The 56,974-nt window shown below is 37.6% G+C and overlaps 1 protein-coding gene and 1 pseudogene across 1 annotated transcript; both read right to left on the bottom strand.

The window, feature by feature from the left end:
• Positions 1-21,019: 21,019 nt before the first annotated feature.
• Positions 21,020-22,639, bottom strand: LOC122305595 (ruvB-like protein 1). The gene is made up of 4 exons (XM_043118187.1): positions 22,506-22,639; positions 22,320-22,371; positions 21,568-21,633; positions 21,020-21,483 (listed from the first exon to the last, which is right to left on the bottom strand). Exons 2-4 carry the CDS (start codon positions 22,359-22,361, stop codon positions 21,310-21,312), a joined length of 282 nt encoding a protein of 93 aa, XP_042974121.1. The 5' UTR covers positions 22,362-22,371; positions 22,506-22,639; the 3' UTR covers positions 21,020-21,309.
• A 16,276-nt stretch (positions 22,640-38,915) lies between these two features.
• LOC122305527 lies at positions 38,916-40,917 on the bottom strand (annotated as a pseudogene).
• Between the last annotated feature and the right edge of the window lie 16,057 nt (positions 40,918-56,974).

Below are 56,974 nucleotides of genomic sequence, written 5' to 3'. Positions count from 1 at the left end.
TCTGAGTCATGCATCGACATGGAGGTTCACTTTAAGGAATAAGACCCCGAAGGTTTTAGCATAGTAAATGGCATGTAAGAGCTCATGGATGGATGGAGAGTGTTCCAAGTGAGGCATAGTTCTATTTTTAGTATAGTTGCTTATGCATTAGATAGATGATGACGTAAGGTTATGTGTATGCATGTAGATTGCCATCTAACACGCACACGAATGGACCACATGGATTGAATATGGCATGAAGTCCAGGTAAGTATTGTGTTTATACTCTTCTAGAGTTTTCTTAAATAAAAGAAGACAAAAACGAAATGCTTTTTCTTTAAAATGAAAATGAAACTTTTTTCTCTACAAGACACAGTTCATGAAAAAGAAACCTAAGCATAAGTTTTCAAGTATAAGTATGTAACGACCCTCCTTGGCAGCCCCTTTTCAAGCACCCAAAGTACGTATGTATATGCATGTAGATGGATGCTACACACGGTACGTATTGTATGTATGCTCATGAAAGGAAACAAACTGAAGCTTTAAAAGATATAGGAACTAACATTTCTAAAAGATGCAAATGAAAGAAACTACTTTTTAAAACAACTTTTATGAAAAGAAAGAAAACTATTTTTTTTTAAATGACTTTATGAATGAAACGAACTGAAGGACTATAAGGAACTGTAAGAACTGGATTGTAAAGGACTGAATGAACTGAAAAGGAATAAAAGGACTGTAAAGGAATGAATGGACTGAATGCATGATGTATGAAGATGCGTAATGGCCACATGAATGGAAAGGAAAAGGAGCCGAATGGACTGGACTGGCCAGATTGCAATGCCAGGTAAGTAGTACTGGTAGTGCACCCAGTGCTACACCCTAAAGGAATGGATTTCCAATTAGTGGCCACGGGCAGAATCAGGTTCAAAAGACCGCTAACCCCAGCATAAAGGGCACAACAATGTGCAACAGTCAATGAAAGTGATAAGAAAAGAACGTACACATGTTAAGAAAGAATGCATGTATGTATAAAAAGAAGTGTGCATGAATGTATGTAAGAAAAGATGTATGCATGAAAAGACTCTTTAAGAAATGAAGGTAGCGAGGCATGGGGAACTGTTTTAAGAAAGAACACATTTTTAAAACGAACTGCATATCTATGCATAATAAGTATGATATGTATGTATGGAGTGATGAATGCATGACTGAAAACCTATGTTCATGTATTTTAACTGTATGAAGTAATGCGTATGAGTTATCGACTCATTTTAATTTTTATGTGTGCCCTCCCAGGGACAAGATGAGCATGACGTGTCAGGATGGGCTATGCCCAAGGGGAAGAACACAAAAGCCTAGGCAAGATATTTTGTACGAGAAACTTTAATTATAAAATTAATGTTTTCCGCTGTAATATTTTAATGAAGAAAATGAGTTTTATTTATAAACATAGAGTCTTTTGTTTCCTGGCATGAAAGAAAAGAAAATTTTAAAAGGAACCATAATTCCCATCTATTGTTATTAAAATCATTTTCTAAGGGACCCATCACAAGAATGGGCGTTAGAATCATGACGCCGGCATGCTTTTGATGTGCTACTCTTACATTATCCCACCACTTTGCACATACCCTAAGCCATAAGTCAACTACAAGGTGACACTTGTCACCTCGTACTATAGGCCACATCACCGCTATCTCAGGACACTGTCACATAGTTCCTGACGCTACACAATGTGCTCTATGCTCCTCTTCGTGACACGCCACGACCATCATTTTCTTCATGACACGCTATACTGTGCATCGCTACACAACATGGAGTACACATCTTGTATACTCCTTTCGCTACATCATGTATTACCACAACACACACCACACAGTGCGTCACTACACACATGGAGCACATGCCACATGTACTCTCCTCACACTATGCCACACATCACTAAGGCACACACCACATGGTGCATCACTGCACTACATGGAGTACACTCCACATGTACTCCCTTTATAACACTACACCGCATTACAACTACGGTATACACCTCATACCCATACTTCGTAGCACAGTGCACAACACTACACAATTACACCCAACACTTCATTACACAACCACACTTCACTTTACAATTACGCAATGAACTCCATTATACTAATAGCACAATCCACAACCTATCAACTAAAATTTAATTTAAATAAAGAGGGATATAGGGTTATACTATCGACGAGATAATCTATGCATTGCTCACTGACCTTTACGGTTAAAGGCTTCGGAAGAGTCATACGTGGCGGTTAAACCGTGTACAGTGGCTATTTGGGCTACTAGAGGTGACTATAGGTATGGATCTGAGCAGTGAAAGGTTTGGTTGTGGTCCTAGAGTTGTGGCCTTATGGCGATGCCAAGGTGGCACACGGAGGAAGCACAGTGGTCCATGGAGGAGTTTAGGTCATGTATGGCTAAATTGGGAATTTCATGGGTTTCAAGGCTAGTGGTTAAGGATGGCCATGGAGGGCTTGAGGGAGGTGTGGTGGAGCTATGATGGCGAGGTGGTAGTTGTACGGTGGTTCACGGTGGCAAATCTAGCCGTGAGGTGGAGTAGAGACCGTGAGAGAGTGGGGGAGAGTGAGGGAGATGGGGACTTCGGCTGGGCATGGGAATGGCTAGGGAAGGTCGTGGTGTTGGTGTTGTGGCATGGGCAGGCATGTATGATGACGTGGAGGAGAACCCATATAAGTTATGTGCATGTGTGTGTGGTGCAACAGAGAGGGGGAGAGTTAGGGGGAAAGGAGACCATGGAGATGGAGCCCATGAAGTGGTGAAGTTGTTGGTGGTGGTAGGAGGTCACGGTGGCAACGTAGCACAGTGCAAGGAGGAGAAATAGGCTTGAAACTCATTCCGTAAAAGGTGAAGGAGGAGAGAGAGGGGGTTTCCATGTGACTCGCCACTGGTAGGGGTGGACTTGTCGGCATGAGGGGGAGCTCCTAGTGGTGGAGGTGAGGCTGGGTGGCATGTGGTGGCACCAGGCTGAAGAGAGGTGAAGCACGGCCATGGGGAAGCCAAACCGTTGGGCTGGAGAAAGGGAGAGGAGAGAGAGAACGAAAAGGAAAGTAGAGGGAAAAAGGTAGGGGTTTGGGTATTTAATCCAAACACTTCATCTTGGAATCTTCAAAACGATCTAACGGTGAGTTTAAATACTGATTTGAAAATACGTAAGTATTTATTTAATTTAAAAAAATGAGAAGAAATAAAATAGAATATTATTTTATAAACTAAAGTTCATAAAATAAAATTCCTTCATCATTAATTAAAATGATGAAGTCTTGTTAATTATTAGAAGAGAATAAAACCATTTAAATTAATTTAGAGTTTTCAAAATATTTTAAATCTCGTAATATTTTAAATAACTAAAATCATTTAAATTAAATAATTTTCTATAAATATAATATTTTTGGAGCTCTTAACAAATACTAAAATTGTATTATTTAAAAACAAGTTTAGTTCGATAATACTAGAAATATTTTTAGGACATTTAAAATATTCATAAGCTTTAAAATACTGAGCTTGTTTTAAAACTCCGCTTGGTATTTTTAAAAATATGCAAAATACTGAGCTTGTTTTAAAAATCTACTTGGTATTTTTAAAAATATGCCATCAAGGCTCAGCATGTAGAACAAGGCTTATAATTACAAAAGAAAGAATGAGCGGGTTGTTTCAAATCATAACCTCAATGTTAGCAGCTAGACCAGTATTTTCAAAATCACATTATGGAATGTCTAAATTATGTTAGAGAAGTTTTATTTGGACATTTTGCAAGATCATAACCATACTTGGTGAATAGTATTGGACACTTGGCACCAAGAGAAACCATGAGATGGAAAATGTGAAGGAAATCAAGTTTTGTGATCATGTCACCTAAGCAAAACCCTATTCTATCCAACCATCCAATTTGTGCTAAACCAAAGAGGGTTTCAATTCTAGAGAAATCCTAAACATATAGAATTCAATTTAAACCAAAAAGCTTGGAGAAAACTAAAACCCTAAATGGTTTCCTCTAACCCTGAAGTTTGCCTCCAAACCCTAAATGAACTTGGTTTTAGCTTAATGTTTAATTAATTGATTAAATCACTTCCATATGTTATTAATTACTCAAATTCCTAGTATTATATCATTATTTATTCTTTTAAACCTTGAAATTCTTTTTGGACCAAGAAAAATTAGATTTGAGCTTGATAGTAACTTAAACCCCATTAAAACCCTAAATGGAAGCCCATTCAGTTAAGGCTCATTAAGGCCGATAAAATTGAGCCACCAAGGAAAGGCTTGTGGAGGAAGTTTTTCCCTTCCCATGGTAGTCCTATCACTACCCAAAGTAGCCCCAAACAGGGGCTGGTTTTGCCCCTAGTTTTAGTTAACACCCCATCACTCAAAGTGTCCTTCACAAGCCTCCTATCAGCCCTACAAAAGTTGTTGTAAGTATTTTCACACAACATACTCTTCACAAAATTTTTTCCTCTTTGAGTCTAGTTTCTATTGGTGTGTTCTGTGTTATATTGATTTAAGCATGAAGATGTCATTCTGGGGGATAATTTGGGTAGTCTATGATATTTTGATGATTTTTCCCAAGTTATTGGCAAAATGAAATTCTGCCTAGAACTTTTGATGAGAGTTCTACTTGGATAAAAAAGGTTGAAAACAAATTCTGTTTTGTCTAAGCTTTTATCTTTTGTTATGAAAACATGCTCCAATAGCTTTAATATTTATATATGATGTTCCTAAGACTTTGATTTACATTTTAGTATGTTAGTTTAAGGATTTCTAGTGTTGGTTTTAAATATATGATTTTCTATACATGAAAAAGTTCAGATAGGTCATGTATTTGAGGCTTTCTAGTAGATTGATGTTTTGATGCAAATTTGGCCATGTGATCTTGAGTTTGATGCTTGGATCTATTCTAGGCCTTGATTTTTTATCCATGATAGTTCTTAGGAGTGTGTTATAAATGTATTGGAAGTGTCCAATTGAACTTTTAGAGTTCTTGGAGTTGTTTTGAAATGAGATAAAATCTTGAGAATCAATGGTTGTTCTTAAGGTTAAAAACTTAAACTTTAGTTTTGTATTGAAAAGATTTGTGATTTTTGTGAAGTGAGTTTTGTTATATTTTATAGTATGTTATTTGAACATAGGATATGATTTTGTATGCTACAGTATTTTGGTTTAAGCATGAAAAATGAGATTTGATAGGATTGCAACGAAACTCAAGATATTTGGCCTATATATGTTTTGGCCTAGGCATGTTTGACATAGTTGTGATGTATTTTAAAGTTTTCTAATTAGATATATGGATTTAGGACAAAATTTACATGAGGAATATAAATTTTGGAGAATTTTGGACTTAGGATGTAAAATCGTTAAGTTAGGGGTAAAATGATCTTTTTGCCCATGTAGATGGGTCAAATGGGAATTTATACTAAGTCTATTTTTTAAATGTTTCTAAACTATTAATAAGGAGTTTCTAACATTTAGAAATCTCTACTTCAAGTTTATTGTATTTCGCACTTTTAATTCGTCATGCACAATCACAGTAAGTTACCTTCTAATTTACTATTAGATTATTGTGTATATATCTTGGTAAGAGAACAATTATCTATGTTCTTATGTTATTACAAATGTCATGCTATGCCATGTCATTTCATATATGTCTGTTACACATTTTCTCATATCCCAAAATTTTTATCTGTTACACATTCTGTTCTATCATAAAATGTTTATCTATTACATATTTTATTCTATCATGAAATTTTTATCTGTTATACATTTTATCATGTCTCGACATGTTTATCTGTTACAAACTTTATTATGTCATGAAATTTTTGTTTATTTTATGATTATGCCATACCATTCAATTCATGAACACGTCACATTATGTTACGTCAAATCGTATCTCCTCTCATTTCATGTTACGTCAATTCTCGAGTATAGAGTGTATCTCAAAAATAGTTTTTTGACGTCATGTCTAGTCTATTTATGCTTATCACGACTATAAGTGCTAGAATGGGATAATCTCGTAGTAGAACTCCTTTGTTCATGCTAGTGTCCATATTAGTATGAGATACCCAGGGTTGACAAAGTACTGCCAATAGGTTTCAAATGGGGCCTAATTATCTTGTCACTAGAGCTAACTAATGTCGATGGTGCCTTTCACATGTTCAATTTCATGTTATATGTACTCGTGCTAGTGCAGATACCTGTCATGGGATATGTACATTATGTTTTCCATAGCAGGTGCAGATACCTGTGAACTGTATGAATGTTAACGTACTCTTAGCTAGTACAGATACCTGTATTGCGATGCAGTATTGGCAGGGACACACGTTGGCCTTTTCAGGGTGGTACTTAATTTCGCTTCATGTTGTTTCAAGTTCATGTATTCAAGTTCAAGCGCATGTTTTTCAAGTTCAATCTCATATTATTTCACATCATTTTACGTGCAAGTTCTTATCATGTTAAGTTCAATTTCAAGTCAATTTCAAGTTCACTCCATGTTCAAGTTGCTTTCATGTCAGTTCAAGTCATGTCAGCACATGCTATGTTAATTTTCAACTCACGTCAAGCTTATTTATGATCATGTTTTGCATTCAAGCTTTTAGTGTCATAAATGCATCTTTAAACTGTCTGTTAAGTTCTTTTTTAACTTGTTGAGATTTGTATTTAAATCTCATCATGGTAGTCCCAACTACCATTCTACCCAAATTGGTAGACAATGTGTCAAGACGAAGAGATGCAATGGACGCTAGCAACTGGAGATGGTTGATTAGGTAGCATAGGCAAGACGTGTAGCTCATAGCTTCCATGCTCTAATTCATAGATAGTATTATGGTGTTCCAGACCGAGTTACGCAAGCTACTCGATAGATTGACCTAGTAAATCATATAGTTTATGCATGTACTTATGAAGCTCTGTCTCCCACACTTTTGTGTGAACGCCCGTCACTTTAATGTTTATCTACCATGTTTCAAAGTTTTTGGGATATATCTTAATTGAGCTGAATTATTACATTTTTAATGCTTTTAGAACCAATATATCTTAATTCTTTCATTACTTTATCATTGGTTTTATATGGAAAAATGAATAAATCAAAGTTGTGATTTTAATGATTAAAAGCATGAATTTCTGCTTGAATTCTACCAACTATTGATTACTATGCATTCTAGTCCATAATTTTTCTTGCTTTCCATTATCATTTGCGTTTGTACCATTGTTCTTCTTGTTCTTCATGTTCAAAAAGTTTCTTGAGCTATCTTTCCATCTTTTGGGTTCAATCCATGAACCTCAAAAGATAGAAGCACTTCTTGCCATGAATGAAAGTTGCCCAAGCTAATCTTTCATTGTGTTATTTTGTTGTTGAGTGTTTTCTTTTTTTTTTAATCTCCATCTCCATTTTTCGTGCATACCATGGTTCATTATGTTCATGCCTTGTTCATATTTTGTCTTGAGCTTTCCCACCATTCAAACACTCCCAACTCCATCTAACCTCATACACGGCCACACCAATCACCCCACATCATGCTCACTTAAACCGTGACCCACCATTACCCTCCAACAAGCCACCAAACTTCCAAAGCCTAGCCTCCACTTGCCGTCCAACCCATCCCTCATTTCCCTCAAACGTAGCCACCACCTAAAAAGTGGTCATTTGCCTTTCCATTAGCTAATTTTCCCTTAGTCATTTCGGCTAGCTACCATCTCACCAATGAATCCCTTCATCCATAAATCCTAACCATTCATCCCATTGCCCATCAACCTAGGATGACCCTAAACCGCCAACTCAAAAGGATGCCTAGACAAATTGCTTTTCCAAAAGGCCAAAAAAAGCAAGCTTTCCACCCCTAATTTCGGGAAACATAACACCACTACACAATTGTTTTTCCAAAAGGCCAAAAAGCAAGCTTTTTCCATTTCTTTATTCCCATCCACTTGGCAACCCCTCACCAAGAACCAGCCCTACTCATCTTGCCTTTTTCTTTAACAATTCGGCACCTACCCATCACTCACATGGTCCCTTTTAGCTTACCTCCACTCACCTACACATCATTAAACCCAAGCCCCACTTGCCGGCCAACAAAGCTCCCTTTTCCACAAAACTCTAGTCCACTTACCTAAAAGAGACCCCTAGACACCTTCCTTTAACTTTAGCAAAAGCTGCCCCTCTCAAATAAGGAAATCCTAATCACCCTACTCTCTCACACACGGATCCCTTCACCATCCAACTCTAGCCGATACCTATGAGTGGTAACCAACCAATTTGCCTTTCCACTAATCAAATCACCCCTCATCATTCGGAAAACCCTACCTTCCAACTACCCACGTGAAGCCTTAAGCTCTTAACCCTAGACACCCAACACCCCACCGATTACTCATGCCACCTCACACTTAGTCTCATAACCCTAGATTCCCCTCAAACCTCACGGATCCCTTTTTCACACTCAAATAAATCCACCAACTCCTTTCTAACCCACGGAAAAATACCTCTTTTGTCTTCCAAGTGGTTGCATATCACATGAATTTAATCCATTCACATGGCAACAACCTCACATGGCAACAACTTGGCAAGCTGGAAGAAGGAGCTGAAACGTGATCCCATGGAAGAAATGAAAAGGAGTCAGTGCATGATTGAATAAAAAATGTGAAAAGAAGTGAAAGCAAGGAGAGAAGAGGGAGATTGTGATGTGCAGGTGATTGAATAAAAAAAAAGGGAATGAATGAGCTGAAAGTCATTGAAGGCTGTTGTCCACCGAAATTATACATTGAAGAAGTAGGCTGCTGCCTCTCCACCGAATTTGACATTGAAGAATTAGCCTCTCCACCGAATTTGACATGGAAGCCATTAAAGGCTGCTGCCTTTCCACCGAATTGGACAATATTGGAGAAGGAAGACAGCTGGATGGTTGAGACACATGGCTATAAAAAGACCTTAGAGAACAAAGAGAGAGGAGGGGAGAAGAGCGCTGAAATGCTTTGGTGCATGTTCGGCAGTTTTGGGGGGCTGAAATGCTTTGGTGTTTTGGAGTTTTTTTTATTAAGTGTGCTAAGAATTGTTTTAGAATTTTATTTCATTAAGTGTAAAACCTTAATTTCTTGCAAGTGTGCTAGTTGGTTTCATGCAACAAAAGAATTGTTTTAGAAGTTTTAATTAAGTATGCTAGTTGGTTCCATGCAACAAAAGAATTGTTCTAGAAGTTGTCATTAAGTGTGTTGCCTTAATTTATTGCAAGAAAGGTTTGGTTGTAAGCTTTTGTTTTTTATTTTTTCTGAAACATCATACGTGGGGAGTAGAGGAGTTGTTCTAGAGTTTTCATTAAAGGTTTGGAGATTAATTTTCAAAAGTGATACGTGAAAAGTTGGTTCTTTTTGTTTTGAATTTCAATTGAATGGTGAAGGGGAGTTTTCGTCCAAACTTTTCGTTCTCGATTTTTATTTAACTTCAGTTTAAAGTTTATGGAATACCTTTGAGATTTTTTTTGGCTTAGAAGTTTGGGTAAATATGATACATGGGGAGTAAAGGGAGTTGAGCTTTTCATTCGTGAAGTGAAGTGAGTCGGTTTAGATTTATTTTTCTGAAGGAGTTTTAGTTGGTTTGAATTATATTTTTCAAAGAGTGAAGGAGAGAGCTTTTGTTTTTGTTTTAGTTGGGCAATCTATTTGTTGTTTACTTATTTTGTGTTATTTATTTTTCTCACTTCTTTAAGTTTTCATTTAATAGTGATTACAATTGTTATGGATTAATTTTAAGAATTTGTGATTTGAATACAAAGATGAATTCTAGAATCTTGGTTTTGGGCATTTTCAATTTTCAGTTTGTGTTTTATCAATTACTTTCTAATCTAGTTTAATCTTAGCTTAGTTTTATTAATTTCTTAGTTCAATTGCATATTAGATTGATTAAAGTTTAAATAGGATTTAAATAATTTCAGTTTCATTGTTTAATTGTTAGATTAATTAAGATTGTTCAATTTAGTTGACTCTTTGATTAATAATTTCAATTTGTTAGTCTTTTACATTTCATTTCGACACTCAAAAATCTAAAAATATGAATTTAGTCCATGACTAGTACCCTTTTTCATTCTTATTGCACTCTTCCATCCATTGCACATACCATCATTTTTATTTTTATCTTTGTGAATATTTCCACCATTTTAAACAAGTTTGATTATTAAGTAACTTTCCCTGAGGAGACGATCTAGGAATTTATTCCTAATTATTACACGACATCCTCCTGCACTTGGAATAGCCTTTGTGCTACTCATTTTTGAGTGAGTCATATCTCCTTTGGTTCATAGTATTGCTAAAAAAAATAAAAAATTATTCACAGGGAATATTACATAATGCTGGATCATGCTAGGTACATTACATCGTTAATTGTCATAAATGGGGGTAGGTAACGTTGTATTGCATGTGCCAACACTTCAAAATTCATCCGATCCTAAGCGAAATCTAGGGGTGTCACAGTTTTTTCCAACATCGTTACTCCTTTTAGTGTGAAGATGGCATAATCAGACAATAGGGACTAAAATGGTTGGATGGGGTTAATTAGGATTCTAGTTGTGTTGGTTGACTTGGTGTCTATTAGATCAACCGAGCGTGAGAATGGTGGGAGTGTTTGATACGTGAAGTGCCTAAAATGGGTGGCAATGGTGTTTGTTTGAAACAGGTGATTTTGAGGGTTGTTGGCTATTCGTATGTATTGGATTATGGTGATGTTTCGACCCTTAGAGATGTTAATTTCGTAGAGTTGGATTTGAGTGTTGATTGTTAGCTTAGAAATTGATAAATCTATGTTTATTGTGAAGTTATGGTGTTAGTTTGTAGTAGTTCTATTGGTGTTCATGTTGGATATGTGATCATAGGTTGTTTGTATTAGCCTTGTGAATTTGGGCACTTGTGTTATACTTGCCGTGATGGTGGGCCCTTGGTGATGGACATGTGGATATTGTTGTTGTTTGGTGTTACTATTTGGGTTGAATTGTTGGTTGTTGGGTTGATATGTGATGGTTTGGCTTTTTATGTCACTGTTTGGGTTGTTTGGTTGTTCGATATATCAATCTGGGGCTGTGATGCCTTGATATGTCAGGTTTGTGAGTTATTGGTAGTGGTAAATGTGATTGAACTTATAATTCTTGTGGCTTGAGTTGATTAAATGTGTGGTTGTTCGGGGTTGAGGAGGGGTTGTTTTGGGCTATGTGGTTTGATTAATAAGTTGGTTTGCGAGTGTTTGGTTGTGGGACATGTCGAGAGTGAGTTTGTTGGCTTGAAAGTGTAGTTGTTTTGCTTGATGTGTGCGGGATGATTAGTGGAGTAAATTGGAGGAGGTTGGGTTTAATATTTCTATAGTGAGCCTGTGGTAAATGGTTAAGCACATACAAGAAAGATGAGCTAAGTTTTGGGAGAAAATGAAATCCTTTGTATGTCGGGATGGATTTGTGTATGCTAAATCTGTAGTTCGAGTTATGAATTTATTTCAATGAATACCTGCTTGTATAAACAAGCTCTATAATCCGATACCAACTTGCTCAGATCCAGTCGATAGGACTATTCCTACTTCCCGGTCCCATACAAGTTTATCCCAACACTTGACAGGTGAGGATTGCATCCACAAATGCACCTCTGTCATGTCACGTAGCTCGAGACAAATTCCTGAGTTACAGCACAACGCCCATCATGCTTCCACTGCACTCTCTGATACTTTTTCACCACTTCACACATATTTTCAGCCATAAGTCAACCACAAGGTGAAACCCGTCACCCTGGACTATAGCCACATCACCACTGCTTTAGGACACTATTACACAGTTTTCGACACTTAACAAGAGGATTTCATCCAAAATGTACCTCTATCATGTCACGGAGCTTGAGATAAATCTCGAGTCATGTCACGACACCCATCATGCTTCCACTATACTCTCTAATACTTTTCCACCACTTCCATATACTTTTAGCCATAAGTCAACCACAAGGTGACACTTGTCACCCTGGACTACAGGCCACATCACCACTGCTTATGGACACTGTTACATAGTTCCTGATAATTAACAAGAGGACTGCATCCAAAATGCCCCTCTGTCATGTCACATAGCTCAAGACAAATCCTGAATCACGTCATGACGCCCATCATGCTTTCGTTGGACTCTCTGATACTTTTCCACCACTTCCATATACTTTCAGCCATAAGTCAACCACAAGGTGACACCCATCACCTTGGACTATAGACCACATCACCATTGCTTCTTGACACTGTTACACAGTTCCTGACACTTAACAAGAGGACTGCATCCAAAATGCACCTCTGTCATGTCACGTAACTCGAGACAAATCCTGAGTCACGTCACGATGCCCATCATGCTTCCACTGCACTCTCTGATACTTTTCCACCATTTCCATATACTTTCAACCATAAGTCAACCACAAGGTGACACCCGTCACCCTGGACTAAAGGCCACATCACCACTGCTTCGAGACACTGTTACATAGTTCCCAACACTACACTATACACTCCATGCTTCTCAGCTACGCCATCTAACCCTTCATGACATGTTGTCCTGTGTATCATGATATAGTATAGAGTACACTCACATGAATTCTCTTCCATCCACACTACGATACATGCCTCACGGTGCATCATTACATGACATGGAGTACGCACCATGTGTACTTCCTTCGCTACATCACTTATTTTCATGATGCACATCACACGGTGTGTCGCCACACAACACGGTGTATGCTCCACGCGTACTCCCTTCATTCTATGCCACACGTCACTACGGCGTAGGTTACATGGTGTGTCGCTGCACTAAACGGAGTACGCTCCATGCGTACTCCCTTCACAATATGCAGCATCACAACTACTGCACACCTCATGCCCATACTTCACAGCACAGTCCACAACACTACATGATTATGCCCAATACTTCACAACGACACTTCACTTCACAACTACGCAGTGAACTCCATAATACTAACAGCATAATCCACAACCTATCAACTAACTAATATAAACATATATAACGAGAGATAGAGGGTTATACCATTGACGTGATAAACCACACATTGCTCATTGCTCGTCACGATCAAGGCGTCAGAGGAGTTGTACACGGCGGTTAACATTGCATACAGTGGCTGTTTGGGCTACTGAAAGTGGCTACGGGTGTGGATCTGAGCGGGGAAGGGTTTGATCATGGTCCTAGAGTGGTGACCTCATGGCGGTGCCAAGGTGGCACACGGTGGTCCTTGGAGGAGATTTGGGCCATGTATGTCTAAACTAGGAAATGGAGAGGGAGAGCTAAAGCAACTTAGCTAGGCGTGGAGGAGCTTGAGGGAGGTGTGGTGGAGATGTGATGGTGAGGTGGTAGCTCGGCAGTGGCTCACGGCGGCAGATCAGCTAATAATGGTGCAACTCGTGCCTTCGAGAGTGAGGGAGAGTGAGAGTTGTGCAAAGCTCCGTTGCACATGAAAATGATTGGAGAAGGTCGTGGTGGTGAGAGAAACAAGATGGTGGTGGTGAAACACCGTGGGTAGCCATGCACGTTGGTGCAACCGAACATGTGTGAGTGTAGAGACCCATTGGAGAAAGTGAGAGTCACAGTGAAAGGAGAACATGGGAAGGAAGCCCATGATATGGTGAAGCTATTGATGGTGCTCGGTGGCCATTTTGGCAGTGTATGGCGGCACTAGTAAGAGGAATAGGCTCTAAGACCCATTCGGTTGGAGGAAGAAAGGGAGAGAGAGAGAGTTGCCGATGTAACTCACCACCGGTAGGGTTGAGCTCACCGGTGAGGGAGGAACACGCCGGTGATGAAGGTGAGATGCCGTGGTGGGTGGTGGCACTTGCTGGAGGAGGAGCACGATGGAGAAGTGAAAGAAAGAGGGAGGAGTCAGGCTTGTTGTGTACATTGGGGAGAAGAGAGGAGAGAGAGAAGGAAAAGAGAAAAGTGAGGAAGAAATAGATGGGCTTGGGTACTTAATCCAAGTCCTTCATTCTGAAATCTTCAAAATGATCTAATGGTGAATTTAAACACTAATTCAAAAACACGTAAGTGTTTTATTTAAACTAAAGTTTAAAATAAAATACTAAGAGGAATTAAAATAGAATATTATTTTATGAACTAAAGTTTATAAAATAATATTCCTTCATCATTATTTAAAATGATGAAGTATCATTAATTACTCAAAGAGAATAAAATCATTTAAATTAATTTAGAATTTTCAATGTAAAGTTAAATCTCTTAATATTTTAAAATGACTTAAGATATTTAATTTAAATAATTGTCTACAATTATAATATTTTTAAAGCTCATCAAAATAATATAATTGTGTTACTTTAAAAACAAGCTTATCTAATAATACTTGAAATATCTTATATAATATTTCTAGAATATTTAAAATAGCCGTAAGCTTTAAAATATCTATCTTACTTTAAAATCAGCTGGATAACTTTTGGAACACGCTATCAGGGTTCGACATGTAGAACAAGGCTCAGCACGTAGATCAAAGCTCATAATTAAAGAAGAAAGAAGGAGCGGATTATTACACGGTCGATTCCCAATTCTCGTTCAAATCTTATAACAAGATCTACCATTCAGGGAGAATGGTAGTTGGGACTACCACAGTGAGATTTCTCAGCAAGTTAATAGAAAACCTCCACACAGGTTGATGATGCATGCATGACAGTAAAAACATGAATGCGTAATCAAAGTCATAAGTAAGCATAACATAACTTGATATAAAATATAACATAATTTGACATAAACCATAGTATAACTTCACATATCAAATAGCATAAGTGATGTAACTTGAACTGAAACGTGAACTGAAACTTGACTTGACATGACATGAACTTGATCTAAGATTTAACTTAACATGAATGTGAACTTGAACATAACATAAACGTAAATTTAAACATAACATGAACTTGGAATCTTGTTCATTAACTTCATAAATGTCACCATATGGGTACTACATGGGTCCCCTAGAGCCATGTGGCCCTGTTAATTATAATATCACAACACAGGTATATGGATCAACTGTGAGTGCATTAATACATGCGACACAATAGCTGTAACCCCACGTATTTTAATTGTCACAATTGTTGTGTCTCACATAGCGTATGCGACACAATTGTTGTAACCTCATACTTCATACACCACAATTGTTGTGACTCCATGAATTATTGTGCCACAATTGTTGTGGACACACGTGAACTAAAATATGGCTCCATCAGCATTAGTGCTTGGTGCGCTTTGATGACCAGCTAGTTAGGCCCCATTTGCAACCTGTTGATTGTATTTCGTCAACCAAGGGAATTTCACACCTATTTAAACACTTAAGCATGAACAAAGGAGTTTCACTAGGTTATTACCTCATCCAAGCACTCAAGGTTGTGATTGACATAAATAACTTGACATGACTATTCTCGAAATACACAAATTGTATTTGAGACAAAACATGACTTGAATACAAAAGGACAGAAGCCCTGACATAGCATAACGTGACATGAATGTAATTTAAAAGATATGATGCACTTGAGATTGAACATTTCGTAACATGACATAACATATAATAGACAATAATTTGTAACATGGCATAACATATAACAGACAATATCTCACAACATGGCATACTTGCAACAATGAACATTACATAACATTGGCATACGTAATTTGACATACTTGGAATGTATAGCAATATGTGACAAAATAAATTATGTAACAAATAAATATTTCATGACAGAAAAACTTATGTGTAACAGATGAATATGTAATGACGTGGCATGACATGGCATATATGATAACATACATACATACATTGTAGTTCTTTTACTCATCACACATACATAGTAAACTGAAAGTAAGTTAAAGTTAACTTACCTCAATCTCTACGTTCGATGAAAAACTTAAGTGCAATCACGAGGAACTATAAGTAGTGATTCTTAAAATTAAAAAATTAATTACTAACAATTAGAAACATAGAAAAATACTAACTTATAGTAAAATTATCATTTTACCCTCTACATGGGAGAAAATGACCCCCAACTTAAGGATTTTGCATCCTAACACCAAAAACCACCAAACTTTACATACCTCATGTAAATTTTGTCCTAGACTCAAATATCAACTTAAAAAAATTTTAAACTAAACACAACCATGAAAACTCCATAGGGGCCGAAACTTACATAGACTATTCCCCTTGATTTTTGTTGCCATTCTTCCAATTTTCCAAACCTATGATTAATCCAAACTTTTTCTTCTAATATACGCATAACCTATTCCTCAAAATAATCATGTTTTGAATAAAAGTCATCAAAATCACTAAAATAGAATTTTGTTTCTGATCTAGATCTGGTCAACCTCTTGATCCATAACTTAAAAAATGTGATCTTCAAACCAAAATATCACATGGTTTAAAATGTGTTCCAAAACAAATGCAAGCTTCAAACTCAAGATCACATTGTTAAAAACCAACCAAAACATGAATTTAGCTAAGAACATCAATTCTTTGACTTATCCAAATATCTTCTAGCATAAAAATTCATATCTTTGAAACTAACATCAAATATCTTCAAACTAAAATCCTAAAATCCATATAAGAGGCTTAGAATCCTCAAATAAAAATATCAAAACCATTGGAATAAGTTTAAATCACAAAGGATCTATACTTTTTTAAAACAAAACCTGTTTTTCCTCTTTCAATTTCTAAGTTTCTAGATATAAGAAAATCTTTCCACAAAAGCTTTAGTCATGCAACAAATCCTCAACCAATAAGAAATATAACACACTCTCTATCAACCAATAAGAAATATAACACACTCTCTAGTTTATCGCCTAAAACGACCTTTCTGGAGTTTAAACAACTTTTGACCAATAAAATGATCTTCAAATGGAACAAAAAATATTTTCACGTAAACTAGACTAAAAAGGAACAACTTTCATGAAGGAAACATTGTGAGAAAATACTTCCAAAATCTTCGAAACAGGTGTACAAAGAACTTAGAAAAGCTATCCGAGAGAGTCTTTTATGTGCTTTCAAAGAAAAGATGAGTTGCATGTAATAGGGGTTGGAGGGCTTCTTTCACGAGTGAGAGAAGATGATAAGGCTAAAAGGGAGCTTGAGTGTTGGTCTTGCCATCCCAAATCAGTGGGCAAAATATCCCAAGGTGCCTGGTAGAAGTAGAAGAGTGAGATGGCTTCAAGCCCTTCACTTGAAGTGCACTCTAGGCCTTCTTGGGAATATCTAGCCAGCTAAGCGGGGGTGCAATACTTAGCCAAGAGGTAATGCTAAGGTGGCCAAATTCAATGGCCTTAAAGGGCTTTAATTGAATGGTCGTTGATTTCATATTTTAAAAGGGTTTGGGTTGCTATCAAGCCCAAATCTAATTTCTCTTGACCCAATCAAATATCCAAAGTTAAAAAGGTTGGATAATGATTTCATAACATAAATTTAAAGGATTAATAGTATGTGTAAGTAATTGAATCAAGTGATTAAACACAGTGCTAAAAACATATTCAGTTAGGGTTTGTAGGTCAACTTTAGGATATGAATAAAACCGTTCAGGGTTTTGATTTCAACCAAGTTTTTGAGTTTTACTTTGATTCCAACCATATAGAGTTTTACTAGAGTGGAAATCCTCTTTGGTTTGACACAATTTAATTAGTCAAATGGAATAGGGTTTTACTTAGGTGGCATGATCTCATACCTTAATTCCTTTAAATCCATCAAATGTTCCTCATGGTGCTAAGTGTCTAATACTATTCACTATTTATGGTTAAGATCTTTCTAAGTGTCCAAATAAAACTTCTCTAATCTAATTTGAACATTCCATATTGTGATTTTGAAAACACTGCATTTAGTGTACTTATCGAGGTTACTATTCACTCCAAAAAAGAAAATAATAAACTTTGCATTGAAAAATCTTAAATATTCATATCAACATACAGTGAAATTCATTTATCGAAATTCAACCCCGAAGTGCCCCTAAAATGAAAAATGCGGTTTCGAAAAGCATTTCGTCCGAAAATATGAAAATTGACTTATTGCACCATAAAATCTTAAATAATCAATTGATTCTAATGGTACAAACCATAATGTATTCTAACACTTCTAACTTCCTCAAATAAATAAAATCACACTTCTAGCACTACAGTGAGTGATAACACTAACTGTGTTGATAGACTAAAATCTATGCGATTGGTCGATTCATGAAAACTTATAGAGTTTTCATGAGATTCCTTAAGCCAATAGAAATTCTGTCATTGAATTTGTAATAGACTGTTATAGAATATATTCTTAAATTGCTACTAGGAGACATGAAAATCTAAGAGAGGGTTGCTTTTTTAGAGAGTTTAAAGGACACAATCCCCTACCTTTTATGGGGAGTCGGATCCTGTGGTAGCAGGAAAATGATAATTGAGAATAGAAAAACTCTTTAAGAGTATTGAACTGCACTAAAACAAAAAGGTTCAATATGCTAATTGTACCTTAGAGGATGCTGCTGAGAGGTGGTGGGATAGCACAAAATTGCTATTAAAAGAATAACTTGGCGAAGGCACCGCCACTACCTAGGATAAATTGAAAGAAACTTTCAATGACAACTACTATCAAAGTGTAAAGGATTGAAATGAAAGTTTGCAAACTTAGTTCAATGACCTCTTTCAAACCCCTGGAGCAATATGTTGCCAAGTTTATCAAACTCTCTCGTTTTGCCCCTCACTTGATTTCGAATGAAGGGAAAAGAGGTCAAAATTTTTGAAAGGGTTTGAGTGATAGAATACCTTACCTTATACTGACTTTAGGTGTTAGCACATATACTGAAACAGTTTAGCATGGCCATGGCATTAGAGGGAGATTTTAGATTGGGAGATGCTCCCAATGTATACAACAAGAGATACTTACAACCTAGTGCCCAACTAGGAAAGGACCAAGGGCAAGGCTTTAAAAGGAGAATTTTTAATAGGTGGGAAGACCCTGTTTACATTGTGGAAGATATTATAGAGGGCAACCATGCACTATTGGGGTCAATTTATTATACACTTGTAAATAACCAGGTCATTTTGCTCGTGAATGCCCAAATAATAAACAAATACAATAAATTCAAAAAATAATAGTAATATGGGAAACAAGTTCAAGAGAGAGTATATGCTATGACAACACAAGATGCCCAGGCTACGGATGAGGTGGTCACTAGTATACTCGATTATTTTCAGTAAATACCAAGTTACTTTTTTTATTCTGGATCAACTTATTCCTTTCTTTCTAGGGTATTTGCTAAAAATTGTGATAGGGAACCAAAACTACTTGATTATGAGTTAATAGTTTCAACTTCTGGAGGTAGTACATTAATGACAAATCTTATACTCAGGTCATGCATCATTATTATTGAGGATAGGTAATTGTTAGCAGACTTGATAGTCTAAGATATGCATAATTTTGATGTTATTCTAGGGATGAATTGGTTGGCTGCATATCATGCTAATATTCATTATTTTGAAAAGAAAGTAATGTTTGAACCTCTTGGAGAGTTTGAGTTTAGATTTAAAGGATTGTCCACCTACTCCCCAATAAGAATAATATATGTTTTAAAGGCCTACCAGTTACTAGGCCTGTTCATCCGGGTTCCAACCCGGAAATCCGGGTAGACCCAAACCGAAACCCGGATTTTAAATCCGGGCCGAAATTCGGACCGGATTAGCCCAGGTCATAAACGGGCCGGAACCCAGATGAATCCGGGTTTTTCAAAACCCGGATTCCGGGTTAAACCCGGTTTTTTTTTTTTTAACCCATGTAAAAGCCTAAATGTATATAACAATATTTTCACATGTAGCTCTATTTTTTTTATAAAAATCAAAAGAATAAATTTGATTGTGCATTTTAGAGGTTGAAAAACAAAAGAATAAACATGTGTAGCTATGCATGTTTTATTTGTTTGATGCAAAACATAGTCAAAGATGACCAAATACAGAAAGAAAAAAAATACTCGTAAAAACATAGTCAAAGCATAATATTTGTGTTCTAAAAATACTAGATGCATCTAAAAAAAAAACCCAATATTCATCTATGCATGCATCATAATGCAATCTACTACATATTCCATTATTTGCTATATATACATTACAAAATACAAAATTACAATATATAAATTACAAAATTACAATATATAAATTACAAAATCAGATGCATTTCCATCAATTATTTAATCTCCACACCAAATAGCAACTTCAAGTGATTGGACCGAAAGAGATCCTGCAAAAAATAAAAACTTGAGTAAATTCATGGGTAGACTAAGATATGGTTGGCTGAACAAGCATAATTTATGAGTGAAATAAAAAAAAGTTGGCTTCTTTCTTTTGCAGTCCATCTAATCCTCTAACATGCTCTTGTATTGAAGAGAGTTATCACATATGTCATCATCACTGCACAATTTTACCAGCAGTACATATAGGAAGGAGCAGTATGCAATAATATTTGTTAATGTCAATAATGGTCATCATGTTCTGAATTTACAACTAATATATATATATATATGTATATGAAAGCAGGTTGTGCAGTTCACAAGGCTTCGGAGATCCTCAAGTCTTTCCCTGCCTCAGACTCGAACTCAAACTGCGGGCAACAACAACAAATGACAGATAATCTCCTATATTATAAGTGCATAAAAACAAATCTAAATATTCTTGTATTAGTTGAAATGTAAGGCAGGTCACATGAAAAAGAGCAAAATAATGAAACATTTAAACATTAGAACCTGTTCCAATGAAAGGCCCATATAAATCTATGATCATGAAAATGTGCTACTGATATAAGGAAGACAAATATATCAGAAGATTCCTATTTTCTGCTTACCATGCTACAACTCTATGTAGAAACAAATAGTAATCACAAAGTAATGTTGTGCTCTCTTATAAACTGACTAACGGGGTGTGACATTTGAAAAATCAAGCGCCAGCGGCACAACAGAAGTGGATATATGCTTTAGCAAACAGAAGTGGCTTCGAAAACACTTTCACTTCCAAAAGAAAGAAAAGCCTTTACATAAAGTTTTACAGGCCATTGTAACTAACGAATCAAAATTATTCATCAAGTTTTGACCCAAATTTAAGGGTTTCAAGTGAAGAGTCATCCTTTCACACGAAATACTTTTATGACATAGATGGAAAAATTACTTGTTAAGGCCAGAATGAAGGTGAAGTGATGACATATCCAAGAAATATATCAAGCATTTTTATTATACAGTTGAGTGCATTCAATTTCTGCAAAAACTTTTCCGACTTGTGAACGGTGACTCCCATATTCTTACTAAGGTCCACAATATGATATAGGCAGTGATCTCAAAAAAATTTGAAGGTCAACAAGAGTTTCATACCTTACGTTGCATATTCCTCTATTTGTAGCAAAGATTACTATAGGGGATAGTGAGCTCTCTAATGCACGATTCAAGTATGAAAAGCATTCCATATCCAGCATGTGTACCTGAAAATCATGGCTTATAAATAAACAAAAATAAATTTAAAACATTTATATAAAAGATGGAAAGGACATAATGGACAAAAGAACCTCATCAATAAATAGAACTCCAGGGACAAGTTCTGCTACACCCTCATCAATATACCGGTTAACAACCTGTTGTTACAAAAGAAAAACCATTAAACTCTATCCTCAATCATGCATAGGTGCTGCTCTTGTATATGTCCTGTGTACTTGAGCTATGCTTACTTTTCTCATCAATAAAATTCTTCTGTACCGATCAACTAAAAAAATATATCTTCAAAACTAGATATGGATAGGAACTACCATAAAACATGTCATCCTTGAAATATCAGACTGGGATGAAAACAAGCATAGTTAGAAGAGGTTTAATCAATTCTTTTGGAGATAAAATATAGATCATGTTAACACCCTGGAACTTTCATATCAATCTGTAAAGTATCGAGAAACCAATTTTGACTTGAGAAAGGCCTTTCCCAAAGCAATCACAGAAATCCTGTTACAAAATAGATAAGCAAAAAACAAAACATCAACATAGAAAGCTGGCTAGAAATTTTCAATTATTTTTTTCCGAGGTGATGGCATCTTATTTAAATAGACCTAAGGCCAAATGAGAAACTGTAATCTTCTGTAGAAAGGGCGCGTTATCTAGGTCATTTTACTAGCAAAATAACTAAAAAAAATCCAGATCTATCAAACTAACAGCATATACTTTATACCCATGTTTAACAAAATAACTAAAAAACCCAGATCTAGCACAAAATGTCGTAGCCGTAGCAGAAGAAGGAAGCTAACACATAATGTCGTAGCACAGATCTTACCTGAACAAAACTACACAAGCCGTAGCATTTCATCATCAGCATTCCAAGGTATCTGACGATGCAAGATAAAGAGGGTGAGAAGAGAGAGAGATCGAGGGTAAGAAAAAAATCAGCAGATAGCATTTTCTTATCGTAATAAAACAAACCCAAATCGGATTAAAGGGACCCAAATTGCAGAGAACAAACCTTGGGACGACATTTCGACTGGAGAAGGCTTCACTTCCTGGAGAAGACCCCCACGACTGATGAGAGCGAGAGAGACTGAGGAAAGGATAAGCGGCGGCTAGGGTTTCACTCTTAGATGAACGAGAGAGAGAGAGAGAGAGGGGCGATTGACGAGAGCGAGAGAGACTGAGGAAAGGATAAGCGGCGGCTAGGGTTTCACTCTTAGATGAACGAGAGAGAGAGAGAGAGAGAGAGAGAGAGAGAGAGAGAGAGAGAGAGAGAGAGAGAAAAGGGGGGGATATTTAGCCGGGGTAAAAAAAATAAATGAAACTGGGTACCGGGTTTTTAATCCGGTACCCGGATTCTAAATTCGTATCCGGACCGCATAGGTCCGGATTTTGCCATCCGGGTTTCGGTCCGGATTTAATCTGGGCCGAAACCCGGAACCGGAATCCGGTAAAACCGGATTCCGAATCGGGCCGGATAAAATCCGGCCCGTATGAACAGTCCTACCAGTTACTTAGGATGGGAGGCTATGGGTTCTTGGCTAGCATAGCAAACATCCAAGAGGAAGAGTTGAAACTTGTGAATATATATGTAGTTAGAGACTTCCCTGAAATGTTTCTTGAGGATTTACCTGGATTACCCTCGAATTGAGAGAGACTTTTCTATTAATCTTACCCCTAGTACTAACCCTATTTCTAGGACACCTTCTAGAATGACACCAATGGAGTTAAGGGAGCTTAAGGAACAATTGCAAGAGTTATTAGATCATGGGTTCATTCATCTGAGTTTATCACCTTGGGGAGCTCCAGTATTATTCGTGTATATATATATACTCCAAAGGCTCCAAAAAATATAAATTCGTTTATTAAAACCAAATATATATGTTCCTCTACAAGGACATTAAAGGAAAACCTCAACATAACAAATTAAAGTCTCCATAAAGACTCAACAAAGTATCCACGTCTCAAAGAGTCAAAATACCCAAATCAAGGAAAAGAAATAAATCTACTAAATAGGACTCTCCGATGACTGCTTGTACTCTTTAGCACTTATTCTCCTACGATCATCTAATCTTGGTCATGCTTCCTACTCTTGGTCTTTAGCTAAAACATCCAAATCATCTAAAAATATTGTGAAGATAAGGTGTGAGTTATCAAAAACTCAATATGCAAACATGAGCCATTTACAAAGTATAGAATGCAGAACAAAAAAATTTTTTTTGTTTCAGAATATAGAACTAAACATGTAATCAAAATATCAGAGTGATAGTTTGATAAGTATTCATATAAAAAAGTCCATGGCATATCATAACTGAACATCATCATATCAAATCATAACAGAGGCCATGTTTAACCCTCACAGTAGGGTTGTGCAAGTTTGTAGTTACGCAAGCAGAACAGATCAATATTTTTGTCACTAATGTGATGAACTCAAAATAGAGACAACTATTATATTCCGTGGTCAGGCCAGAGGCCATTATTGTCACTCATGGCAAGGTCAAGGCCACTATTATGTCTCATGGCGAGGTCATAGGCCACTATTATATATTATATCCCATGGCGAGGCTAGAGGCCACTATTATGTCCAGTGGCAAGGTCAGAGGTTTCTCAGCTATGACCATTGACATCAGAATTAGAGTACTAAATAGATATAGATCATAATAGATAAAGATCACATAATTATATACAAAAATTTCAGATTTCATATTTGCTCTTTTTCTACGATTAAGAAAAAGAATGTCAAAATTTTGCTCATGTTTACACTAGTTGTGACAAAAAAGTTACCTTTCTCTTTCTTATTCAGACACAATGAGTAATGCAAAATAAAATGATCGAGGTTGTTTCCAAAGTTCCATAACAAAAGTATGCACGTTTTTCAAAAAATCAACTGCAGTCCCTTCTTTTTATGTAAAGTCCAGCATTGGAATCCCGCTTACCTTGACTTTTTCACTTCTCAAAACTTTCTCACAACAATGCCAAGGGAATACAGACCTTGTGTGACGTCCCTAAATTTTGCTTGGGATCAGACGGATATCCGAAGCATCGAGACATGCAACACACCTTCCCCTGTTCATGACACCGTTCATGATATATAAGATGCAATGTTCCTAATATGCATCTAGCATTATGTAATATTTGCAGTGGATAATTTTTCTCTTGAGCAATACTACGCACCAAACTTACAATATCTCAAATAATTAAAGCATAATCCATGCATACTTAATAAAATAAACATTCATGATTACAGTACGGGTCTTAAAAGACTGTAATCTTAAAACATGGAAGACCAAACTCCATATTTATATTACCAATATTTTGGGCTAGTTCATTGAATAACTTGATGAATGAGGCCAGAATGTGATATCCCACATTTTCTTGTCTTTTAATTAAATAATTGTTTCGTTTATTATTAATATTGGTTCTTTTGTTTTAAATTTAACATGATTTTCAATGTATTATTTTATAATTACTAAGTTGTGAAATTTTATTTTAAGGTGCCTTTCTTGATATTAATTATTATTAATTATTTAAATTACTCTTTATTTTAAGTTATTTTATTGTTGGATTTTACTATTTTATTTTACTTAATTACTGTGTTTTATTTTAATTTAAATTATCGTTTTAAATCATTTTCGTTGGATCAGTTTTAAGACCCCGAGATGTAGGGACTAGATCTAATATCTTTCCATTTTCTTTTTCTCCTTTTCCTTTTTCCCTTTTTTCTTTTATTTTTCTTCCCTTTTCCTCTTTTTCTTTTTCCTCTTCCCTTTTTCTACCCCCAGCCTGCGCGACTTCTTTTCCCTCTCGTGCGTCTCTTCGTCTCAAATCCCACCGTTGTGAGCCACCGGAACTCACCACCCACCTCACCATCACCTCCACCCACCGCTGACGTCCCCACCCCAATCTCCACCCCCCACGCTCCCTCTCTCTCTCTGCAGCTTGTGAAAACCCATTCAGGTTCTTCCTCCTTGCACCGCCATCCACCGTCACCTGGCCACCGTGCCACCACCAACAGCTTCCCCTTCCACCGGTGACCTCCCCTAGCCAATCTCATGCCCCACCGTGACCCCTAGCCACCACTCTCTCTCTCTCACTGTCCCACGGCCACGCTCCATTTTTTCTTTGCCGATCTCCTCTATGTGCCGCCACCCACGACCTCCAACCACCACCACTAACTCCACCACCCCCATAAGCCCCTCCATGGCCAACCCAATTCTCCCTTAACTCCCCTTCAAATTTCCCAATTTTGAAACCCACAACCATCACTCAAAAATACTGCTTCGTGGCTGCTCCGCCAGTTTTGGCATCACCTTTGATCTTCCAAACTTGCCTTTCAACGTTGTAAGTAATTTTCCAAAGGATTTTCTTGAGATTTAAATATATTTTTACACTAACATGCTTTCTACAGTCTGATTGGTTGTGATGGGTCTTAGGTCTAAGAAGTGTTGGGAAATTTATTGTAGTTGTTGTCGAATATGGGTTTTGGGCCAGATTGGAGGATGGATTTATTTGTGGAATTGGTCTGTGGATTTTGGCATTTGGATTTGTGATTGGTGTCTTTTACCTGATGTGCGATGTGCCATGACATCACATATACTGTTTGCATGCATTTTCATGTGTCATGTTTGAAAACTAAGTTTTTGTGTTAAGAAAGGATTTTGGGTGCATGTGTAATGAATGGATTGAAAGGAATAAAAGAAAGGAAAAAGGAACTGTAGGGATTGTGGCAAACATGGATGGTAGAAAGTCTCACCTATGATTCTCACCTACAGTGTGACTCACTCAAAAATGAGTAGCACAAAGGCTATCCCAAGTGCAGGAGGATGTCGTGTAATAATTAGGAATAAATTCCTAGATCGTCTCCTCAGGGAAAGTTACTTAAAATTAAACTCATTGAAAAATGTGAAAAACTTCACAAAGAGAAAACAAGATGATGATATGTGCAATGGATGGAAAAGGGTACTAGTCATGGACTAGATTCATGTTTTTAGATTTTGATTGTCGGATTGGAATGTAAAGGACTAATAGATTAAACTCAAAAATTACTAAATTAAGAATTAAACTAAATTAGAAAGTAATTGACAAAACATGCATTGAAAATTGAAAATGCCTAAAACCAAGATTCTAGAATTCGTCTTTGTATTTAAATCACAAATTCTCAAAATAACACATAACAATTGTAATCACTATTAAATGAAAGCCTAAAGAAACAATAAAATAAATAACATGAAATAAGTAAACAACAAATAAATTACCCAATTAAAACTAAAACAAACACAAAAGCTCTCTCCTTCACTTTCTAAAAAAATATAATTCAAACCAACTAAATCTCCTCTAGAAAAATAAATCTAAACCGACTCACTTCACTTTACGAATGAAAAGCTCAATTCCCTCTACTTCCATGTATCATGTTTCAGAAAAATCAAAAACAAAAGCTCTCAACCGAACCCTTCTTGCAATAAATTAAGGTAGCACACTTAATGAAAACTTCTAAAACAATTCTTTTGTTTCATGAAACCAACTAGCACACTTGATGAAAACTTCTAAAACAATTCTTTTGTTTCATGAACAAACTAGCACACTTGCAAGAAATTAAGGTATTACACTTAATGAAATAAAATTCTAAAACAATTCTTAGCACACTTAAAAAAGAACTCCAAAAGACCAAAGTATCATGTTTCAGAAAAATCAAAAACTGTCAACCGAACCCTCCTTGCAAGAAATTAAGGTAGTACACTTAATGAAATAAAACTCTAGGACAATTTCTCTTGTTTCATGAAACCAACTAGCACACTTGCAAGAAATTAAGGTAGTACACTTAATGAAATAAAACTCTAAAACAATTCTTTGCACACTTAATCAAAACTGCCAAACAAACAAAATGTTTAAGCAAAAAAAAAACTGTCGAACACAACTGAATATTTTCAGCCCCCTCTTCCTTCCTTCCCTCTTCTTTGTTCTCTAAGGCCTTTTTATACCCATGTGTCTCAACCATCCAGTTGTCTTCCTTCTCCAATATTCCCCAATTCGGTGGAAAGGCAGCAGCCTTTCATGACTTCCATGTCAAATTCGGTGGAGAGGCAGCAGCTTACTTCTTCAATGTATAATTTCGGTGGACAGCAGCCTTCAATGACTTTCAGCTCATTCATTCCCCTTTTTTTTTTATTCAATCACATGAACATCACAATTTTTTATTCAATCATGCACCGGCTCCTTTTCATTTCTTCCATGGGATCACATTTCAGCTCCTTCTTCCAGCTTGCCAAGTTGTTGCCATGTGAATGGATTAAATTCATGTGATATGCAACCACTTGGAAGATAAAAAGGGGTATTTTTCCATGGGTTGAAAAGGAGATTTATTTGAGTGTGAAAAAGGGATCCGTGAGGTTTGAGGGGCATCTAGAGTTATAAGACTAAGTGTGAGGTGGCATGAGTATTCGGTAGGGTGAGCTTAAGGCTTCACATGGGTAGTGGGTAGGTAGGGTTTTCCGAATGATGAGGGATGACTTGATTAGTGGAAAGGCAAATTGGTTGGTTACCACTCATAGGTGTCGGCTACAGTTGGATGGTGAAGGGATCTGTGTGTGAGAGAGTAGGGTGATTAGGATTTCCTTATTTGAGAGGGGCAGCTTTTGCTAAAGTTAAAGGAAGGTGTCTAGGGGTCTCTTTTAGGTAAGTGGACTAGAGTTTTGTGGAAAAGGGAGCTTTGTTGGCCGGCAAGTGGGGCTTGGGTTTAATGATGTGTAGGTGAGTGGAGGTAAGCTAAAAGGGACCATGTGAGTGATGGGTAGGTGCCGAATTGTTAAAGAAAAAGGCAAGATGAGTTTGGTGAGAGGTTGCCGAGTGGATGGGAATAAAGAAATGGAAAAGCTTGCTTTTTGGCCTTTTGGAAAAACAATTGTGTAGTAGTGTTATGTTTCCCGAAATTAGGGGTGGAAAGCTTGCTTTTTTGGCCTTTTGGAAAAGCAATTTGTCTAGGCATCCTTTTGACGTGGCAGTTTAGGGTCATCCTAGGTTGATGGGCAATGGGATGGATGGTTAGGATTTATGGATGAAGGGATCCATTGGTGAGATGGTAGCTAGCCGAAATGACTAAGGGCAAATTAGCTAATGGAAAGGCAAATGACCACTTTTTAGGTGGTGGCTACGTTTGAGGGAAATGAGGGATGGGTTGGACGGCAAGTGACCAGAGGAGCTCCATTGAGATAATATCCCATCCCAGCTTGGGGTCGTGATACACACGCACCCGAAAATCCACTTACGCCAATAAAACAGGCTTTTCTCAATTAAATAAAAATGCATGTGTATGCACCATGTAAATGCGATATCAATGCACAAAAATAAACAACCATCCATAAATCAATAAAACAAGCAACTCTGTCCTCCATCCATCCGACCCCCGAACTCCTCGGACTCAGTCCGGAATCAGCCAACCAACAGATAAATAATTATTGAATGAGCAAAATATATTTAAATCTGAAAGTAGGGTTTGGAAAATACTTACAGCGCTATATGGTATTTTTAGAAAACACGCGGCGTTGCAAACGGCGGAAGGAAAGCAACCTAACAGTGCAAATTCACTGTGGCTGTGGGTTGTAAAATACCCACTTTTGAACGGGGACAAACCAAGGCTCGAGATTGATAGGAAATGACCTTGAGATATTTATGAAGTTAAGGGAAATGAGTTTTGGCCGTGGGTGGTGGTGGAAATGGCGGTCGAAGGCCAAAAAGGGGCTGAACGGAGTTGAGCTCGTGGGAGCTGCTCCGGGAACGGATCGAGGCTAGAAATGGGTGGTTTAGGTCGGCAAGAGGTAGGGTAAGAAGCTGTGAAAAAATGGTGGTCGGAGGTGGTGCGACGGCGCCGAAAACGGTGAAAAACCGTATGGCTTGGAGGAGCTCGTGGCGGCTAACGGTGGCTCGGATGGAGGTGAAACTTGGTGGGGATGTTCACCGGTGAGAGGGGAAGAAAACTGGGTGGGTGGTGTAGGCCACGCCGCTGGCGAGCGGCGGTTCTGGGCTGCGAAAGCAAACGGCGATAGGGGCAAAAATAGAGCAGGTGCAGTGACTTCCGGCGGCTCTCGAAGGCTAACGGCTGGTCCGATGGCTCTGAAACTTGGTGGGGATGATCTCTGGTGGAAGAGGAAGAGAATGGTGGTGGTGGTGCACTAAACGGTGGCCGGAAGGCAGAGAACTGGGCGGTCAAAGGGGCGGCGACGGGAAGGAGAAAAGAGAGAAGTGCTGCGCGGGGAGAGAGAAATCGGGAAGGAAAAGAGAAAGAAAAAAGGAAGAAAAGAAGAAAAAGGAAAAGGAAAAGCGAAAAATAAAAAGAGAAAAAAAAAAAGAAATGAGGTCCAATCCTCACTTCGGAAACCAAAAACAGATCCACCGAAAACGATATTAAAAATCGTAAAACGACTAAAATAAATTAAACACCACCTCAAATAAATTAAAAACCAATTAAAACACATTAATTTAAAATAAATAAACTAATATATTAATTAAATTAAAAACAACCCTTCAGTGAAAATACACGTAAAAGCGGGTCATCACATCCTCCCCCCCCTTAAAAACAAATTTCGTCCTCAAAATTTGCAAGATCAACTACCAACTTAAATCAAGCCACATAAAATCACATAAACCAACTGTGACCAAGATTAAGAAACGTACCGTCTTTACTCAAACAAGTATGGGTATTGTTGCCTCATGTCCGCTACTCGCTCCCAAGAGAAGTCTTGAGCTAACGGATCTCCCCATGCCACCTTAACCAAAGGTATCGTTTTGGACCTCAACTGTTGCTCCTTCCAATCCCTGATCTGCGACGGAACAACTTCATAAGTGAGATCCAGTTGCAACTGAATACTCTCTGGGTTGACAAAGCGTGGCTCTTGTTGTCCAAAGCTCTTCTTCAAGGATGATACACGGAAGACATCATGAATATCCCCAAAATACTCTGGCAAAGCAACTCTATAGGCGACGGGCCCTATCTTCTCCAAAATCTGAAAAGGGCCGACATACCTCGGATCCAGTTTCCTCTTCTTACCAAAACGCTTAACACCTCTCATGGGAAAGACTTTGAGATAAACCCAATCACCTTCTTCAAAAGATAACTCTCTCCTCCTGGTATCAGCGTAGCTTTTCTGGCGACTCTGAGCTGCCGCCATTTTATCCCTGATGATCCGAACTTGGCTTTGAATCTCTTGAATTATTTCGGGTCCAATTATCCTACTCTCCCCGACTTCATCCCAACACAAGGGCGATCTGCACTTCCTCCCTTAAAGAGCTTCATAGGGAGCCATCTGAATGGTCGCCTGGAAGCTGTTATTATATGCAAACTCTATGAGCGGCAAATGGTTTTCCCAACTCCCTTGAAATTCCATGACACACGCTCGCAACATGTCTTCAAGGGTCTAAATGGTGCGCTCCGATTGGCTGTCTGTCTATGGGTGGTAAGCAGTACTGAACTTCAACTTAGTACCCAAAGCTGCCTGCAAACTCTTCCAGAACTGCAACGTGAACCTTGGGTCTCGATCCTACACTATACTCTTTGGTATACCGTGCAACCGCACTATCTCCTTGACATACAAGTGGGTCAACTTACCCAAGGAATCGGTGTTATTAACAGGCAAGAACTGAGCACTTTTCATTAACCGGTCAACAATCACCCAAACAGAATTTTTCCCACTAGGCGTTCTCGGCAAACCCACTACAAAGTTCATCTTGATGTCATCCCATTTCCACTCAGGAATATGGAGGGGTTGGAGCATACCTGCGAGTCTTTAATGCTCGGCCTTCACTTGACGGCATGTGTGGCATTTCTCAACATATAAGGCAATATCCCTCTTCATTCCATCCCACTAATAATTTTTCTTCAAGTCTCGGTACATCTTTGTACTGCCGGGATGAACTGAATAAGGGGCCGCATGAGCTTCTGCCATGATCCGCTCCTTGAATTCTGAATCTTTGGGGACCACTCTGCGATCTCGAAACCGAAGTATTCCATCTTTATCCATGCTATAATGCAACAGCCCTCGAGATTTTCTGACTCTTTTTCTGATATTCAGCAGCTTCGGATCCTTCTTTTGAAGAGTCTTCAATTCCTCAAAATCAATTACCTGAACATCAAGAACTAAAGATAGAATCTCTTCTTGCTGCGAACTTTCCATAAGGAGCCTTCTCATCCCACAAAGCAAAGAATCCAATTTTGACGGCTCGGCTTCATCTTCCAAGTGCGATTTTCGGCTCAAAGCATCAACACTATATTGGCCTTCCCCGGATGGTACTTGATCTCACACTGGTAGTCACTGATTAGCTCTAGCCATCGCCTCTGCCTCATGTTCAGATTTTTCTAGGAAAACAAATGCTTCAAGCTCTTGTGATCAGTGTACACCTCACATGCTTCCCCATACAAAAAGTGCCGTCAGATCTTGAGAGCAAAAACAATCGCAGCCAATTCCAAATCGTGCGTCGGATAATTCTTCTCATGGTCCTTTAACTGACGAGATGCATAGGCAACAACCCGTCCTTCCTGCATAAGGACACAACCCAAACCAAACTTAGACGCATCACTGAAGACTACAAATGGCTTATGCGGTTCTGGAAGCGCTAACACTGGTGCCGTCGTCAACCTGTTCTTTAATTCTTGGAAGCTTCTCTCACACTCATCTGACCAAACAAATTCTGCATTCTTTCGAGTCAAAGCTGTGAGAGGTCTGGATAGGCGAGCAAATCCCTCCACAAATCTTCGGTAATAACCAACAAGCCCCAAGAAACTCCGGATCTCACGCACTATAGTCGGACGCAGCCATGATAAAATGGCTTCCACCTTAGTAGCATCAACAGCCACTCCGTCTCGGGAAATCACATGCCCAAGAAATCTGACTTCCTCCAGCCAGAATTCACACTTGCTGAGCTTGGCATATAACTGGTGTTCTCTCAATTTCCCAAGTGCCAGACGAAGGTGATACACATGCTCTTCAACATCTCGGGAATAAATCAAAATATCATCAATAAACACTACCACAAAGGAATCCAGATAAGGTCGAAATACTCGATTCATTAAATCCATGAAAGCGGCAGGGGCATTAGCTAACCCAAACGGCATCACCTTAAATTCATAATGCCCATACCTCAACCTAAAAGCAGTTTTAGGCACATCCTTGTCTCTGATCCTCAGCTGGTAGTATCCCGACCTCAAATCAATCTTCGAGAACATGGCTGCTCCTTGAAGCTGATCAAATAAATCATCTATCTGCGGGAGAGGATATTTATTTTTTATGGTCACCTTATTTAATTCCCGATAATCGATGCACATACGGAGGGTTCCATCTTTCTTTTTAACAAACAAAACTGGCGCACCTCACGACGACGTACTAGGTTGAATAAATCCCTTATCTACCAACTCTTGCAACTGAGTCTTCAACTCTTTTAATTCAGCCGGTGCCATGCGATAAGGAGCTTTATGTACAGGAGCCGCTCCAAGTTCCAAGTCTATAACAAACTCCATTTCCCGAACAGGTAGGGGTGAGCATCGGCCGGTCCGGACCGGCAAAACCGACCGGACCGACACTGTTTGGACCGGACCAGACCGGACCGAATTGGGTCCGGTCCGGTCCGGTCCCATTTTTAAGGGACCGAAAAGATTCGGTCCGGTCCCGGTCCGGGAGTTTTTCACCCCGGACCGGACCGGACCGAACCGAATAGAAATAAAAAAAAATAAATATTATTTATATATATTATTTATATAATAGTATTAGCATATTACTAATATATATAATAGTATACTATATGTATATATATTAAATATATTACAATATAATTACATAAATATTAAAAAAAATGTCATTAAATATTAGCATATTATATAAATATATAGTTATCACTATTACTATTATTACATATAGTTATTAGTTATGGTATAGTTATTATTATATATATTTATTAGTTATAGTATTATTACTAATAGACTAATAGTATTAGCATATTACTAATATATATATATATATAATACTATATATATATTAAATATATTACAGTATAATTACATAAATATTAAAAAAAATGTCATTAGATAAAAAAAAAAAAAAAAAAAAAGTCAACCTTGGACCGAATGGACCGACCGGACCGGACCGGTCCTGATGGAGTTTGGTCCGGTCCAGGGTGGGAAAACCCTGGACCGAATAGGTCCGGTCCGGTCCACAAAATCTCCTCGGACCGGACCGGACCGGACCGAACTCACCCCTGCGAACAGGGGGTAGTCCGGGCAAGTCATCCACAAACACATCGGGGAATTCTTCCACAACTGGAATGTCTACCAAAGACTTCTTCTCGGACGGCGTAGACACCATCTGAACTAAGAATGCATCCGCTTCCCATGCAATCTCTCTTCTTGCTTGAATTGTCAATATAATTACCAGCTTTTCTTTTAACTTACTCCCCGCAAATTCCAGACAATCACCATCTGGAAGCTGAAAGGTAATTACCCGACTTCTGCAATTAATACTCGCAGAATATCGGTATAGCCAATCCATCCCGAGGATGATATCAAAACTCAACAGCTTAAACACAACCAAATCAGCATCCAAGAACCTTCCATCAAAATTTAACGGGCATCCCAAAGCAACCTTGGAACACCACACCATTTCACCATCGGGTAGAGCCACTACCAATGACTTTGGCAAAGGTTCCGTGACCAAATTACACATTCGCGCAAACGTGGAAGATACAAATGACTGTGAAGCACCGGAATCAAACAAAGTGCAAGCATAAAACTCATACAAATGGACTCTCCCTGAACCAAGCACATAACCCATGAAATCCAAAATAACAAAGGAGAAACCAAATACACCAAAATTAAATCCAACATAAAATTAAATTAAATTAATCCATACCTGTAATTACTCTAGCATCATGGGTCGCTGGTGCCTCATCATCCACCTCTCCGGGTGTGACAGCATAAACCCAAGCTTGCACTGCTTGCCTTGGATTCATTCTTCCACCGTGTCTACCTCCACTGCTTCCTTGAACTCTGACGGGGCACTCCCGAGCAATATGTCCCACTTGGCCGCACCGGTAACACTGGGGTCCACCACTCAGCCGACACTCGCCCTCATGAGCTCTATTACATGCTCCACAAATTGGCACTTGTCCTCCCATATGAACACCTGAGGATGCTTGAGGTCGAGTTCCGGTCCGCTGAATAAATTTCTGAGGTGAACCCGAGCTGCTTCCTTCACCAAAAAAACTTCACCTCTTATGTCCTGGAGGGGAGCCCATACTCAGATTATTCTCCCGCTCTATAAGGGTGGCCATATCCACTAAGTCCTGAAAAGTGGATATCCGATGACTGACCACCATAAGGTGTATATCAGGGCGTAGTCTCTCCTGGAAACGCTCAGCTCGCATCTCCTCTGTGGCGATAAGGTGGGGAGCAAATCTCCCAAGTTCTATAAACCTTTGGGCGTACTATTCCACTGTCATGCCTCCTTGGACCAAATTTGAGAACTCTCTTGCCTTTTGCTTCCTTACCGATGCGGGAAAGAAGCGGTCGTTAAATTCTTTCTTGAAGCGCTGCCAGGTTATAGCGGCGAATGATCCCAACTCTGCTTCTAACATCACCCTTTTGGTATCCCACCAATCAAAAGCGGTGCCTTGCAACAGATAGCTGGCGTAGAGTACCTGTTGCACCTCGGTGCAACCACACACCTCAAAAGTTCTTTCCAGGTCTTTGATCCACTTTCCAGCTTGAAGCGGATCCTCTTCTCCAGTGAAGTGTGGGGTCCTATGCGCCAGAAAGCGCCCATAGGTGCATCCGGCTTGCACCATGCTGCTAGATCCTCCCGGGTAAAGCCAAGGCCCTCCCTGATATGGCCAAAGACCTCCTGGTTGCGGCCAAAGTCCTTCTTGTTGGGGACAAGGCCCTCCTTGTGGCGGCCAGGGACCCCCTTGTTGTGGCCAAGGTCCCCCTGGTTGTGGCCAAGGCCCTGTCTGCTTTGGCCTAAAATTTTGCTGCATAAACTCTGTCATCTACCGTATGGCTTGGGCTATGGAGTCATCTCTTGACGTATTGTCCCGTGGCTCTTGAGTAGATTTCTTTGGCCTCCCCATTTTCCTGCCACCACAGCATTTGACCCCCTTTAAGAAAACAAAACCAAATAAAACAAACAACAACAAAAAATAGAACCAAAGACCAACACCACATCACACAAAACAAAAGAAACCAGCCTGCAAAAACATAACTAAATAAATAAAAACAAACAAACAAGTTCAAACAAATAAAACAAATAAACAAAACAAATAACAACTTTACTTAACATAATTTTTTTTTTTTTAAAACACAACCTTAAAACATTCTGGTTCTACCTACGGGACATGTGGTTTTTACCCAGAGTCAAACCCCTCTGATACCACCTGTGACGCCCCCAAATCCCCATGCACGGACACGGGGAAATCGAGACGTCCGAATGATGACAACCCGGGTCACCACCCTAAGACAAGTGCCAAGTGTGTGTAAGAGCAACAAATGTGCAAAAGGAAACACAGCGGATAATGAAAGTCATATAACTAAGTACTAAAATTTTTCTTAATATAATACAAGCTGTTTAAAACATACATAAATAAAATATTACATAACACAAATATAGTTTTAAAAACAGCCGCATCCTCGGGCTCAGCCTCCTCCTCCTCCTCGAACTCTGCACCAAAATCTACGGAACCAAAAAATGGCGCCACAGGTAAGTAAAATCCAAAAACCACCAGATAAAAACAAATAAAACTCAAACAATATGCATGAAGTATACCCAATGCACATGTCTCATAAACCACATCTCAAAACCCATAAAAACATTTTTTTTTTCCACGCATGCCAAAAATCCCATTTGGCCCAAAAACGTATCCTTTCCAAATATCACGCCAAAAGTCACATTTGGCCCATATCCATCTCAACCCATTATCCAATTAATCCGTATGCACCATGACCTCCCCTAGGAGTCATCCGCACACCCTGGCTCCAGTGCCACACCACAGGTTACGACCACGCATGTGACACCTAACGAGGGATGCCCAGTTCCGCACCCCATGCGTTCGTAGCCAAGCATCCTTTGGCCCTCGCCAGCGAAGGGCCACGGAGTCGGTGCATAGAGCGATGCCCGGTTCCGCGCCCGGCACGTTCGTAGCCAAGCATCCCCTAGCCCTCGCTCCCGTCGTCGCCCAGCGACAACTCAGGGGACGTCACTCAGTTTATTCCGGCTTGGGGTCGTGATACACACGCACCCGAAAATCCACTTACGCCAATAAAACAGGCTTTTCTCAATTAAATAAAAATGCATGTGCATGCACCATGTAAATGCGATATCAATGCACAAAAATAAACAACCATCCATAAATCAATAAAACAAGCAACTCCGTCCTCCATCCATCCGACCCGCGAATTCCTTGGATTCAGTCCGGAATCAGCCAACCAACAGATAAATAATTATTGAATGAGCAAAATATATTTCAATCTGAAAGTAGGGTTTAGAAAATACTTACAGCGCTATATGGTACTTTTAGAAAAGACGCGGCATTGCAAACGGCGGAAGGAAAGCAACGTAACAGTGCAAATTCACTGTGGTCGTGGGTTGTAAAATACCCACTTTTGAACGAGGACAAACCAAGGCTCGGGATTGATAGGGAATGGCCTTGAGATATTTATGAAGCTAAGGGAAATGAGTTTTGGCCGTGGGTGGTGGTGGAAATGGCGGTCGAAGGCCAAAAAGGGGCTGAACGGAGTTGAGCTCGTGGGAGCTGCTCCGGCAACGGATCGAGACCTGAAATGGGTGGTTTAGGTCGGCAAGAGGTAGGGGAAGAAGCTGTGAAAAGATGGTGGTCGGAGGTGGTGCGACGGTGCCGAAAACGGTGAAAAACCGTATGGCTTGGAGGAGCTCGTGGCGGCTAACGGTGGCTCGGATGGAGGTGAAACTTGGTGGGGATGTTCATCGGTGAGAGGGGAAGAAAACTGGGTGGGTGGTGTAGGCCACGCCACCGACGAGCTGCAGTTTTGGGCTGCAAAAGCAAACGGCTACAGGGGCAAAAATAGAGCATGTGCAGCAACTTCCGACGGCTCTCGAAGGCTAACGGCTGGTCCGATGGCTCTAAAAATTGGTGGGGATGATCTCTGGTGGAAGGGGAAGGGAATGGTGGTGGTGGTGCACTAAACGGTGGCCGGACGGCGGAGAACTGGGCGGTCAAAGGGGCGGTGACGGGAAGGAGAAAAGAGAGAAGAGCTGCGCGGGGAGAGAGAAACAGGGAAGGAAAAGAGGAATAAAAAATGAAGAAAAGAAGAAAAGAATAAAAAGAAAAAGAAAAAAGAAAAGGGAAAAGGAAAAAGAGAAAAGAAAAGAAATGAGGTCCAATTCTCACTCCGGAAACCAAAAACAGATCCCTGAAAACAATATTAAAAACCGTAAAACGACTAAAATAAATTAAACACCACCTCAAATAAATTAAAAACCAATTAAAACACATTAATTTAAAATAAATAAACTAATATATTAATTAAATTAAAAACAGCCATTCAGTGAAAATACACGTAAAAGCGGGTCATCACATTTTTCAAATCTTATTTTTTTATTTTTTTATATATAGTTTTTTTAAAACTGTGCACACATGCTACCCCCCAACTAGTGAGAGACATAGTCCTCAATGAATCGAATGAAAGAAAACAAAGTGCACAGAACTAAGCAAGCAAAACAAACAATCAACATGAAATATAAAACCAAAGCAAAAGAACAGATAAAATAAATGCAAGTAAAGAAAACTGTAAAGAAGGAAAAACAACTTAAAACACTTCCCTAGGGTCTTGCACAAGCAAGATCTCTTCATGTGGATCAAAGATTTTCAGAAATGACTTTAGACGTTGTCCGTTGACAGTGAAGCTATTACCATTCTTCAGATTGACAATGTCTACTGCTCCATGAGGATGAACGGTCTTTATAATGTACGGCCTACTCCATCGGGATTTCAACTTTCCAGGAAAAATATGCAAGCAAGAGTTGTAAAGAAGAACTTCCTGGCCAAGTGTGAAATGCTTTGGATGAATTTTCTGATCATGCAGAATTTTCATGCACTCCTTTGCCAGTTGCGCGTTGTCATAAGTATTCCGACGAGCTTCATCCAATTCATTGATCTGCAATTTTCTCAACCCTGAAGCTTCATCAAGTGACATGTTAACATGTTTTATGGCCCAAAGAGCTCGATGCTGAATATCAACAGGTAAATGACAAGCTTTACCATAAACTAATCGATAGGGAGACATCCCTAGATTTGTTTTAAAAGCTGTCCTATAAGCCCACAAAGCATCAAGAAGTTTAATCGACCAATCTTTCCTATTAGGCTTGATGGTTTTCTCCAGAATGATTTTTATTTCTCTGTTTCCCAATTCAGCTTGCCCATTTGTTTGAGGGTGATAAGGGGTAGAAACTCTGTGTGTAACATCATATTTCTTCACAAGTGTAGAAAATGGTTTATTGCAAAAATGAGAACCCCCATCGCTTATGATAACTTTAGGCATGCCAAAACGAGCAAACAGAGATGGTCATTTGTTTTGCAAGCAATGGCCTCCACCCATTTTGAAACATAATCCACAGCTAAAAGAATATATATGTTTCCAAAAGAAACCGGAAAAGGTCCCATGAAGTCTATTCCCCAATAATCAAAAATTTCTAAAGTCAGAATAGGGGAAAGAGGCATAATGTTTCTTTTGCTAATGGATCCCAATTTTTGACAAGGCTCACAAGCCTTACAAAAATTATAAGCATCTTTAAACATGGAAGGCTAGAAAAAACCACTTTGCAAAATTTTTGATACTGTTTTCTTTGCTGAAAAATGGCCACCACATGCACCCATATGACAAAATCTCAAAACCGAAGAAAACTCATCATCAGGAATGCATCTTCGAATCAATTGGTCCGAACAATATTTAAAAAGATATGGGTCATCAAAGTAGAAATGTTTTACCTCAGATAAAAATCGACGCTTATCTTGGGTTGACCATTCAGAAGGCATTCGCTCAGTCACCAGATAATTTACTATGTCAGCATACCAGGGAGCTCTATCAACCACAAACAGCTGCTCATCCGGGAAACTATCATCAAGAGGAAGGCTGACATGTGAAGAAAGAAATGATGACAATCTAGAAAGGTGGTCAGCTTCCACGTTTTCAACTTCTTTCTTGTCCTTAATGTTGATGTTGAACTCTTGAAGTAATAGAATCCAGCGAATCAAGCGTGGTTTTGCATCTTTCTTAGCCAACAAATACTTAAGAGCAGAGTGGTCAGTGAAAATAGTAATAGCAGAACCAAGAATATAAGCCCGAAATTTATCAAGTGCAAAAACCACTGCAAGCAATTCTTTTTCAGTAGTGGTATAATTTTTCTGGGCATCATTCAAGGTTCTACTAGCATAGTAAATCACACATGGTCTATTATCCACACGCTGCCCCAAAACAGCTCCTAAGGCATAGTCACTAGCATCTGTCATAATCTCAAAGGGAAGGTCCCATTGCGGAGGTTGCACAATAGGTGCAGTGGTAAGCGATTTCTTAAGGGTATCAAAAGATTTTTGGCACTCATCAGTCCAAACAAATTCAATATCATTTTGTAAAAGAGTGCATAAAGGTTTTGCTATAGAACTAAACTCTTGAATAAATTGCCTATAAAAGCCAGCATGACCAAGAAAAGAACGAATATCCCTAACCGTCCTAGGAATAGGAAGTTTAGATATTAATTCAATCTTTGCCTTGTCGACCTTTATACCCTCAGAAGACACAAATGTCCCAAGACAATGCCCTGAGTGACCATAAATTGGCATTTCTCCCAATTAAGTAAAAGATTTTTTTCCTCACATCTCTGGAGAATACGTGCCAAATTATGCAAACAACTCTCAAAGGATTTTCCAAAAACAGAAAAATCATCCATGAATATATCACAAATATCATCAATCATGTCAGAAAAAATACTCATCATGCATCTCTGAAAAGTAGCTGGAGCATTACACAAACCAAAAGGCATTCTAGTAAAAGCAAAAGTGCCAAAAGGACAGGTGAAAGTGGTTTTCTCCTGATCCTCAGGCGCTATCGCAATTTGATAATAACCAAAGTAGCCATCCAAGAAACAATAATATGCATTACCAGCTACTCTTTCCAAAATTTGATCCAAAAATGGTAAAGGAAAATGATCCTCCCTACTGGCTAAATTAAGTTTTCTATAGTCAATGCACATTCTCTAGCCAGTAACCATCCTAGTTGGAATCAACTCTGATTTTATGACAGTCAAACCAGATTTCTTTGGTACCACTTGAGTTGGACTTACCCACTTACTGTCTGAGATGGGGTAAATGATTCCCACTGCAAGTAGCTTAAGCACTTCCTCTTTCACAACTTCCTTCATGGTAGGATTGAGCCTACGTTGAGCATCACGAACCGATCTAGCATCGTCTTCAAGATGAATTCTGTGGGTACATACAGCGGCATCAATGCCTTTGATGTCTGCTATTGTCCAACCAATTGCGCCTCGATGCTTTTTTAATACTTCAATCAACTGGGCTTCATCCTTCTGATTTAGCTTTGAGGAAATCACCACCGGAAAAGTGCCTTCTTCAGGTCCAAGAAACACATACTTTAAATCTTGAGGAAGCGGTTTTAGTTCCAACTGAGGAACTTCTTCCTCTGAAGATCTAAGTATGTCTGGCAGTGGTAGAGCTTCGAACTGGGGTTTCCATCTTACTCCCGCAAATTGTACTTCAAGTGGTAAAGATGAATCTGCAAAACAATCAAAAAAATCAAAGTCATCTTCATTGATATGATCAATTTTCTCATCAAGTAAAAATTCAGGTGTCTGAAAAATATAATCATCATCAGATAAGGGAGAAGTTGAGCAAATAAAATCTGTTGGTGTCAAACTCTCCACAGCATTCAAATCACTTGTGTCATCAAAATGTGATGGCATCTTGCAAGCGTTGAAAACGTTCAACTCAAGTGCCATGTTCCCAAAGGTAAGCTTCAAAACTCCACTTCTGCAATTGATCAAAGCATTTGATGTAGCTAGAAATGGTCTTCCTAGGATGACAGGAGCTTGGTAAATAGTGGAGACCGGCTGCTGCATGTCAAGAACCACAAAATCTACTGGGTAGTAGAATTTGTCCACCTGGACCAACAAGTCCTCTACAATACCCCTCGGTACTTTAACTGATCTGTCAGTCAACTGTAGCATGATGGAGATCTTTTTCAGCTCACCCAATCCCAACTGCTCATATACCGAGAATGGTAGCAAGTTCACACTACTCCCCAAATCAAGTAAAGCTCTCCCAATGCGTGAGTCACCAATCATAATGGAAATGTTGGGAGAGCCGGGATCTCCAAACTTCTGAGGAGTCTCACTCAATATCAATGCACTAACTTGCTCCATTAGGAAAGCTTTCTTCTTTACATTCAACTTCCTCTTCACTGTGCACAAGTCCTTCAAAAATTTTGCGTATGAAGGCACTTGTTGTATGGCATCCAAGAGTGGAATATTGATCTTCACTTGCTTGAAAATCTCTTGAATCTCCGTGTGATACTTGTTCTTTTGGCCAGCTGCCAATCTCTGAGGATAGGGAACCACAGGTTGGTATCCCTTACTATTTTCAGCATCTGCACTCATAGGCTTCTTCAGTTCTGGTCTTACTACCTCTGGTTCTTTTTCAACTTCATCCGTCTCTGCTGCATCTTGAGGCGTAGGAGCAACTACCTCTGTGTCTATGGTCATCTCAGGTCAGGGAACTTCCTTCCCACTTCTCAAAGTAAGAACAGCTTTCGCTGTCTCAATAACGTCTCCTGAGACATTATGCACTTGATGTTGTTGTCATCTGTATACTTGAGGATTAGGCTGAGGCTGTGCTGGAAATTTTCCTTTCTCTAGGGTGTTCAAGGTTGTGCTCATCTTATTAATAGTACCTCGCAACTCATTTATGGCCTGAGTATTTTGATTATTTGTGGTGGCCTGAATCTGCATGAATTGCTGAAGTGTATTGGTCATCTGTGCCATACTGTCATCTAGAGTCTTCTTCACAGATGATGAAGGCTGAGGACTTTGCGCAGCTACATGAGGCTGAAATCCAGGAGGAGCTACATAAGGATAGCTCTGAGGATTCTGATATGACGGATACTGATGCTGAGGAGCACCCTGATGAAATGGCTGCTGCTGAGGGGGTGGGGACCGACCAGGCTGATCATTTCTCCATGAGAAATTTGGGTGATTCCTCCACCTCCGATTATATGTGTTGGAGAAAGACTGATTCTGTGCTCTATTGACCCAGTTAGCTGATTGCATCGACTCAGACCCACTTTCTTGAAATACTGGCATTATCGGGCAGTCTTGGGTCTTATGGGTTGAATCAGCACATATAGAACATGCCTCTACTACTTTCACAGCCTTCACTTTTTCCATTTCCACGACCTCTAGTCTTCTAGTCAATGCAGTTATTCGAACTTGAACATGAGTGTCTCCCTTAAGCTCATATCTACCCCCGCCAGAAATAGCCCTCAGTGGCTGTGCTGTTAATGGAACTCGATCAGTATGAGTGTTCCACTGTTGTGCGCTCTCAGCAAGGTAGTCAAAAAATGATAGTGCTTCATCAGGTTCCTTGCTAAAAAACTCCCCATTGCACATTGTCTGAACAAACTGCTTGCATTCTGGAGTGAGACCAGTGTAAAAATAGCTTACCAGCCTCCAAGATTCAAAACCATGATGTGGACAAATGTTCACCAAATCCTTAAATTTTTCCCAACTGGCCTGAAAGCTCTCATCAGGTCTCTGATTGAACTGACTGATTTGCTCTTGCAAAAACTGAGTTCTCTGAAATGGAAAAAAATTTTGTAAGAATTCACGCTGCATATCAAACCAACTAGAAATAGAATTAGGTCTCAAAGAGTTAAACCAAATCTTCGCTTTATCCTTTAAAAAGAAAGGAAACAAACGAAGTCTAATGAATTCATCAGTAACAGCCCTAGTGATAAAAGTAGCACAAGCCAACTCAAAATCTGTCAAGTGCTGGTAAGGACTCTCAGAATCCATCCCGTGGAACTAAGGTATCACTGACATCATGCCATGCTTAATAGAGAAATTAGGTGCATTTTCTGGTAAAACTATGCATGAAGGTGTAGTGGTGCGAGTGGGTTGCAAATAGTCCTTAAGAGTGCGTGGTGCAGGTGCAGCCATGTTTTCTGGTTCAATTTCAATTTCATCACCTGGCTCACTCAAAGAAAAGACAAACGAGCTATCTACCTCCAAGCTGTGTATACTACTCTCAACACTCGATGTGACTCTAAGCAACCTATTTGAAGTGTTTCTTACCCATGACGTGAAACATCAATCTAATATAGTAGAGATGAGTGGTTGATGCAAATGAGATGAGTAAACGGAGATAATATGGTAGAGAAAAATAAAATAAAATAACAAGTTTAAATTTAAGTTAGACAATTTTTTCCCAGCAACGGTGCCAAAAACTTGACTCACTCAAAAATGAGTAGCACAAAGGCTATCCCAAGTGTAGGAGGATGTCGTATAATAATTAGGAATAAATTCCTAGATCGTCTCCTAAGGGAAAGTTACTTAAAATTAAACTCATTGAAAAATGTGAAAAACTTCACAAAGAGAAAACAAGATGATGATATGTGCAATGGATGGAAAAGGGTACTAGTCATGGACTAGATTCATGTTTTTAGATTTTGATCGTCGGATTGGACTGTAAAGGACTAATAGATTAAACTCAGAAATTACTAAATTAAGAATTAAACTAAATTAGAACGTAATTGACAAAACATGCACTGAAAATTGAAAATGTCTAAAACCAAGATTCTAGAATTCGTCTTTGTATTTAAATCACAAATTCTCAAAATAACACATAACAATTGTAATCATTATTAAATGAAAGCTTAAAGAAACAATAAAAATAAATAACATGAAATAAGTAAACAACAAATAAATTACCCAACTAAAACAAAAACAAAAGCTCTCTCCTTCACTTTCTGAAAAAATATAATTCAAACCAACTAAATCTCCTCTAGAAAAATAAATCTAAACCGACTCACTTCACTTTACGAATGAAAAGCTCAATTCCCTCTACTCCCATGTATCATGTTTCAGAAAAATAAAAAACAAAAGCTCTCAACCGAACCCTTCTTGCAATAAATTAAGGTAGCACACTTAATGAAAACTTCTAAAACAATTCTTTTGTTTCATGAAACCAACTAGCACACTTGATGAAAACTTCTAAAACAATTCTTTTGTTTCATGAAACCAACTAGCACACTTGATGAAAACTTTTAAAACAATTCTTTTGTTTCATGAAACAAACTAGCACACTTGCAAGAAATTAAGGTGTTACACTTAATGAAATAAAATTCTAAAACAATTCTTAGCACACTTAAAAAAGAACTCCAAAACACCAAAGTATCACATTTCAGAAAAATCAAAAACTGTCAACCGAACCCTCCTTGCAAGAAATTAAGGTAGTACACTTAATGAAATAAAACTCTAGGACAATTTCTCTTGTTTCATGAAACCAACTAGCACACTTGCAAGAAATTAAGGTAGTACACTTAATGAAATAAAACTCTAAAACAATTCTTTGCACACTTAATCAAAACTGCCGAACAAACAAAATGTTTAAGCAAAAAAAAAATTGTCGAACACAACTGAATATTTTCAGCCCCCTCTTCCTTCCTACCCTCTTCTTTGTTCTCTAAGGCCTTTTTATACCCACGTGTCTCAACCATCTAGCTGTCTTCCTTCTCCAATATTCTCCAATTCAGTGGAAAGGCAGCAGCCTTTAATGACTTCCATGTCAAATTCGGTGGAGAGGCAGCAACTTACTTCTTCAATGTATAATTTCGGTGGACAACAGCCTTCAATGACTTTTAGCTCATTCATTCCCCTTTTTTTTTATTCAATCACATGCACATCACAATCTCCCTCTTCTCTCCAACTCATCCACGTTTTCAGCTAGCTCAAAACCAGCCTCTTCTCTTCTTGCTTTCACTTCTTTTCACAATTTTTTATTCAATCATGCACCGGCTCCTTTTCATTTCTTCCATGGAATCACGTTTCAGCTCCTTCTTCCAGCTTGCCAAGTTGTTGCCATGTGAATGGATTAAATTCATGTGATATGCAACCACTTGGAAGATAAAAAGGGGTATTTTTCCATGGGTTGGAAGGGAGATTTATTTGAGTGTGAAAAAGGGATCCGTGAGGTTTGAGGGGCATCTAGAGTTATGAGACTAAGTGTGAGGTGGAATGAGTATTCGGTGGGGTGAGCTTAAGGCTTCACATGGGTAGTGGGAAGGTAGGGTTTTCCAAATGATGAGGGGTGACTTGATTAGTGGAAAGGCAAATTGGTTGGTTACCACTCATAGGTGTCGGCTAGAGTTGGATGGTGAAGGGATCCGTGTGTGAGAGAGTAGGGTGATTAGGATTTCCTTATTTGAGAGGGGCAGCTTTTGCTAAAGTTAAAGGAAGGTGTCTAGGGGTCTCTTTTAGGTAAGTAGACTAGAGTTTTGTGGAAAAGGGAGCTTTGTTGGCCGGCAAGTGGGGCTTGGGTTTAATGATGTGTAGGTGAGTGGAGGTAAGCTAAAAGGGACCATGTGAGTGATGGGTAGGTGTCGAATTGTTAAAGAAAAAGGCAAGATGAGTTTGGTGAGAGGTTGCCGAGTGGATGGGAATAAAGAAATGGAAAAGCTTGCTTTTTGGCCTTTTGGAAAAACAATTGTGTAGTAGTGTTATGTTTCCCGAAATTAGGGGTGGAAAGCTTGCTTTTTTGGCCTTTTGGAAAAGCAATTTGTCTAGGCATCCCTTTGAGGTGGTGGTTTAGGGTCATCCTAGGTTGATGGGCAATGGGATGGATGGTTAGGATTTATGGATGAAGGGATCCATTGGTAAGATGGTAGCTAGCCGAAATGACTAAGGGCAAATTAGCTAATGAAAAGGCAAATTGACCACTTTTTAGGTGGTGGCTATGTTTGAGGGAAATGAGGGATGGGTTGGACGGCAAGTGGGGGCTAGGCTTTGGAAGTTTGGTGGCTTGTTGGAGGGAAACGGTTGGTCACGGTTTAAATGAGCATGATGTGGGGTGATTGTTGTGGCCGTGTATGAAGTTAGATGGAGTTGGGAGTGTTTGAATGGTGGGTAAACTCAAGACAAAGTATGAACAAGGCATGAACATAATGAACCATAGTATGCACGAAAAATGGAGATGGAGATTAAAAGAAAAAAAAAAACACTCAACAAAAAAATAACACAATTGAAAGATTAGCTAGAGCAACTTCCATTCACGGATGGCAAGAAGTGCTTCTATCTTTTGAGGTTCATGGATTGAACCCAAAGATGGAAAGATAGCTCAAGAAACTTCATGAACATGAAGAACAAGAAGAACAATGGTACAAAATGCAAATGATAATGGAAAGCAAGAAAATTATGGATTAGAATGCACAGTAATCAATAGTTGGTAGAATTCAAGCAGAAATTCATGCTTTTAATCAATTAAAATCACAACTTTGATTTATTCATTTTTCCACATAAAACCAATGATAAAGTAATGAAATAATTAAGATATATTGGTTCAAAAAGCATTAAAAATGCAATAATTCAGCTCAATCACAGTGCTAGTTGTAGGAATGGTGGTAAGTCCCACCGATGATTCCCACCTACAGTGTAAGCTATATGGATGGTGGTAAGTCCCGTCTATGATTCCCGCCTACAGTGCTAGCAATAGGGATGGTGGTAAGTCCCACCTATAATTCCCACCTACAATGACTGAATGAAAGGATATGTTGGGCCATTTTCTAGAAAAATGGAGGTTTATGATTTAAGGGATGCAAGAACCATTTTCTGGAAAAATTGTGGATTTATGTTTGGGCCATTTTTTGGAAAAATGGCAGATGGTATTTAATGGAGTGTTTTGGGTCAAATGGGATTTTTGGCATGTGTTGAAAAAATGATCATTTTCAGGAAAAATAATGGTTTTGGTCTCATGCATGTTTCATCATGTGCACACATACATATTGGTTGCATTAATGTGTTTTTATCTCTTTGGATTGTTTGGTTGAGTACTTACTGAGACTCATAATCTCATGTGGTATTCCTACCCTACGGTTCCATTTTATGAAATCTTAGATTTTGATGCAGAGAATGACGTTGAGCCTCAGGGATCGGCTTCCCCAGAGGAGTCACTTGGGGTCGCTTGTTGGCTATGGGATTTATTTTCACTTTTGTCTATGTATTTTGGCTTGTTATTATATTTTGCTAGATAACTGTATAACCTTGTTGAAGGACTTTTATTTTGTGGTTTTGTATAAAAAACTCTGGTACTTTGTTGGCTATTTTTTATTTATCTACTATGATTTTTCTGTACACTTTTTGCACGTACACTCACTTAGCACTTGGTGTTTGGGGTGTGTGACCCGTGTTGTCATCATCCTGGTGTCATGATTCCCTTCTTTTCAATGTAAGAGTCGGGATGCCACACAGAGTACTGCCCGAAAAACCTAACTATGGAAGTTGTAAGCTCTGTGTCACATCTGCAACGTCTAGTCAACCTCCTCCAGTCTGCCAGTGTCTACTCCCTGCTTTGATATTGACACATCACCTACCATTCAGGGGGAATGGTAATTGGGACAACCATGGTGAGATTTGATTACAAGTCTTAGCAAGTTAACAGAAAAATCCCACCCAAGTTAATAATCCATGTATGGCAGTAAATGCATGAATGCACAATCAAAGTCAATAGTAAGCATGACATAACTTGACATAACACGGCATGAAATAATAAGCATAACATAGCTTGACATAACATGGCATGAAATAATAAGTATAACATGACTTGACATAACATGGCGTGAGCTAACATAGCTTGAACTGAAATTGAACTTGACCTTGACTTGACATGACATAAGTGTGAACTTAAAACATAACATGGACTAGCAACATAGCATGAACGTGAACTTGAAACATAATATGGATTTGAAACATAGCATGAATATGAACGTAGATAACATAAAAATGAACTTGAACATAACATGAACCTAAGCATAACATGAAAAAAACATGAACTTGAAACATAACATGAACACGAACATAACATGATATGAACATAAACTTTAAACATAACGTGAACATGAACATAGCATAACATGAACGTGAAATTAAACTTGACATGAACTTGAACTCAAAATAACAATAGCTTACACTCCTTCACCATAATACTCGATAGCGCATAACCATGACTGGAGTACCAGGTAGCGCGTATTATCCTTCTGTAGTATGGCAAAATAAACTCCTTTAATGTAGTACTCGGTAGCACATAGCCTTAACCGCAGTACCAAGCAGTGCGTATTATCCTTGATCGTAATACAACTTAATTGATTTATCCATCTGTAATATGGTAAATTATACTTCTTCACCTTAATACTCGGTTGCACATACCCTTGACTGCAATGCCAAGCAACGCGTATCATCCTTGACCATACTACACATTAACTGACAACTGAAACTTAGTTGTTCTCAAAATACACAAATGTGTATGTCTGATACAAAATGTGACTGGAATATGAAAGGACAGAAGTCTTGACGTCACATAACATGACTTGAACATAACTCAAGAGACATGACTTACATGAGATAGAAACATTTCGTAACATGACATAACATGTAACAGACAATATTTCATAATATGGCATACATGTAATAGACAACATTTTGTAACATGGCATACATGTAACAGATAGCATTTTGTAACATGACATAACATGTGACAATGAATATTACGTGGCAACACAAGAAGTATGTAATGTAATATACTTGCAATAGATAGCAACATGTGACAAAATATATTATATAACATATAAGTATTTCATGACAAAATAATTCATGTAATAGATAAATATGTAATGACATTGCATGGCATGGCATCAATAACAACATATAAATATAAACTATAGTTCCCTTACCTATCATACATATACAGTAAACTGATAGTAAGTTAAAAGGTAACTTACCTTGACTATCGCATTCTACGAGAATAAAGCACAAAATACGATGAACTGTAAGTAGGTATTCTGAAAGTTAGAAATTTAATTACTAAAAGTGTGAAATTTGGAAGAATGCTAACTTAGAGTAAAATTATCATTTTACCCTCTACATGTGAAAAAATGACCATTTTATCCCTAACTAAAGGATTTCACATCCTAACTCAAAACATTTCTAAATTTTACATTCCCCATGTAAATTTTGTCCTAAATTCAAATATCAACTCAAAAAAATTTAAAACAATTCTCAACTATGGGAAAACTCACTATGGCTGAAACATTCATAGGTCATTTCTCATTATTTTTGTTGCAATTTTTTTCAACTTTAAAACTCATGATTAAACTAAAATTTTGTAAAAAAAAACTTCCTATCCTAAGTTTAAAAACATACTTAAAACATCTATTAAGAAAAGGCTAATTGTCAACACCAAACTATCTGTAAAAACACCCAAACTTTTTAACAAAAATTAAACCCTTGAATCAAAAGTTTTGACCCTAATCAAAACATCTCCAAAAATTCTAAAAAATAAAATCTTACTTCTAACATATTCATAACATCATCCTAAGATCAACCATGCCTTAAATAATCCAACAAAATTTATCAAAAATCACAAAACAACACTTGGGGTTTTCGGTTCAAAATCATAAACTTCTTTCCTAACTAACTTTGATCAATCTCTTGATCCATGGCTTAAAAATATGAGATCTTCAAACTAAAACATTACATGGTTTAAAAATTTGTCCTAAAGAAGATCCAACCATCAAAATTAAAATCATATGGCTAAAAATCAATAAAACATGGACCTAACCCAATGTTGAACCCAAGGTTTCAAGTTTCATGTGATTATAAATCTACACATGGATTTTGATGATAACAAATGAATTCAAAGAATAAAGGAGTTTCAAACTCAAGTTGTTCACACAATGGAATCAAGCACATCAAAGAACCAAGCATGAGCAAGAAGGAAACAAGTTCACATTAAAGTCATAGATTAATATTGTAAATCTCTTAAATTCGAAATTAGGATTAATGCTCAAAATTAATATTTTATCATAAAGCATTAAAATACATTTTCCACATGTGCATGAATATTTTTGAAAATTAAATTTGAAAATTTTGAAAGATGATTGATTGTCATCTTTTGCATGTGCATGCCTTGATTAAAGGGTTGAACTTTGAAAATATTAAAGATGATTGATTGTCATCTTTCACATGTGCATGTTTTATTTGAATATTTTCAAAAGTGATTGATGCTTTTTTAGACTTATACAAAAGGTAGATGATTTTGTTTGAAAATTTTGAAAAGTAAAGTATGCTCATTTTGTCATATGCAAAAAGTAAAAGATTAGGTTTGAATTTTTTGAAAAGGAAAGTGTGCTCATTTTGTCATATGCCAAAAGTAAAAGATTAGGTTTGATTTTTTTGAAAAAATGAATGATGTTGTCTTTGACAATTGAAAAAGAAGAACCTTTTATTTGAATTTTTTGAAAAAGTGAATGATGTTGTCTTTGACATGTGAATCTTTTTAAATTTGAATATGAAGTCTCATATGCCTATAAATAGATCATTTGAGAGCTTCACATTCACAACACCAAGAGCATACAACATTCATTCAAAGCTTTCATTCTCTCTTCTCTAAGCATTGAGCCTTAATCCTTATTCATTTTGAGAGATATAGTTTGCGCTGTATTGTTCTTATTTCACTCATTGAGGAGTGTTTTCTGATAACCTACCCACTATCAGCTCTTGTATCAGAAAAAGGGTGTGTATAACCCTTGTGTGTGTAGAAAGTATTCTACACGGGGAATAGTTGAATCACCACGTGTAAGGTGATTGCAAGTGTAGAGGGTGTTCTACACGGATCCTTTGTAGCGGTGTTGTTCAAAGGTGTAATAGGTTTCTATCTCCACCTGAAGGAGATTGAATAGTGAATTTGGGAATCCTCAATGGGTAGCTTAAGGCGAGGACATAGGCAGTGGGGCCGAACCTCGTTAACATACTGAGTTTGCTTCTCTCTTACCCTTACTCTTTATATTTATTATTATTTCATATTTTGTTTATATTTTATATTATATATTTGATTTATAATTGTTATTTTTTTAATATAACTCAATTCACCCCCCTCTTGTGTTAGTCATCTGGGCAACAATTGGTATCAGAGCTAAGAGCTCTATTATAAGACTAACTATCTTTTGAGTTAAGATCTTATGGCTAACATTTCAGCTTCGTTTGGTGAAGGTCAATCTAGCAGCCGGCCTCCACTCTTTTGTGGAGATAATTACTCATTCTGGAAAGTTAGAATGAGAATATTCCTTCAGGCTCAAGGTCGAGAAATCTGGAAATGTATTGTAAATGGACCTTATATTCCAACAAAAGTGGTTGATGGAGTAAAGGTCAAAAAGGAAGAAGAAGAGTTTGATCGTGAAGACGATAGATTTTATACTTTGAATTTAACTGCTATAAATTTATTATTTAATGCTCTCAACGGAAATGAGTTTAATAGAATAATGACTTGTGCTACGGCAAAAGAAATTTGGGATAACTTGGAAGTTACTTATGAAGGAACTTCGCAAGTCAAGGAATCAAAAATTTATATTCTTACTCATGAATATGAAATGTTTAAGATGAATGATGATGAATCTATTTCTAGTATGCACACTCGTTTTACTAACATCATAAACAACTTGACAACTCTTGGCAAAGTTTATTCCAAGGTGGAGATAGTAAGAAAAATTCTCAACTCTCTACCAAAACGCTGGGAATCAAAAGTGACAGTGATTCTTGAAGCTAGAGACCTCAAGAAGCTCGAAGTCAATGAACTCATCGGGTCACTTATCACCCATGAGTACACATTGAAAAGAGGAGAAGAAGAAGGAAACCAAAGAAGAGCTTAGCACTTAAAGCTGTTCCTCATGAAAGTGAAAGTGATGAAGATGAGGAAAATGAAGATAAAGATGAAGAAGTTGCGATGATAACAAGAAGAATTCAGAAGTTCTTAAGGAAAAATAGAACTCCTCCAAGGAAATCTTTCAAAAAGTTTTCCAAGAAAGATTCAGGTAAAAATGACACTTTAATTTGTTATAAATACAATAAACCTGGTCATATCAAACCAGATTGTCCTCTGCTAAAGAAAGATCGAAACAAGGGCAAGAAAGCAATGAAAGCTACATGGGATGATGATTCAAGTAGTTCAGATAGTGAAGCAAGCAATGGAGAATCAGCAAATCTTTGTCTTATGGCTAAAGATGACATTGAGGTAACAAATCTTGATAATATTGAAGATCCTTCATATGAAGAATTGCAAAATGTTTTAGAAGAGGTATACGAGGAATTTGAAAAATTGGGTATCAAGTATACTGCTTTGAAAAAGAAAAATTCTTCTTTAACAAACGAAATTGAAATTTTAAGAAAAGAAAGTATCATTTTGAAAGATGAAAATCTTGAATTGAATAAGAAGAAAACCGATTTAGAAAATATTGTTGAAAACTTTACGAATGGAAAAAGAAATTTTGAAAAATTTCTTGGTAGTCAAAGATGTGTTTTTGACAAAGCAGGTTTGGGATATATGTCAAAACAAAAATACAAACCTTATAAAAATTTCTTTGATAATCATTCTACATCAAAGACTAATATTCAAAATTCTTTTCATAAAAATAATTTTGTCAAAAAAGGATATTATTATAATCAATCAAGTTTTTCATATATGTCACATGCTATTTGTAATTTTTGTAATAGAAATGATCATAATTATCATACTTGTCCTATTAGAAGAAATCATACAATGACTATTAGGGCCATATGGGTACCTAAAAATCTTGTTTCTTCTAATACTAATAAATAAAGGACCCAAAGAACTTGGGTACCAAGAAAAATCATTTTAATTGTTTTTATAATATTTGTTTCAAAATGGATAAATGCATTATTTTGAATGATCATGATTGTAATATTTGTTTTATTGCTTTTAGAAACAATAATGTTTATACAATTGATTTTGAAGAAATTACCTCACAAGATGCTATTTGCTTTTCAGCTCAAAATGAAACTAGTTGGTTATGGCATAGAAGATTAGGTCATGCCAACATGGAACTTATTTCCAAACTTTCAAAAAATGATCTTGTGAGAGGTTTACCAAAAACATATTTTCTTAAAGACAAAATTTGTGATGCATGTCAATTTGGTAAACAAACAAAAACTTCTTTTAAAACTAAGAAACATATTTCCACTACTAGACCATTGCAACTGATACACATGGATCTTTTTGGACCAAATAGAGTTGCAAGTCTAGGAGGAAAATATTATGCATTTGTTATTGTTGATGATTTCTCTAGATATACTTGGGTCATCTTTCTTGCTCATAAAGATGAGGCACATAATGCCTTTACCAAGTTATGCAAGAGAATTCAAAATGAAAAGGGCTATACTATTTCAAGTATCCGAAGTGATAGGGGAAAAGAGTTTGTTAATAAAAATATTGAAACATTTTGTGATGAAAACGGTTTTGTGCATAATTTTTCTACTCCTCGAACTCCTCAACAAAATGGGGTAGTAGAGAGGAAAAATAGATCTCTTCAAAAGATGGCAAGAATAATGCTCAATGAGAACAACTTGCCTAGTTATTTTTGGGCCGAAGCGGTAAGTACTGCATGTTATGTTATAAATAGAGTTATGCTAAGGTCTAAGTTAGATAAAACCCCCTATGAGCTTTGGAATGAGAAAAAGCCCGACATTTGTTACTTTCATGTATTTGGATGCAAATGTTTTATTTTGAATGATAGGGATAATTTAGGCAAATTTGATGCAAAATCTGATGAAGGTATCTTTCTCGGGTATTCTACTAATAGTAAAGCTTATAGAGTATTCAATAAAAAGACTTTGACTGTACAAGAATCTATACATGTAGTATTTGATGAATCTAATTCTCCACTCTTTAAGAAATCTATTGATGAAGAAACAGAAGGTATAAATAATATGGAAAGTCTCAATCTCAACAAAGAGAAAATAATAGAGGAAGTTCAACATGGAGCCATCAAGAAAGATCATCAAAATTTAATACAAGATGCAACCAAACAGTGGAAATTTGTGAAAGATCATCCAGTGGAACAAATTTTGGGAGAACCTTCACAAGGTGTAAGTACTCGATCATCTCTTAAAAATATTTGCAATCATACTGCTTTTCTATCTCAAATTGAACCCAAAAATATTGATGACGCATTTCTTGATGAATCTTGGATTCTAGCTATGCAAGAAGAGTTGAATCAATTTAAAAGAAATGATGTTTGGACACTTGTTCCTAGACCCAAAAATCATACTATTATTGGAACAAAATGGGTTTTTAGAAACAAGAAAGATGAGTCCGGAGTCATTACTAGAAATAAGGCTTGACTTGTAGCCCAAGGTTTTAATCAAGAAGAAGGAATCGATTATGATGAGACATATGCACCTGTCGCAAGATTAGAAGCTATTCGAATGCTACTTGCATATGCTTGTTATAAAGATTTCAAACTTTTTCAAATGGATGTTAAAAGTACTTTCTTAAATGGTTTTATAAATGAAGAGGTATATGTTGAGCAACCTCCAGGTTTTGAAAATCATATTTCCCCAAATCATGTTTTCAAACTCACAAAAGCACTATATGGACTTAAACAAGCTCCTAGAGCTTGGTACGAGAGACTCAGTGGTTTCTTGATTGAAAAAGGTTTTTCAAGAGGAAAAATCTACACAACTCTTTTCATTAAATATGAAAATGATGATATTCTTTTGATTCAGATTTATGTTGATGATATAATATTCGGTGCTACTAATGAAAATATGTGTCAAGTTTTTGCCAAGACTATGCAGGAAGAATTTGAGATGAGCATGATGGGAGAACTTACATTCTTTCTCGGATTGCAAATTAAGCAAGCAAAAAGTGGGACATTCATCAATCAATCAAAATATATTAAGGAATTACTGAAAAAGTTTGGGATGGAAAATGCTAAGGAAATTGGAACACTAATGAGCCCATCAACTAAACTTGATAAAAATGAATCCGGTAAGCCAGTTGACTCGAAGATATATCGAGGTATGATTGGTAGCTTATTATATTTAACAGCCAGTAGACCAGATATTATGTTTAGTGTGTGCTTATGTGCACGCTTTCAATCATCTCCAAAAGAATCACATTTAATTGCAGTTAAGCGCATTCTTAGATATCTTAGTGGTACAATTAACCTAGGGTTATGGTACCCTAAGTACACATCTTTCGATCTAATCAGCTACATAGATGCAGATTATGCTGGCTGTAAAATAGATCGAAAAAACACTAGTGGAGCATGCCATTTCTTAGGTCATGCATTAGTTTCCTGGTTCAGTAAAAAATAAAATTCTGTTGCACTATCTACTGCTGAGGCAGAATATGTTGCTGCGGGTAGTTGTTGTGCTCAAGTTCTCTACATGAAGCAACAACTTGAAGATTTTAAACTCAAGTATAATCACATTCCAATCAAATGTGATAATACAAGTGCTATAAATCTTTCAAAGAACCCAATACAACATTCTAGAACTAAGCATATTGAAATAAGATATCATTTTCTTCGAGATCATGTGCAGAAAGGCGATATAGCCCTAGAATTCACAAACACACACGATCAATTAGCAGATATTTTCACAAAGCCTTTACCAGAAGATAGATTATGTATGATCAGAAGAGAAATAGGTATGATGCATGCTATGAATATCTCTTAAAAGATAAACTAGAGTCAATAAAAATAGAGATAGATTTTTTAAATACTTTTACATAAACTTGAGATTCTTAGCCTCATGTTTGAGACGCTCATTCTCTTCATACAATATCATGTCATTCTTATCCACGGGAACTGGCAAGCGGAATGAAGAATCTAATAAAGATTTCAACTGTTTATTCTTCTGCCGAATGATTCCTTCCCTTGTGTGAGACTCTTGAACAATTCGTTGAAGTACAACAATTTGTTCTTTGAGCTTTTCAACTTCATGATTTTTGGCTTGTAGTCGTTGAGAAAAAGCAACAATAGAGGAAGAGTAGTGAGTCCCAAGACTCACCAAGTCATAAATAGCATCAGAATCTGACTTATTAGTCAGATTATTATTTTCTTGCTGCAACATGGCACCAATGGCAGCTGCAGAAAGGACAGGAGGTTGAGATGCAGAATGCCTCATGGATGGATCTAGAGAAATGTTAGAAGAATGAGCCATTGAGAAAAGAATAGAAGGCTTAAAACGAGAATGCTGAAGGAATGCAGATGAGTTATAGAGATGGGATGAAAGCTTGATGCGGATTGGATGAACTTCAGGATTGATTTTATAGAGATAGCATAAAGAATAAGACAAACTATTTTCTCTTCAAATCTTATTTAGTCAAAAGAAATACAAGATATGC

The sequence above is a fragment of the Carya illinoinensis genome, chromosome 3 (genome assembly GCF_018687715.1).
Source record: "Carya illinoinensis cultivar Pawnee chromosome 3, C.illinoinensisPawnee_v1, whole genome shotgun sequence".
Lineage (NCBI taxonomy): Eukaryota > Viridiplantae > Streptophyta > Magnoliopsida > Fagales > Juglandaceae > Carya > Carya illinoinensis.
Note: the sequence above shows the minus strand (reverse complement) of the source record. Positions and strands in the feature narration are given on the sequence as shown.

Bases quoted from the DNA above. Each gene is read 5' to 3' on its own strand.
- LOC122305595 (XM_043118187.1), bottom strand. From the start codon at position 22,361: ATGCTGATGATGAAATGCTACGGCTTGTGTAGTTTTGTTCAG. The intron at 21,634-22,319 runs GTAAGATCTGTG...TTGTAACAACAG, and splicing joins GCTTGTGTAGTTTTGTTCAG to GTTGTTAACCGGTATATTGA. The intron at 21,484-21,567 runs GTTCTTTTGTCC...CATGATTTTCAG, and splicing joins GAGTTCTATTTATTGATGAG to GTACACATGCTGGATATGGA.